Source organism: Carassius auratus, chromosome 3 (genome assembly GCF_003368295.1).
Source record: "Carassius auratus strain Wakin chromosome 3, ASM336829v1, whole genome shotgun sequence".
Taxonomy (NCBI): domain Eukaryota; kingdom Metazoa; phylum Chordata; class Actinopteri; order Cypriniformes; family Cyprinidae; genus Carassius; species Carassius auratus.
Window position 1 is genome coordinate 13,874,773 of NC_039245.1, and position 72,089 is coordinate 13,946,861.

Below are 72,089 nucleotides of genomic sequence, written 5' to 3' on the forward strand. Positions count from 1 at the left end.
CAATCACTCACACACACACACTCACTCGCTCACTCACTCACTTACTAATTTGCTCACTCAACCACTCACTCATACACTCACTCGCTCGATCACTCACTCACTCACTCGCTCACTCTCATACACTCACTCACTGACTTACTTTCTCAATCACTCACACACACACACACACACACTCACTCACTCACTGACTCACACACACTCACTGAACTCACTCACTCGCTCACTCACTGACTCACTCACACACTCTCTCACTCACTCATACACTCACTCGCTCGATCACTCTCTCACTCACTCACTCGTTCACTCACACACACACTCACTCGCTCACTGACTCACTCACTCGCTTGCTCACTCTCATACACTCCCTCGCTCGCTCACTCACTCACTGACTCAATTACACACTCTCTCACTCACTCATACACTCACTCGCTCGATCACTCTCTCACTCACTCACTCATTCACTCACACACACACTCACTCGCTCGCTCACTGACTCACTCACTCGCTTGCTCACTCTCATACACTCGCTCGCTCGCTCACTCACTCACTTACTAATTTGCTCACTCAACCACTCACTCATACACTCACTCGCTCGATCACTCACTCACTCACTCGCTCACTCTCATACACTCACTCACTGACTTACTTTCTCAATCACTCACACACACTCACTCACTCACTGACTCACACACACTCACTGAACTCACTCACTCGCTCACTCACTGACTCACTGACTCACTCACACACTCTCTCACTCACTCATACACTCACTCGCTCGATCACTCTCTCACTCACTCACTCATTCACTCACACACACACTAACTCGCTCGCTCACTGACTCATTCACTCGCTTGCTCACTCTCATACACTCCCTCGCTCGCTCGCTCACTCACTGACTCAATCACACACTCTCTCACTCACTCATACACTCACTCGCTCGATCACTCTCTCACTCACTCATTCACTCACACACACACTCACTCGCTCGCTCACTGACTCACTCACTCGCTTGCTCATTCTCATACACTCGCTCGCTCGCTCGCTCACTCACTTACTAATTTGCTCACTCAACCACTCACTCATACACTCACTCGCTCGATCACTCACTCACTCATTCGCTCACTCTCATACACTCACTCACTGACTTACTTTCTCAATCACTCACACACACACACACACACACTCACTCACTCACTGACTCACACACACTCACTGAACTCACTCACTCGCTCACTCACTGACTCACTCACACACTCTCTCACTCACTCATACACTCACTCGCTCGATCACTCTCTCACTCACTCACTCGTTCACTCACACACACAATCACTCGCTCACTGACTCACTCACTCGCTTGCTCACTCTCATACACTCCCTCGCTCGCTCGCTCACTCACTGACTCAATTACACACTCTCTCACTCACTCATACACTCACTCGCTCGATCACTCTCTCACTCACTCACTCATTCACTCACACACACACTCACTCGCTCGCTCACTGACTCACTCACTCGCTTGCTCACTCTCATACACTCGCTCGCTCGCTCACTCACTCACTTACTAATTTGCTCACTCAACCACTCACTCATACACTCACTCGCTCGATCACTCACTCACTCACTCGCTCACTCTCATACACTCACTCACTGACTTACTTTCTCAATCACTCACACACACACACTCACTCACTCACTGACTCACACACACTCACTGAACTCACTCACTCGCTCACTCACTGACTCACTGACTCACTCACACACTCTCTCACTCACTCATACACTCACTCGCTCGATCACTCTCTCACTCACTCACTCATTCACTCACACACACACTCACTCGCTCGCTCACTGACTCATTCACTCGCTTGCTCACTCTCATACACTCCCTCGCTCGCTCGCTCACTCACTGACTCAATCACACACTCTCTCACTCACTCATACACTCACTCGCTTGATCACTCTCTCACTCACTCATTCACTCACACACACACTCACTCGCTCGCTCACTGACTCACTCACTCGCTTGCTCACTCTCATACACTCGCTCACTCAACCACTCACTCATACACTCACTCGCTCGATCACTCTCATACACTCACTCACTGACTTACTTTCTCAATCACTCACTCACACACACACTCTCTCACTCACTGACTTGCTCGCTCACTCTCATACACTCACTCACTCGCTTGCTCACTCAATGACTTACTTGCTCTCTCACTCACACACTCCCTCACTTGCTCACTCACTGACTGACTTACTCGCTCGCTCGCTCACTCATACACTCACTCGCTCGATCTCTCACTCACTGACTCACTCATTTGCTCACTCACAAAATAACCACATTCAAAATGTAATAATCACTTGAATGTAGCCTGCGTGCACTGTTGTAAACGGATGCAGTTCTGGGAGAATGATGTATGAGGTCAGCTTTGCTCATGCGCCGCTCAGAAGTGACACACGCAGAAACGCAGCAGAGATAAAAACAAAACACAGCTCACTACTTAGAAGTACAAAATGAAGATTTGTAAAGAAGAATGTCAGAGGATTTTGATATAATGGTTTACCTTTGCTAAAGTAAGGAAACTTTGCTTCCTTTGATCATGTTAACAAAGTTTGGTTTTCACGAGACTCACCGGCGCATGATTCAAGTGATTTATTATGGTTTGAATATGAATATTTCTCTTACAAAACCGCATTGATACTCTACAGAAGGCTTTTGTGCACCCCTGGAGCCATGTGAGACACTTTTTTTTTTTATGGATGGGCAATTTTTATTTAACTTCTTTTGGACTGAAGCAATGCAACATCCAAAGACCATTTTTAATAAAACTGATGTAACTTACACTCTCTTCTGAAACAGAAAAGTCATATAGACCTAGGATGAGGGTGAGTAATTTATGGCCTAATTTTCATTTTTGGGTGAACTAACCCTTTAAGTTATTATACTGACATTTCGTTATTTAAAGCAAAGCTAGCTGCATCTCAGATGAGCCTATTAGCTGTTGAAGCTTGAGGCAGTGCTGCGCTGACAAATCTTTGTATGACATCAAAAAAATTGTATAATCATAATTTGTGACGGTGCAAATTGAACAACCTCAACATGGACCATTCACTTTTTTGCTCACCCATTCAGTCACTAACTCATCTATTCATACGTTCACTCATTCTTTCATGTATTCAGTCACCCACTCGTTCATTCATAATTTGCTCACTCACTCATTTACTCTCATTCGTTCTAACTCACTCGTTCACTCACTCACTCATTCATTCATTCTCTATCTCTTCTTCACTCACTCATTTTATGTCACTCTTTATTTAATTATTACTTATAATGTACCGTTTTTAAAGTAGTGGACAGTAGGGTTGTCGCAGTATATATTTTTTGCTACACAGTTATCATTGCAACAAAAATTCCTGTATTTTCCTCAGTATGACTGTGATTGTGTGTCCAGGGTGTCTGGAGTCTCTGGATGATTTCTATCTGCTGGGCAGCGGTTTAATGATGACCCAGACCACTAACAATGTCTTCAACACCTCGCTGTACTCCTACGTCACTCCTGCCAGCCTGTTCTCCTGGCAGAGGGTTCGACTGGCACACGCGCTGGCAAAGACTGGAGAGCAGTGGGGCAAAACCTTCTCCAGATACAACTCTGGTCAGAAACACATTGACTCGTTTGACGTCTGTAATGAAGCTGCTGATCTGCTGATGTGTCGATGTCTGTGGTGAGGGTGTCTCTGATCCTGTGCTGAATCTGTCCGTCAGGAACCTATAATAACCAGTACATGGTTGTGGACATGAGTAAAGTGAATCTGGGCAGCAGTCTGGAGGACGGAGCGCTGACTGTGGTGGAGCAGATCCCAGGACTGGTGGAGTATTCAGACCAGACGCAGACACTGCGCAGAGGTCCGACTGCAGCACTCTTCACTCTCAGCTCTTTCTGACTCCTGTGTGAACCTGGATGTGTCGTGCATCTGCTGCTGTAGTGAATGTGTTCATTCTGCAGGTTACTGGCCGTCGTACAACGTGCCGTTCCACCGTAAGGTCTACGATCTGAGCGGATACCAGCAGATGTGGAAGGAGCACGGCGAGGATTTCTCCTACGACCTTTGCCCTCGTGCCAAGATCTTCCGGCGTGACCAGTCGTCCGTCATCGACCTGAGCTCCCTCAAACACATGCTGAGATACAACGGTGAATAACACGCACTTATTAACTCCTGCTGCTGTCGCTGATGGAGGATAATATCACTTTTGATCGTTTTTATACATTATTTATGTATTATTATTATTTTTATATATTATTTTATATATTATAAATTAGTTTTTATGTTTGTATTTTCATTTTTCCAATCTTTATTCATCTTTTTTTCATATTTTTATTTCAGTTTCAGTTAGTTTAACTTGAAGTACTTAAATAAATGAAAATGATGCAAGCTTAAGGTCAAGTTTTTGGGATATTTTTTTTTTTTATGTCTTTACAGTTTTTGTTAATTTTTGCTTATACAGATTAATTTAAGTTTTTGTTACTTTAAGAAACGAGATAATTTGCTGAAGTAAAAATAAATTATTTTAATATTTTTATTTCAGTTAACGTTTATTTTATTTCAAGTAACTAGAACCATTTCTCGTGGTTTTAGGTTTGATTAATGATAATAAACCTGGTCGTATATACAAATATAAAAATAATGAGATTACAATTAACCTGATTAGTTTTATTTATATTTATATTGTTTAAATTTTAGTTAATTACATCTCTGTCTGTCCTCAGGTTATAAGAGCGACCCGTACTCGAAGGGCGACCCGTGTAACTCCATCTGCTGTCGAAACGACCTGCAGGGGCATGGAGCCAGTCCTGACGGATGTTACGACACCAAGGTCAGCTGACCGCCGCTCATTAACCAATCAGAGTGCGTCTCGTGCCCTGCTGACGCTGTGCTGTCCTCGCTCAGGTCACAGATCTGCTCATGGCTCAGAAGTTAGTGGCTGAAGCGCTGAGCGGCCCGACCACAGACGGAGGGCTTCCTCTCTTCTCCTGGGAGTCGTTCAACAGCACGTCCCATCAGGGCCTTCCTCCCAAATACAACTTCAGCTTCATCCTGATGCAGCCGCAGCTCTGAGGACCATAGCATTTCACTTCTGGCCTGCTTCTGACCTCTATAGGTCCAGTACTTATAATCACAGTCTGTCCATGTAGCTTTTACTTTGAGCCGTAATATCCAAATCAATCTTTTCAATGATAGATTGAGTAAATCGTAATGCTTTAGTGCTCGTTTCCTCCATACAAGAAAAACCAACCACCATGCCTTGGTAAATCATGAATAAATGACATAAAAAATTATGAAATTATGATATATGCAAGTCAAAATTATAAGGTCAAATGTCAAAATCATGACGTACTAGGTCAAAATTAACATACAAAGATATGTTAACGATATATGTATGAGGTAAAAGTTGAATTTATAACACATTCATTTGAAATTGACACATAATTACTTGGTAAAATGTGAAATTATGAGACACTTAGTTGAAATTGACAATCTAAGTCATAACAACGAGGTAAAATGTCAAAATAATGAATAAAAATTAACATAAGTCATTATTTTAAAGTAAAATGTTGAGATTATGATGTACAAAGTTGAAAAGTTGACATACAAGGTTGAAATTGACATACTAAGTTACAATTATGATGTAAAATGTTACAATTATGAAACACTAAGTTGAAATTGAGATCAGAATGTAGATACTAAAACATCACGATTACTGCAGACTCAGTCAAATATGAGGTAAAAAGTCTACATTATGATATACTAGGTCAAAATTGACATACTGAGTCAAACTGAGGCCAAATGATGAGGTAAAAAGTTGAAATTATGAAATATGTAGAAATTTACATAAATACGTACGACTCAAATCTCAAATATGACTTTGATTTTTAACTTAACGCGTCATTTTCTTTTCTCATCATTTCATCTCATAAATATGACTTGGAATGTCACAATTTTGAATTGTCATAATTAAGATTTACTGAAGCATGACTTTTATTTTTGTCTGAAATAACCACAACACAGATGAACATCTCAAAAGTGAGGAGGTCAGTATCATTGTAATTTTTAGATGCAGTCCAAGATCCTAATGAACAACACACAGGTGAGGTTTTTAATGTGAGTGTAAACTGGAGTGTCTCGTTGAATCTCTTGAATGTTTCAGATCTCTTCTCTCAGGGAAGCTGACTCCATCTCTTTTATCTTTTATCTTCGGCTCTGATTTCTGTGAGCATCTCTGTCACAATCAGTGTGTTTGTAATCAATGCCGCGTGTGATTTTATCTTTGATTTGACCAATGAATGAATAAACATAAGGTAAGCCTCATTTCTCAGTCTGTGTCAGAGTGTTTTTGTTGGATACATATTCATTAATTCAGTCAGTTATTCTGCACTTGTGCAATAATTAATTATTATTATTACAGTCATTATTGACCAAAGGAAGATATTCTAGGTACTTGGTTTTTCAGTCATTCATAAATAGCAATTTCTACCTGATGAAATATTTTAAAACTCAACATAAATTGAAAAATGTATGTTCATCTGAGATTTTACTGTCCCACTTTATATTAAGTGGCCTTTAGTACTATGTACTGGAGTAAAAAATGTTCAGTGTACTGATTGTGTTTATATTGTATTGCAAAGCACTTCTGCTGCTATTGAGATGGCAAACAGGTAAAGTTAGGGACAGGTTTGGTGGTATAGGTTTAAGTTATTGATTTAATTACAGAAATGAATTACAGATGTCATTACATTTTATGCATTTATCAGACGCTTTTTTATCCAAAGCATTACATGCAGGTATTTTTTTTAAATAAAAGTACAATGTATAAACATGAATGCACACAATAAGTGCACTGTAACAAATGATTAATTTAAATGCAAGTACATAGTAGTTAAGTACACTTAAAATAAAGTGGGAATGACTTGGTTTTCCGGACTTCCATGAGTTTTTAAAGAGGATATTTATATTTTTTTTACGATTGTATTTTTTTTTTCCAGGTCTTAAAATCACACTTCTAAAATCCCCTCAGAGTCGTCTTAATTTTCAGCAGGTTTAGTTTAATTAAAAACCCTGTCTTATCAGCAGCTATGCTAATGATGTCTCTATTTGTTTCTCTGTTTTGCCACAGGATTTACAGAACTACCAAATTTAGCTACAAGTGTAATTGCATCATATAATTGCTGTTCATAGTGTTCATCGTCTGTTTGATTTAAGTCTTTAATTGATTTTTCCTTACATTTCTGTCATATGCACATAAACTGACAGTCACCACTGATAAGCAACTACTAAATATTGTAGAAACTTAATTTTCTGTAAAGCTGCTTTGCAATGATTTGTATCTTAAAGAGCAATATTGAATTGAATTGAATCATCTGCTCCTGGTCTCCTATGAAGGACTGAAACCATCAGCAAGTAAAATGTATTTTGCCTTGTGTATGCAAGTGCACTGCAGTTTCATTTTTGCAGTTAAACATACTCTACATTAAATCATACACTTTCAGTTTTGGTTTTTAAACATTGAGAGGAAAAGGAAAGAATGTGCATTTTTGTGGTGAGTAAACTGAAAAAGTCTGATTATGGCATTAGTTTGTGGCTTATTTAAAGACAGTTTTATACACTGACTGAAGGATGCTAGATTATAATCATATATAATATAATAATCTTCATGTTGTTCCAAATGCATAGAACACAGAAATTTAAACCCTAGCATATTTTGTTATGAATATAAAATATATGATGACACAACTTACATTTTTGAGTGAACTATCCCTTTACAAACTACAGCACACAACATATGAAACATATCAGGATTTGCATACTTAAGTCATGCAATTATATGAGATATGAAATATTACATCAAGTGTTATTTATAGCCAAGAAACATGCACAAACACAATCTACCATCAATGCATCAGACAGACAGAAGTGTGTTGGGTTTGAAACACAAATGTAGTGTTGAAGATAAAACAAGTATGAACTTTTTTTCACAACTGGCCCTTTTTTAGATTTCTTTTTTCTTTTTGCATGTAATTTTGACTTTATGTCTCACAATCATGATATTTCATGTCTATTTTTTCCTCATAATTACAACTAATGTCATACAATAATTATGATTTCCCATTGCAGGATGGGAATGATGCATGACACACACACACAGGCTGAAATGTTTTGGCTTTAAAATCAATAGATGCAGTGTTTTAGATGAAGACAGTCAATATTGTGTCTGTTTGTTGGTGGATGATATTAAATGTGATTCTCTTTTACCATGGTTTCGGGAAACAGTCTTGACTAGGTCGTTCGTTTTCATAAAGATGCATTGTACTATGGTGGTTAATCTGCGAGCTACGTCGTTGTACGGGAAACGCACCCCAGATCTGGACTCCGAATCGCGAATCGTTTGATCGGGGCTTCGGAGCGAGTCCGCAAAACATTTGATTCAGATCGGGACTCCGAAGCGCGTTTCCCGAATCGTTTGATCGGGGCTTCGGAGCGAGTCCGCAAAACATTTGATTCAGATCGGGACTCCGAAGCGCGTTTCCCGAATCATTTGATCGGGGCTTCGGAGAGAGTCCGCAAAACATTTGATTCAGATCGAGACTCCGAAGCGCGTTTCCCGAATCATTTGATCGGGGCTTCGGAGCGAGTCCGCAAAACATTTGATTCAGATCGGGACTCCGAAGCGCGTTTCGGGAATCATTTGATCGGGGCTTCGGAGCGAGTCCGCAAAACATTTGATTCAGATCGAGACTCCGAAGCGCGTTTTGTGAATCATTTGATCGGGGCTTCGGAGCGAGTCCGCAAAACATTTGATTCAGATCGGGACTCCGAAGCGCGTTTCGGGAATCATTTGATCGGGGCTTCGGAGCGAGTCCGCAAAACATTTGATTCAGATCGGGACTCCGAAGCGCGTTTCGGGAATCATTTGATCGGGGCTTCGGAGCGAGTCCGCAAAACATTTGATTCAGATCGAGACTCCGAAGCGCGTTTTGTGAATCATTTGATCGGAGCAAGTCCGCAAAACATTTGATTCAGATCGAGACTCCGAAGCGCGTTTCGTGAATCATTTGATCGGGGCTTCGGAGCGAGTCCGCAAAACATTTGATTCAGATCTGGACTCCGAATCGCGTTTCGTGAATCATTTGAGATCAGGGGTGCGTTTCCCAAAAGCATCGTTAGCCAACTATGATCGCGTCGTTACCAACGTAGTTCAACGATTCAGTGTTTCCCGAAACCATAGTTCAAACGAATATTCGCAAACTCGTGTCGTTGGAACGACAGCTCTCCACCTGTGGTTAGAGGCATAGTTCGTCGTTAGTTTGCTGTGTCGACGTCATTGATTGCGCCCCACATGGACTGTGTTCTATTCAGAGTTATCGACCCTGTGCCCTATTCCTTTAAAAGATTTCACCATCCACTGAGTGATTTAAAAGACTTAAAGTTATGCTTTAAGTTTATTAAATAATTCGCCTTTTTTATTATTATTATTACAAATTCAGTTTGAAACCAAATAGCAGTGTGGCCCTCGCGATTATTCTCCCTTCGAAGTGCCCCCTTAAGCATTAATCTTGCCGATTAGAACACAGCCATTGTTTCGTTTGTGCGAAGAAACGGTGAGTTTGTCAAGAGATTTATCTTTGTTTAATTTTAATTTAAAAACATTCCAAAATACATATGTCTCATATAACAATATTGGTAAAAAAAAAAAAAGTGTTAGAGGTTTTCACTTATATAAAATGTTAACACTCAAATTAATGTTTTTATAGTAAATTAATTTTTAATTTTAAATGAATGTACCTAAATAAAAGAACAAAATATGTATAAATAAGTGAGTGATTTTGTTGTTTTTACAGAATTAGAATATAGAATACTCTCTACAAATGTGTTTGTGTGTGAATACATAGAGAAAGAGAGAGTATACACTGTTTGCAAAAGTTTTTTTAAATGTTTTTAAGTGGTCATTTAATGCATATCGGCAAAGAAACCAAATATTTAACAGAAATTATGTCAGATTAAAGAAATGGTTTAAACTCCTGCACAGGTGAAAGGACGTATGGGTGAAGAGGAAATGTCTCCAGCAGCCAGATATCACCAAAGCCGTGCACCCTCTTCAGCCACCTGCAAACTGCAGAAGTGGCCCACACAAAAGTGTCATGTGTGCTTCCATCACCCACCCATCAGGCCATCACCCACCACCTCCATAAATTTCCAACAGCATAATAATGCAGTGTAGCTAACAACTGAAGTTTAAGCGTTGTTTCTTCTTATTGCCCTCTGAAGATGTGAAGCCTGATGTTGAAGGGCCAGACTGGAGAGGACCTGATGTTGGGGGCCTGGACTTTGAAGGCAAAAGCCTGGTTGATGCACATGTATCCATATCTCCAAGGATCCTTCCATTGCAACAGGCCCCAGGATGGCCAAAACTGTCTCTTCCTCTGTAGGGACAGGAGGAACTGAACTGATACCCCATCAGTATTGTTTGCTTCACTCTGACGTGCCACAGCCCTCTGTTTTGTCACACTTGCGAAGTCCCTCCACTTATTCCTGACTTTGTCTGGGCTTTGTCCATATCCATAGCTAGCATCGTTTATTTTTTGAGTGATTTCTGCCCAGATTTTTATTTTTGTCAGCATTTGTAATGCTATTTTTCAGCTTTGAAAATAGCTGGAATTTACTATTTTCCACCACCTTCTCAAAAATAACTGCAATTTCAAGCATTGAAAATTGGGGTTTTCTTGTCATTTTCATTAACACGTCAGAATGGCAAGAAGACATAAATAGAAAAGATTGAGCAAAATAAGCAATCCACAAAAGTACATCACAGTTTTTCTAAACCCATTTTTACAATTGTGGTTATCAATATTACATAAGAAATAGTATTTATCTGAAATTGTGAAATTATTGACATTGGGATCAGAAAATAGCGCATTTTTAACTCCGTGTGTGTATAATGTATTGCAGAACAAACGAATGATTCGTTATTACTCGACTCCTACGTAACGTCATTTCAAAAGCGTAATTTGAGTCGAAGAAAAGAGAAAATAAAACCAAATTACTGTAGGTGGCAGTATGTGCTCATGTCTCCAATCAGCCATTAGATCGAAGAAGAAGAAGAACGACAGCTCAAACCAACGTAGTTTGAACCATAGATCTGCCACACAGGTACCATGGTTTCGGGAAATAGTCGTGTCTAGGTCGTTCGTTTTCATAAAGATGCATTGTACTATGGTGGTTAATCTGCGAGCTACGTCGTTGTACGGGAAACGCACCCCAGATCTGGACTCCGAATCGCATTTCGCGAATCATTTGATCGGGGCTTCTGAGTTTGCAAATCATTTGATTCAGATCGGGACTCCGAAGCGCGTTTCCCGAATCATTTGATCGGGGCTTCGGAGTTTGCAAAACATTTGATTCAGATCGGGACTCCGAAGCGCGTTTCCTGAATCATTTGATCGGGGCTTCGGAGTTTGCAAATCATTTGATTCAGATCGGGACTCCGAAGCGCGTTTCGGGAATCATTTGATCGGGCCTTCGGAGTTTGCAAATCATTTGATTCAGATCGGGACTCCGAAGCGCGTTTCCCGAATCATTTGATCGGGGCTTCGGAGTTTACAAAACATTTGATTCAGATCGGGACTCCGAAGCGCGTTCCCCGAATCATTTGATCGGGGCTTCTGAGTTTGCAAAACATTTGATTCAGATCGGGACTCCGAAGCGCGTTTCGGGAATCATTTGATCGGGGCTTCTGAGTTTGCAAAACATTTGATTCAGATCGGGACTCCGAAGCGCGTTTCGGGAATCATTTGATCGGGCCTTCGGAGTTTGCAAATCATTTGATTCAGATCGGGACTCCGAAGCGCGTTCCCCGAATCATTTGATCGGGGCTTCGGAGTTTGCAAAACATTTGATTCAGATCGGGACTCCGAAGCGCGTTTCGGGAATCATTTGATCGGGGCTTCGGAGTTTGCAAATCATTTGATTCAGATCGGGACTCCGAAGCGCGTTTCCCGAATCATTTGATCGGGGCTTCGGAGTTTGCAAAACATTTGATTCAGATCGGGACTCCGAAGCGCGTTCCCCGAATCATTTGATCGGGGCTTCGGAGTTTGCAAAACATTTGATTCAGATCGGGACTCCGAAGCGCGTTCCCCGAATCATTTGAGATCAGGTCTTTCGAGCGGATTTGCAAAACATTTGATTCGATCATGTACTTGTCTAGATCAACTTTTAATAAAGAGAAAAGCGGTTTAGAGACAGATTTTTAATTAATTAGTTAATAGCCTGTTAGTAATCCCACAGTCCATAGCATCAGTTACTGTATAATTTAATAAGGGAAAATTAAAACAAAATAGGATTAGTTTAATTTTTTTTTTTTTTTTTTTTGTAGCAATGGTCATCTTAACCGCTGTGCAGTGTTCAGGGTATTTCAGGACCCCAAATTAAATTCTAATTCTAATATACTGCATCATACAAGTGTTTATTTGAGTTGAATATTTTCGATATTCATGTAAGGAAACGAAGCCTTAATTTGAGGATACAAATGAGGATAAAAAACAACACAACAAAAAGAGGAACAAAAAGTTTATAAGCGAGAATAAACAAGATGCATGCAAAATGAAGGCAGATATTGTCTGATATGTTAAGAAATAATATACAATAAAAATGCTAAATAATTTTGCCAAAATATTTGACTCAGAAAGTCCAGATGATTCAAGCTTTTCGTGACTGTGAGTGTAACAGCAGCAGCAGAGATTATTAACCGTAAATGAAAACATTTCACAAAAAAATACATTAAAATGTAGCAAAACATTACATTCAGATGATCTGTCGAACTCTCTGTGATTATCAGTGTCAGACTGTGTGTGTTGTTTTGTCTGGGGCTCGTGGGACAGGCGGACTACTCTGGCTGTGACATCATCATCCTGTGGAGGCACTTTGAGAGCATTCAGATCATCCCAGGAGCCAATCACGGTAACATCCAGGTGGACACACACACACACACACACACACGGTTCTGGCGTCCAAACAACATCAAGGTCTTTATAAACTGTTACAGCACTTACTCAGAGTGACACGTAGCATAGCTTTTAGCCTCATGGTTGCAGTTTGAGGTTTAGGAATTTATTTCATTTTTAAGCCTTTGTTTATGTAAGTTTTAATAGTTTTAGCATTTCAACTTTTTTGTAAAGAGTTACTACTTTAATTTTAGTACCGTTTTCATTTAATTTATAGTGCTTTTTGCTTTACAAATCATTGCAAAACAACTTTACAGAAAATTAAGTTTCTACAATATTTAGTAGTAGCTTACATGATTTATCTATATTATTTTAATTTGATGAAAGTCATGGTGTTCTTCTTCACCGCAGAGAATGATGCTCTTCCTCGTTTCCCAGCCCAAATATCTGAACACCCTTAAATCGAGAAGCATTAACTGAAATATAAATGAGTTCATGTTTAAAACAAGAACAAATATCTGTCAGCGGCATAGAAAAACAATAGTTTTCACCTTTGGCAGAATTTTTTTCCCCCGTTTTAATAATTAACCAATAAAAATCTAAAAATAAATATATTGAGTAGATAATAAAAATTAATATCTGAGGTCATTACGCATCTCCTGCACATGTCTTGGTTTCACAATGTTCATATATTAGCACTGGAATACAGAGTGAAATAATTTTTTCTTCCCCAGATTATTGCTGATGTGAGGAAGCAGTGAGGAATCCGCTGTATAGTGATCATGCTCTCTGCCCTTTAACCTCTCAAATCTCAATATATATACGCCAATGAATCTAATTTTATATCGAGTATGAAGAGATCTGTAATATACTTGACTGTATGAATGATTACGTCATCTTTTATTATAAACATGAGTGCAGTATTAGCATCTGTATCAACATTATTAGAAATGTCTGAATGAATCAGAATCAAACGATTAAGTGATTAATGCAGAGATTTTCTTCCTTAGTATTTCTGTCTTGTTTTCTGGTATATATTAATGCTGTCAAATGATTAATGGCTTTGGAATATGAGCTGGTCATTCTGTCGATTCATTCAGGGCTGCTCTGGGTTTAGTACAAACACAACATTAGTCTGTGGAGGTATAGTCTTGTCTCTGAGAAGAGCTTTCCTCGGCTTTCCTTAAGGCTGTCCTTGTCCTGTTTGCAAATGACTAAAGGGAAGAAAAAAAAAATACATAGGATAAGTTCACAGTTTTATGAAAAGCAATGAAATCCTTATAATCAAGTGATGATGAACTTAATCGGTAACACTTTTGAATAACGGCCCATTAGTTAATATTAGTTAACTACTTTAGTTAACATGATCTAAGCAAGAACAATCCTTCTACAGCATTTATTAATCTTAGTTGATGTTCAATTCAACATTTACTAATGCATTATTAAAATCAAAAGTCGTGCTAACAATGAAAAACTGTATTTTCATGAACTAACATGATCAAAGATGAATACAGTAATAAATGTATTGTTCATTGTTTGTTCATGTTCGTTAATGAATTAACTAACATTAACTAAAGGACCAGGACTTACCACTTCATCTTTGTAAATAAGTAACGGTAGTGAAATTAAAGAGAGAAGCTTTATCTCCATCATTCATCTAGACAGGGGCTCACTCTGTATATTGTGCTCATACACCATTTAGTTTATTATATAAACGGCAATATAAGTTAAAACGTAATAAGAATTCATTTAAACTTTGAATTCTTATGAAGTCAGCTTTCACTGCTAACTACGTTAGCCATATCGCTAGCTATTTATTAATAGTCTTACGCTGGCTGTCAACATAATGTTAAAAATGACCAAAAAACATCGAGAAAGAGCAGCTGAGTCTTACCTGTGAAAGATAACACCCCGAGATCTGTTTTTATTATCGTGTGACGGTTTGTAGGTGTCCAATCTGTCGGTGAGTCAGGTATGTTTTCTTCTTCTTCTTCTTTATTGTTTATTGGCGGTTGGCAAACCAGCTTTTGGTGCATTTCCGCCACCTACTGGGATGGAGTGTGAATACCATGGAATGGAAAACTATTATCTAGTAATACACACACACACACACACAAAGTTATTTGTGTAACCTTATATTCTGTTTATCAACCGTGTATCTCTCAAATATTTAAATAAAATAGTGTACACTTTTGGTTGTATCTGTGCACTCTGAAATAAATATTTTATTGCTAGCTGAACTTTCAGTTCCTTTAGTTTAGATCTTCCACAAGTTGAGCTCGTTCCTCATTATATGCTAGACATTGAACAAGCACATGCTCCACTGTTTCTGCCACCCCACAATGGATGCATTCTGTCTCACTTTTACCTAACATGTGTAAATAATAATTTAATCTGGTGTGCCCAATGCATATCCTCGAGATAATTGTATCATCTCTTCTCGATTCTTATTTTCTCCTTTCACTCCCCACTGTATCCTGAATATTGTACAGATGTCTTCCTTTTAACTCCTTATTCCAGTTGTCTTGCCAGATATTTACAACAGCTTTTCTTACAATGCACTTAGCTTCAGCTTTGCTTAATGGAATCTCTATGTCGACTTCATCCTTTTTTAATCCCGTCTTTGCCAGTTTGTCCATCTCATTTCCCTCAACTCCAACATGAGCTGGTACCCATAAAGATGATATATTCCCTTTTCATTCTTTATGATGTTTAATTGTAGATCCACTAAAGGCATTTTGTACATCCAAGGGGGTACACTTGGTGTAATTACCGTATGATTCATGACTATACCATCTATTCCAATGTCTTTGGCAACTTTATCGGCATTCCATCCAAAACTATTAAAACTTGCATATTCATGCTCCCAACTTTCTTTTACCACATCTTTTACTGGATGAGCATCTGCATGTCCCTCCCTGTCCGGAGCACCAATACCCCATTTTCAGCTTAATTCTTCTAATTTCTAAAGGCATTTCTGCCATTTCAACCTGCAAAGCAGAGATTGGAGATGTTTTAAATGCCCCACATGCTAATCTCAGTGCTTGGGATTGTACTCCATTTACTTTCTTTAGTATGGAAGGTGCTGCTGAACTGTATACTATGCCACTATAATCAATAATTGGCCTTATCATTGCACAGTAAATTCTCTTTAAAGAATACAGAGTTGCCCCCCAATATACTCCTGCAAGACACCTGAGAACATTAACTCCCTTTTTTACATTTTTCAACCACTTTCTTGATGTGTGACGCAAAAGTAAGTCTAGAATCCATCCAGATCCCAAGGAACCTAACTTCTGAGACCTGTTCTAATACCTTATCATGTAACTTAAGTTTAGTACTTGGTAATTACTTTTTCTTAGAAAAACATATTGCTTTTGTTTTTTTCAACAGACATTCTAAAGCTCCAGTTATTAGCCCATTTTTCCACTTCTATGATGGCTTTCTGCATACAGCTTTCCACATATGTCACATTTCTACCCCGTTTCCACAGTGCACTGTCATCTGCATACAGGGATTTTCCAATACCTTGTTCAACTTTGGAAAATATGTTTTCTTCTTTCCTGATGTGTGATTTATGAGAGTTGCCCTCTCCAATATGGCGGCGACGTTGACGTGCGGTCGAGCGTTCAATGAGGCGTCTAGGTATTTATATGTCTATGCCAACAGCCATAGAACAGGAAGAGGAAGCCCTGTCACCTTGGCCACACGTCAACGGACAGGCACAGGAAGTGCCAATCAGTGAGAGACCCTGTGGGCGGAGTCTGTGTAATGGATGGGCACTGCACGGCCTGCCACTTCCTGCCACCAAATCGGGAGACTCCGCCCTCGTCACTGCCAAAACCGGACAACCTGTTTAACTCTGACGAGTAACACAAACTAATACAGAGAGTAGATAATCCAACAATCCTTTAAACTACAGACCTCAACCAATCAAAACCCTGATTCATCACCTCACTGAAACCATCAGCTGTCTCTTTTTTCAAAGATATTTTCCAGTGTATGTTTTGGGAGACGATCAGCACACCGATGACTGTCATATTTGTTGACTGTCATAGTGGCTTTATGATTTGCTGCTTATGTTCTTGCTTTACATACACTTACATCTGTTAATTACATAAAAATTGATGTATGATTTTTCCTCTGTTTGTTTATTCTTACGTAAATAAGTTTTGTTTATAAACCACCCAAATAAAATCCAGTTTGGATTTCATCCAAAATATCTTATATTGTGTTCCAAAAACAAACAAAGCTTTTACCGGTTTTTAACGACATGGGGAAAAGTGATCAATGAAAAAATTAATTTCGGTGGAGTATCCCTTTATGTTCATATCCCATAAAGGTGATGCCTGTTTGAAGAATGCCATTTGGTGGCATAGAAACCATTTTACATAAATTGTTTAATATTTTTCAGTGTTTTCTTCAATGTTTGAGGCCTATTGAAACAGCTCTACCTAAATACTTTTCATGCTTTTATTTTGGACTAATTTCAGTTCCATTTACATTTAGGTTATGTAGTTTTCATTTTTATTTATTTATTTATTTTAGTTTTTTATTGTTTTATTGTTCAAATTTAAACAGGTTATAATAATATTGGAGTAGGTTGGACACTAGGTGGTGCTTTGGGGTAATTTTCACCATGCATTTGTCTACAAGGCAGAAGCTGTTTCTAAACTTTAAAATGTACATTTGTTTTTTATTTATTTTAGATACACATTTAAAGGAAATTATACATTTACATGCTTAAGGATTATTTCAACCGAACTGAAGTGTGCCTGTGTGAAAACAAGTCAGCACCATAAAAAATAATATGTAATGTGTACTTAGTATTAAATTAAAGGGCCCTGTGAAATCCGTTTTAAGTTTTATTTGCTCCTATTTGTCTGGATTCAGGTTTTTTTTTTCTGGATGATTATAAAAATAAAAAATATATAAATAAGGCCTAATTAAAATCATGAAAATTTTAACTTAAGCATATTTAATGTTTAACAAAAACCATTCAACGCGAATGCACAGACGTTTGTTGTGGTAATTAACACCACACCCAGCACTTGTTCGTCCACACTGAACGCGCATCTCGCATTTAAAAGCATTTTAGGGGGCTCTTGGCTTTTTGGGGCCCGAGGCTGGCACCTACCTTTGCCTAATGGTCCACCATTTTTTTATTATTTAGCTAGAGGCTGGGAGAAAGGGTCTTGACTAGCCTAATCTACAACATTTAAATGATCTATTCCTTTTTTATTTATTAGCCTGCATGTCATTGCTCTGTTGTTGATTGTGATTGCTTCCCTTGTTCTCATTTTAAGTCGCATTGGATAAAAGCGTTTGCTAAATGTAACGTAAATCACAGTCACTTGAAAACACGTATTTCTTTGGCCTGTGTTCTTGTTTATTTTCTTGATTCTCTGTAATGATTTCTCTGTTGTTGTTATTGTTATGATGAGATGTAATGAAGTAGGTGAGAGGTCGAACTGTCTCCTCGACGCGTTTGACTGACGGAGCTTGTGACGCTTCTGAGCTCCTCATCACACAGCGAGGTGACGCCCCCTTAGCGCACGTGACCAGACTTCGCGCTTGTGATTGGCTGGGGCGGACCCTGCCCAGGACAGAGAGTGCTGCAGAAAGAACCACATGTGCAGATTCATCCACCCTCAGCAGTGATGTAGCCTGCCGTATACACTGTAACCTTGGGAAGTAAGACTCATCAGTATACACTTTTTATCTTTCGGTTTCATGAAAGACCGTGTCTCGTTATATTCTTATGCATTGACTCATCTTGAGTCATTTCTGATTTATATATATTTATTGTCCTTTTTGGTTTTATTATAAAATTTTAAATGTCTACTGGATTAGAAGAAATGGATATGAAGTCTATTTTAGCCGGAGGTCGAAATGTTTTGTGCTTGTTTGACGTGGACGGAACGCTGACAAACCCGAGAGAGGTAAGATGCGAGACTGTTCATTTATATAAAATCTTTTTTTTTTTAAATCAACACAATATTTATTAGATAATATTAAGTGTAACAGATGATGCATAACATTTAAAGGGCTATAAAACTGCTATAAATCCTCTCTTCTATTAAGAGAACATTATGTTTCTATGTACTTCGCTGATCTGTTTAGGTGAAGCATGTCTCTTGAGTGTGTTTGTGTGTTTGTACAGTACTCGTTCTGCACGTAGCTGTACTGTAGACAATGTTTCCCACGCGACGCTCTTGGAATGTTCGTTCATGGTTCGTTCTAAACACAACATGCGACATTCGGTGTTCCCTCGGTTCGCTCTGTTACATGAGCAGTTACCGAAATCTGCCGCGTGACGTGACATGCCGTTCTGCTCATGAACTGTTTATTTACGTCAGATGAGCTGTATCAGTGTGCTCAGATGTTGCATCATCAGTCTTTCCTCCGCTGTAGAAGCAGTGACTCGTGGGAACGTTATAGTACTAAAAGTGAAAAGTAAAAAAACCTTTACAGCTTATACAGAACGTTGTTAACACACACACACACACACACACACAAATACTGTTTACAACGTTAATAGCCCGTTCACACCAAGACGAGATAAGATAGTGTTGTTTAAATCTCTTCAACCTCTTAGATGATAACACTAGCCAATCAGAAAATCTCCTTGCTTTAAAGAGCGAGCTGAGATTATTTCCACACGTGTGCGCTAAAAAAGGAGCATATGTGTGGATGCTAATATTCATTTATCATGATCCTTCTTGTGAAAGATCTTTCTACTGTCAGGGTAGCCTTAATTGTGTTTTGACAGTGTCACCAATTAAAATGGTCATGAACTGAGAAATCGAATTCCCCTGGATCTTTTGACATACAGGTCAATGTATAAAAACATCATGTAAGTTTCAAAACTCAAAACGTTCTTGTTAGTCCATAAACAGCTTTTATTGAAACCAAACTTAGAAAACGACTTGTTTTGGAATGCGCCACATTATGACGTAATAGTGTGGCTAAGCCCCGCCTCCGTAGGAGAAGATCAAGTCAGCTTCTGCATCACTGCCTCTTTAGCTCCGCCCACTGATACACGCTTGTAGTAGGAGGAGAGGAAATACACAGGACTACTCCATCAACACAATAATACAGATGATATTACAAGATTACAAGACACTGTAGTGTAAATTATGAAAAATAGTCTTTAAATTGCCTTCATAACACATATCTAGATCTAAACATCATGTTTCATCATGTCGCAAATTAAGTTTAAAACCACACTAACACAAGTGAATTTCAGAGAACATTATAACATAATAATAATAATAATAATAAAAATGCAGCTCATGACCCTTTAATTGTTCATCCGCCACACCTGCATGATGCTGTTAAACTCCCTCATTAAACATTTGGGAGTTTTCTTACCCTCCTAGCACACTGTTATGACTCACAGAAGATATGACTTCATGTACATTGATAGCCTGAGTCTATGACAGTCTGCAGCTCTGACACACAGTGTGTTTGTTTAACCAACCAGTCAGTAAACAACACCGCCATTAATTTGACTAACATGCACTTAAACGTCTGCCGAAAACATAAAGGTGAAGTATAACATAAGGGCTGCAGACATGATGACTAGTAAATTTAGACTATTTAGTCTGCCCAAAAGTGTGTCCCCTGATCAGAAATACTCTGAAACCTCAGCTGCATCCACTGTTTAATGGAGACGTAAATCAGTTTTCAGGGGCACTGAGGTGATGTAGCTCTGTGTGTGTGTGTGTGTGTGTGTGTGTCTGCAGAAGATCGACCCTGAGCTGGACCAGTTCTTCCAGACCTTGAGAAAGAAGGTGAAGATCGGCGTGGTGGGTGGATCAGATTATTCCAAAATCGCTGAACAGCTCGGAGAAGGAGATGAAGGTTAGAGAATCACACATTTCTTCAACATCTGCCCTAAAGACGGTCATCAGTCTTTGGGATCATTATCCAAACTCATGTTTAATGGGTTTTGGATATTGCATCAGATGTAGAATGTGGAGGAACTGGTTCGACTGCATCACCGAGTCAACTCGGACATCAACACAACAGCTGATATCCCATAATTACGAAGTCTGAGCACTGAAACATACGCAATTAAAATAACTCAATGAACTCTTTCTCCCGCTTCTGCTCTTCTCTGGCTAATATAATTCTGACTGCCAGGATATTAGATTATTCTATTACCAGACAAACAGATATTTTCTGCCAGGATCTGGCATCTGGGGCTGGATCTGATATTTCTGGCATGGAGGCATGATCTAACAGTATGGAGATGGAAACACAGAGGTCATTGGGTTTGATTCCCAGTGAATGCACGATAAAATCTATTCCTTAAATACAACGTAAGTGGCTTTGGATAAAAGCATCTGCCAAATGCATAAATGCAAAATGTCAATGTAATTTCATTCCTGTCAAGAAGAAAAGTCCTCTTTCAGATGTGTGGTTTAATCTCACCTGCAGGTGTTATTTTAGTCTTGACTTTCTGTTTGACTTCTCTGGATCTTATCAGTTATCTAGATCAGTTCGTTGTGTCATCAGTGATTGATGATTGTCGTTGTCATTATGATTGTGCAGCTCTGATTAGATTAACCAAGAGATCAGGATTTAATCTGAAACGGTTCACGATTACATTCCCACTCAATTCAATTCAATTCAAGTTTATTTGTATAGCGCTTTTTACAAAACAAATCGTTACAAAGCAACTTTACAGAAAATGATGTTTCTACAATATTTAGTAGTAGCACATTTGACAGGATTTTAGAAAAAATAATAATAATAATAATAATACAAGACGATGAACTATCAATATTATTAATTAAGTTATTATATGATTCAGTCACACATTTAGCAATAATTGTTAGTTCTGTTTGTTGATTCAAGGTAGCATCATCTGGGGTCCTCTGAGGGTCAGCATCATCTCTTCTCAGGTGTTCTGGATCCAGACTGGAGCTTGTGTAAATCCTAGTTACCACGGGATGTGAATCCTGTGGCGAAACATAGAAACAAAATACAGACATCATTAGCATAGCTGCTGATCCAACAAAGTAAAGATAAGGGCAGAACCTGATCAGATGTGTCTTTGACCTCATCAAGTCATCCGGTCAGTGATCAAACAGGACTCCTGTGTACCTCACATTAAAGCTCTCTAAGTGTAAATGAGCTTGTTTGTGTGTGTTGTGTAACAAGGTAAAGGTTATCAGGATGAGGATAAGATATGCTGAACAGAGTGCTTTGATTGCGTCTCATTCTGTTGTTGTGTTATGCTCTCTCTCGCTGCAGTCATACACAAGTTTGACTACATCTTCGCCGAAAATGGAACCGTGCAATACAAAGAGGGCAAACTCATCTCCAAACAGGTGATTGATAATGGGAAAATATTCAAATGTCTTAGAATTCCAAATTGGAATTCTTTGTAGAACTTTAAGAGACACTCTTCAGAACTCTCTGTGTTGATTCCAAATTGGTGTGTTATTGAATCTTCTCAATCTGTTTCTCAGGCCATTCAGAATCATCTGGGTGAGGAGTTACTGCAGGACCTCATCAACTTCTGTCTCAGCTACATGGGGCTCATCAAGCTGCCCAAGAAACGGTAACAGAGATGTGTGATCACCTGTGATGTCATGTCAGTACGGCACACCAAACGTAATCATTTAAACCAAATCTCTTTCTCTCAGAGGGACGTTCATTGAGTTTCGTAATGGCATGATCAACATCTCGCCCATCGGACGCAGCTGCACGCTAGAAGAGCGACTCGAGTTCTCTGAGATCGACAAGGTATTCTCAGTTCACAAGAACCAAGTTATTTTTCCAGAATTGGCCAAACGTTGAGTGTACCGGTGTCCATACAAAATGAATGTTTTGATTTAAAACCCTAATAAACTTTAACGCACATTTAAAATAATCCAAACTGTGCCATCCTGCAGAGAGAGAAGATACGAGAGAAGTTTGTGGCGGCTCTGCAAGAAGAGTTTGCAGGAAAAGGTCTGCGGTTCACCAGAGGTGAGCAGGAAATGACATCACCAGCTCTCTGGTGATGGGAAGCAAATGAACCGCGCTGAAACAGAGCTGTTTGTATCTGCACGTCACATTACACACACACACACACGTTATCTGTGTTAAGTGTGATAAACAAATGCTATCAGATGCGCTCGTGTGTGTGTGTGTTTACAGACCAATGACCCGTGAGAGAAAATGAGTGTTTACTTTGCCACATATGGACACACACACACACAAACACACACACACACGGATGGGCATTGGCTTTGAAGTCTGGAGGCAGTTTCCAGTAGTTTTGCCTCTAAAGTCCAGCTCAGTTTCACACACACTGGCTTTGTCTCTTTCTTTTTTCGGGGGGGTGTGAGATGATCGAGCAGTCTGATTGGCTGTTCCTTTAGCTACCATTGAGGCAGTGCTAGAATGCTAGTGGAGGGACACTAATGAACTCTGTGTGAGTTGGGTGTGTGTGTGAAGATCATTCAGTTTTAACGTCTGTTTTCAATCACTCTGAGGACAAACAGTCCAGCAGTTCACTTCTCTGAAGACAGACCGTCTCAAAGACTAAAAGGGTCATTACTGTGAGAAGCGGGGCTCGTAAACATGTTAAACTCTCTGTAATAGGTTGCAGATTCACTGCTTTAATGCCACTGGGAGGGTTTATTTTGGAGGAACACACATTAAGTGACAGATTGACCCTATGAAACCTACTGTATCATTTGTGATATTACGCTGAACTGTAAGATCATAAACATTGCTGAAAATCCTGTTGCACTCAATCTCCTGCATGTCTTCTGTCGTCTGATTGATAAGTCCAACCCCCAGCAAGTTAAAACTCTTTTAGTATAACTGCACAAACATGCACCTTTACTTTATAACCCAGTTATCATTATTTAGAGAAAGTTATTAAAGCTCAAATATAATCTCTGAGGCTTTTAGAGGAACGTGTATTCGTTCGTCACTCAGTCATCAGTTTTGCAAGACATTGATGTGAGATTGCATATTTTTCCACATATTTTCAGTGGCATAAACACAGATGCAAACTTACTTTTTTATAGATTCTCTAATTTAAAGGGTTAATGCTTTGTAAACAATGAACCGGAGTCAGAGATACAGCCTGTTTAACCAGTTAAAACCCATGTGTACCTGCCACTCATGTAAACCCGTTCAGATCAGATCAGCTGGCTCGTGTTAGGAAGGCAGGGTTCGGTATGAGGGCATCTGATTTAGTGGATAAACCTGGTAGAAGTTTGCAAACACCTAAAAACTTTACTTAACATTATCTGGAAGAACGCTTCAGGGTTTGTAGTTAAACTGATGCTAAAGGTTACACCGATCTTAAATGAATCTTTTCCTATTGTGTGTTTTGTGATTGTCTGCAGGGGGTTTGATCAGTTTCGACATCTTCCCGGAGGGCTGGGACAAACGCCTCTGTCTGGACGTCCTGGAGCAGGAAGGATGGGACACCATCTTCTTTTTCGGCAACGAAACTTCATTGGTGCGTAATTGAATGGCTGTGTATCTGTATTAATGTGTGTTTATGTGTATTTATTTGTTATATTTGTTCACGGATCAGGGTGGAAATGACTACGAGATCTTCGAGGACCCTCGTACCATCGGTTTCACCGTCCGCTCCCCTGAAGACACGGCGAGGCTCTGCAGGGAGATGTTCTTCAGCGCTCCACCCAATGAGTCGTGACACTGGACAGCTGACTCCTGCGCCCACTGCTGGTCACGGTGGGCAAACACATGCAGATCCACCCAAGCCACACCTCTGCTGATCTGCAGACCGAAGGGACTGCACCGAAACAGCACTGACAGGGCCCCATCGGATTTAATGTTCAAATATTACTTTTACATAGAAAGATTTCCCCTCGTTTCATAGTAAAAAAATTTGTTTTACTGTGGCCACGTTCACACTGCAACATTTCCGGAGTGACAGCTGTGTTTAAAATACAGCGAATCCTCTGAATGATGAAAGAATACAGGACTGCTTGACATCTCAAAACTGTTTAATGGTGCTTTACATATTTAAAGGAATCAAGCGATTTAAAGGCATTTAAGGGATTAATGAACGTTTGGATTTACAATATATTGTAAAATAATGCATTTAAAATGCATTTTAATTTAAAATGTTCTGACATCCTCTCAACAGAACTGCTTGTTTAGTCATATGGGCTATTACAAAACACATTATGATTTCTTCAAAACGGTGAAATCTGACAAAACGTTGAGTAGTTTGAATACGTGCTTATTACTGTCGGTCATTTACCATTTCTGTCCAACAGTTGACTGATATTAATGTTTAGCCATAGCCTACATCTTACGCCATTTTTCAGCCGTTAAAACGATAAAGTCCGCCTCCTTTGATTTGATTGTCCATCTCAATCATTTGAGTGTTAATAAGCAGATCAACACAAAAACACTTGTCATCCTAATAATAAACAGAGCAATAGAGAGCAGCTGAGCAGCAGAATATCAGAGATAAATTTGTCATTATCTGATCATAATGAATCAGATGTGTCTGGTTAATTGCAGTCCTGTTGTGTGAGATACTGAAGACATGCACCAGTTTCTGTGGTTTTCTAGCACCTCAGATAATCCAGCGTTGTCCGAAACAGTAATGCGTTTAGATTTTATATAAATGCTGCTGTCTGAGTGAATTATTCAGGCGTCACTCAGGACGTCGAGTTGTCTCCAGATATTTATCATGCTAGACATTGATTCATCAGCGAGCCTCTTTGATGCAGTAGTTCACACATGAAGACTGACGAACACTGATCACCCGCTAGTTTTCTGTGAGTGACCTAATAACTGGCTGTAATCCTGTAGTGTGAACGTGGCTTTAATCAACCCCATCAGACATCAGGAGTGACATCAGGAGTGACATCAGAAGTGACATCAGGAGTTACTTCAGGAGTGACATCAGAAGTGACATCAGGAGTGACTTCAGAAGTGACATCAGGAGTGACTTCAGAAGTGACATCAGAAGTGACATCAGGAGTGACTTCAGAAGTGACTTCAGGAGTGACTTCAGAAGTGACATCAGAAGTGACTTCAGAAGTGACATCAGAAGTGACTTCAGAAGTGACATCAGAAGTGACTTCAGAAGTGACATCAGAAGTGACTTCAGGAGTGACTTCAGAAGTGACATCAGGAGTGACTTCAGGAGTGACTTCAGAAGTGACATCAGGAGTGACTTCAGGAGTGACATCAGGAGTGACATCAGGAGTGACATCAGAAGTGCAGTGTGAACATAACCTCCTTCATTGATCAATCACAGCGTGTTGAAACGAGTGATCGGTTCTCTCTGTTCCACGCTAAGCTTCAGTTTTGTTATGGTCTCGTGATCTTATTTGAAATGTTTGTGAGTAAGTGAATGTGCTTCTGATCTCGGATTGACTCTGAGATATTTACAAGATGATGAAAATGAATCTGCATATTTTTGAATGAATGACCACCCGAATTGATCAAATCTGATCTAACGCCAACTAATAGTTGACTGTGTTTGTGGAATCGCTCTTTTAATGTGGTTAAGATTACGAATCAGTTTAGATGTGATATTATCATTCCTGAGAGAATCCAGCATCGCTGAAACACCAGGTTGATTTCCGGGGCATTTATTATGACCTTCCTTGCGTTGAGCGTTTGTTAATCGGACATCAGTGTTTCTAATTCAGGATCCGTCGTGTGTTTGAGCGTGTGCTGTGAATGTAAATATATCGTTGCTTCATGTCTGATTGCATAAATGCACTTTAACTTGAATTGATTCATATCATAAAATTACACTAATGATGTAAACGGTGCTGGATTTAAGAAATGAGGTGACCTTAATTCTTTTAAACAAAATCATTTAGTGAGGATCTTTATGTTTTAATTTGTTACATTTTAAAGTTTTAACACTCCTGAAGAAAGGAAAACTGTAATAGGATTTTCGTGGTTCAAAAATATAGCCTATACATGTGAAATGCAAATGCAAATATGCCTGGTGATTAATTATGAACGGGTCTGTTTGTTTAAAATAAAACTTTTTCATATTGCACTGTTTATCGATGTTTAACTCAACTGTTTAAAATGAGCCTATTTTTTTTTAAAGTGGAGTGTTTCTTTAATGGACAAAACCCTGATCATGTTTACGTCTGATTAATATTACATCCTGAAATAAAATAAAAAATATTTGGCATAATGAAAATACAATTTTTAGGATCATTCAATCAAAAATCTGTAAAATGCATGAATAAAACACATCTAAATGCTAAAAGTCAGTACAAAAATAACAATTTATGATGCTTTTACATGCAAAATGTAAAAAGTATTATCATTATTATTTTCAGTTTTACGAATTTGGGGGTAATTTGTTCTGAAAATATTCTTTATGCAGGGGAAGTCGTGGCCTAATGGTTAGAGGGTTGGACTCCCAATCGAAGGGTTGTGAGTTCTAGTCTCGGGCCGGATGGAATTGTGGGTGGGGGTAGTGCATGAACAGCTCTCTCTCCACCTTCAATACCACGACTTAGGTGCCCTTGAGCAAGGCATCGAACCCCCAACTGCTCCCCGGGCGCCGCAGCATAAATGGCTGCCCACTGCTCCGGGTGTGTGCTCACAGTGTGTGTGTGTGTGTTCACTGCTCTGTGTGTGTGCATTTCGGATGGGTTAAATGCAGAGCACAAATTCTGAGTATGGGTCACCATACTTGGCTGAATGTCACTTCACATAATTGTTTTTTTCCTCTTGATTTTGGGGTGAATATGACTCTGAATGTGAATATGATACGTTCTGGACAGGTTTTTTTTGTGAGATTCACCCTATCACCATCTATTTAACAACAAAAATTAATGCATAAATAAAGAACAATAAATATAAGAGCCAAAGCAGTTCGATTCTTTCCAGTCCAGTTTGAGGATGTTCAACCGTCTCTTACACCTACAGATGACTTATTTACCCAGAAACGAACGCTACGTAAACTTCTGTGAATGCGAAGTTTGTTCTGAGACTCTTTGGGCCACAGGGTCGTGTGGGATATGAAATATTTGCATGTGTGCACTTGAGTAGAGTCTGTTTCAGATCCAAACGTTCCTGTAATGCAGCAGTCTCTGCACCCTTCATCTTTCAAAAGCCTTCCCATAGTGCATTGCTTCCTAGGAGCTGATGGTTGGATGGTCTGTGAACTCTGTTGAACCCAAGGTAGGCCTACCACATGCACTTATCACTGCTATGCTGCAATAATCATCTTCATCTTTCTCACTGTGTGTGTATGTGTGGGGGAGAGAGAGAGTTTATATTCAAGACGGCACGAAAGCATGCTTTGTCTACAACGAGAGCTTAAAGAGATCAGACTGGTTATAGTCTCTGTAGGGTTCGCGCGCAAGTGTGTGACGTGAAATCTGGTCTCGTGACGTCAGAGCCGCCGGACGGAGGGCAGGTAGTGCCCGGAAGTCTCGTCATATGACTACACAGCGTCTGTGGAGGCGTTATCATCATAATATGCGATTATTTTGAGAACCAGCACAATAATGCGCTTGAAATAACTGTTGTTTAGGGCGCGTTAAAGTTTGAAACACGGCCGGACATAAACTACAGGTGGGCGACAGGGTGGGATCATGTCTAAAATAAACAAGCACTCACTTTAATCATTCTGTGTCTGTTATTAGATTACATGCACGGTTATCTATAGTACACACATCACGGGAGTATTAAATACAGCAAAATAAATAAAGACTAACGCCCAAATAAATGGACCAATAGCAGAAATGTACTGTCTAGAGCTGGCAGACGCTTCCGTCCCGTGGATCACCGTTATATTAGATGAGGAGCTCGTGTGTGGGAGGAGATCCCCGTTCACACGCTCTTACCGGGAGAACCGACGCGTCTTTGCGCGCATCTTCACGACGATGACGCACTAAAGTCGTTCAGTCTCGTGCCATATGAGATTCTGTAAAGAGCTGTCAGCTGACAACACATTAGGTAGTGTCTAGTACTTTACAGGAAATATAATAAACATGCTGACACTGGCACAACGGCTATTATATGTGGAAACGGCTGAGATAAAAAGACATATAAAAAATTAATACAAATGTTTCTGAAATGATGCATGCATTATGTCAATGTAAACCTCTATATCCCCAGAACACTACAGCAAAATATTGAAATAACTGGCTGAAAACCTTTTTTTGTTGGTGAAAATACTAATGGTCTACCAATGCACAGCATAAGTCATTGTAAATATATATAAATTATTATTATATTACTGCAAAATACAGTAACTGGAGAAAATAAAAAGAAAACAAATTTAGCAGTCTTAAAATTAGAAGACTCCATCAATATGAAATTTAAATACAACATGCATTTAACAAAATGTATATAAATAAGACTTTAGTCAGTACAATTTAAACATTTTTATTTTATTTTATTTATTTCATTATTGTGCCTTAACAGACAGCCTGAAGGAAATAAAAAAATATCCAAAAACCATATATAAATGATCACACAAAAATATTTCATTCAGAGTGAGAAAAAAAATATCATTTGCTAAACACATTTTTTTTTTCTATAAAGTAAATTCTGTAGGACACAGCAAGTCTTTTATTGTACCCAAAATATCACAATCCTCCAAAAAAATGCGTCCTCCATCGGTCGGCATCAGCTGCTCACAGAACTTAAGTTCACGCAGTCTTATGAGAAGTTTCAGCTGGTGTTTATGACACAAAGATATTGTTAACCGTTCCACCAGGAGAGAAGACCCAGCCCTGGTTCACTTACAGATCCCTGCAGGAGAAAACAAGAGATGTTTGTGGATGGAACAGGTTCTACACTCATAACAGCGATCGTATTAAAGGTCTAATATCCTCACGATGAGTGTGTAGGGAGCCTCTTTCTGCTGCGCGCTGTCCTCCGCTCCTGCAGGTGGCGCTGTGTCTGCGCTCGCAGCATCCTTCTCTGTGCTGGGACCGGTGGGTGAGGTGTCGATGAAGACCTCGTCCACCACCCGGAAGCGGATCTCCTCGCCCTGGTCCATGAAGAGGTCGTGAGCGCCCTCGTCCGTCTCGTACTCCCACACCCACACCTGCTCCGCCTCGTCGCTAGCACAGCCGTCAAGGAACAGAGCATGCTGGGAGATGATGCTACACATACACTAATAAGAGTTTAATGTGAATGTGTTGGCAGACGTGATCGTTCAGGATACAATTTAGCCGGCTGCTGTAGTGACTCCGGTGGGATGATGATGTCATCGAACAATCCGAGGCTCACTGTGGAGGCGACACACACACACACACACACACACACACACACACACACACACACACACACACATTATTCACCAATTCAATCGTTTTCCAATGATCTTTTCATTTTTGATTTCCAAACGGCTTTCATATTCTGAATCTGACATTATTCTGATGTTTTCGATCTACTGGAGTATAAAGACACGACTGGGAATATACTAGGATTAAACGTTTATTTTGGTGTCACTGAGATACTATTATAGTTTTTATGAATATTTTGAATTATTTTTGTTATTTTATTTTTAAGTTATGTTTTCAGTAATTCTGTTGTGGTTTTGTCATTTGTTATATGAAAACAAAAATATACAACTTAAAATATTTTTCTTCCATTCTAGAACATCAAGTTAAACATTGCGACTTTGTCCTCGGAACATTTTCGACTTTATTGTCATTCAACTTTATAAAATGTTTTCTTCTCAACTAGCTGAAATTTTTTTTTTAAGTGTAGAATTAAGATTTATTTTTGGTAACATCTAATATGTTGCTTTTTTTCCCCGTTTTTTACTACTTGAAATGAAAATGACAATGTTGGCAACTAGCTGAATTTTTAAATACATTTTACTTTTGTTAAAATTTCTTTTATTTCAATTTATGACAATTTTTTTTATGGTTATGGGTTTAGTTAACAATAAAAGCCCCCCCACTGAAGAACACATGAAGATAACTTCAGTTTTTTGTTTGTTGGTGTCCTCTCTCACCATGAACACCTTCAGCACTGCAGCCCTTAATCTTCCCAACCAGGATCTCATCCAGGAACGGGTGGAAGACCACGTATCGAAAGTGAACTGCAGGAGAGAGAGAGGGAGAGAGAGGGAGAGGGAGAGAGAGAATGAGGTTTTGATGGAGTGAATGCGGTGAGACACAGAGAGACGTACGAGCTCAGCACCTTTAGTATGAGACGCTCCATCTCCAGGAAAGATGAAGGAGTCCTCCAGTTTAGTGATGTCATACAGACAGACACACAACCCCACCTTATACACCACCTGCAGACGGAGAGATGGAGGGATGGAGAGGTTAGATGGGTTATAAGACCTGAATGTCTTTGAGAACGACTCTAAGCATCTTCTGCTCATCAAGGCTGCATTTATATGATTTGTTATTAGAGTTATAAATGTGGGCAACAGTCGTGCTGCCATTTATTTATTTATTTTGGAAAATGTGAATACTTTTTCAGGATTCTTTGATGAATAAACAGTTTAAAATACAGCTTTTATTTAAAACAGAAATCTTTTCTAACAAAATAAATTTTTGCTATCACTTCTTATCAATTTAACACATCCTTACTGAATAAAAGTTTTAATTTCTTTAAAAAAAAAAAAGGAAAAATAAAAATGTATTGACCCCAAACTTTTGAACAGTAGCGTATATTGTTAAAAAATATTTATATTTTATACACATTCTCTTTTTAACCTTTTACTCATCAAAGAATCTTGAAAAACAGTATCACATTTTCCAATAAAAAAAAAAAAATCAGTGAGCAGCACAACAGTTTCAACACTGATAGTATATCGCCACTAGAATGATTTCTGAAGATCACGTGACACTGAAGACTGGAGGAATGATGCTGAAAAATCACAGAAATTAATTAGATTTTAATGTATGTTAAAATAAAATTAAAAAAGGGTTATTTTACATCGTAATAATATTTCACACAATATTTTTTTGATCAGATAAATCCAGCCCTTAATATATATAATTAAATGTATTGATGTCTGGCAGTATGGGTCTCTGCTCACCTTGTTGGCGAGTTTCTTGTTGAGTTCTTCGGCGATCGCTTCGTTCAGCTGCCGATGAAAGCTCCAGGGCGGGATCCGGACCGTGTCCACCATCTCCACCAGCACGAACATCCTGAACCAGAACCAGAACCAGACCCGAACCGAGCCGATCTCTCAACACGCGGAACCCGGACTAAAGGACGCGCTGCGAGCTGCTGCACAACCGAGATCTTATAAAGACCGCGCGCATCACATCTATCAGCTTCTGATCTATGAATCTGTCACTCTTTCAGGCTCTGGGATGAGATGTTGCTGCGGGTTTTCTGTCATATTACCCTTCCTTACACCTGAAGCCTCAGCAGCCCGTTTGTGTGCAGACAAATGTTATCCAGCTGCTCCGGTTCATACATTTACATTATTAATAACCCATAATCTCTTCATGATTCGAGCTCATCGACTGACAACAGCTACACACATGGGCCGAATCACGACAGCCGCTGGCGCTTTACGGCACTGACATCACGTGATGAGGACACGTTTAAATTTTGTTTTAAGAATTAAAAGCCAAATTGCTTGCAGGACTATTTGTGGTGTAATACTTACATAAAAATACATAATACGCTTCATTTCGTAAAATAATTTCTACTTTTTTTATAATTTTTTATTGTCTTTTATGTTTGTAAATGTTGCCGTTTATTGCAAAAATAAAATGAAATACATAAAATAAACACTTGCAAAATAAATCATATAAACTAATATTAATGAACTAATATTAATTAATCTTACATTAAAATATAAAATATATATTTTCCTTTTATGTGTGTGTATGTATATATATATATATATATATATATATATATATATATATATATATATATATATATATATATATATATACTCACAAAGATGTAAAAAAAAATTAAATCAAATATGTTATACTAATGTCAGATTGATAATTCATCATTCATGCATAATGGTTTTGTGTCCATCAAGTTCCAAATAATGTCAGAACCTAATAAGGATTGTGACACTTGCAAAAAAGTTTTATTAATATTTACTTGATATTAAAATGTATTACATAATTTATATGTTCAAATTCAGTGTTTAGTGCTCAGTTCAAAGAATAATGACTCAAATATAATGTGTGCTTCTACATTTAAATTTAAAACTGTTTCTGAAAAACATTTTTATGACACCTGAGACACACTTCAAACAAAAAATATATGAATCCTCTCCTATGCCCTTAATTCTTGTTTCTTATGTTTTATTGAGGTGGTTTTACTTCTAAGACTGATTTTAAATATCAAAAATATAAATGAAAAATTGTTCATAAAATTTAGGCTGATAAAGAGATTTCATCATAATATTTAGGATTTTTAAGATATTGTGACTGATATTTTATAAGTGTCATAGCTTAATGCCTTGCCTCATCTCATCTATGCTTGTTTACATTCCTGCTGTCCACTGACGTTCCTCAAACCAAACCTAAGAGAGATTCAATGTTCAGGAGCAGGTTGGTCTGTCAGAAATAAATCAGAGACTGTGTAAATGTTGAGACACTTAGTTGAGTGCAGCTCCTGCATATAAAAGCCATTAAAATGTCAATTGTACAACAGATATGTTTTAGCAAGCATGTGAAAATTTGGACTAAAATAAGATGTTTAGATGGGACACACTGTCTTATAACCCAGTAAAAATGCAGAGACGTAATATCAGATGTGTCATGCTGATGGTAAACCACATGTCTGACATTTTAACAAATAATACATTTCTAAAACATAATCCTAAATTATATACATATACACACACACACACACACACATTACTAATTTTCTTTGGATTTATAATTATTATTGTTTGGGTTGTCTTTAGGTTGAAGTCAAGTTACATTTAATTTGTTTTTAATTTCATAAAACTTTAATAAGAATAAAAAAAAAAATGAATGAATGAAAAAATATATATCATAAGCTCTCATTGCTTCGATATGTTGTCTGGAAACTCCAATTCCCATCATGCCCGTTGTCACGCGCTGAATCTACGTCACCACGCCCCCAGCTCGCGCCAGCCAATGGCTGCACTGTTGCTATGACATCTTTTATTTTTAGCCTTCTGCAGCACAGCCTCGCCTGATTAATTAGAGGAAAGAGAAATAAACGTGTCTTATAAATATCAAATAAAATGTCAAATTAGCATGATCTTAACACTATGGATAATAAAACAGCTAAACAACTAAAATATTTAAAGTAAACACTGATTTATTCGCCTGCAAAATCAAGTATATATATATATATATATATATATATATATATATATATATATATATATATATATATATATATATATATATATGAGCTTAGAGCGTCTTAACACACTAGTGACCGCTCACTCATCTGGGTGGGTTGAATTATTGCGCAAGATCTAATCAGTAAGTAGTTCCAGCTGAAAACACGTCATAGCGCAGGGCGGAGCGATATAAATGCGCGAGGCTGTCAAACCGAAGTTTCCACGGACGCGCACGCGAGCAGGGGAGCGTCACGCCGTGACATGAGATAAATTAAACCTAAAATTAAGCAAAACACAAGTGCGTTTCAATCAAAACGCGACACAAGGCAGCGATTCTTTGTGAAGGATTTCTTCAAAGCCTCAAGCACGAATAATTTCTGATATCTGTGTAATTAATGGAGAAAATATGCGCAGGATATAAACAAGAGCTTTTTATCAGTAAGTACTTGATTCATTTCTATTTAAATTACCGACTGTTTTCATCAGTGACAGTAGAAATGATTGGTGCTGGACTTGATGTTGAACGTAGCTACATATTCAGTCTTTGTTTTTATTAATATTATTTATTAATTTTTGGAATGATTTGTTAATTTTAGATTGTCAAGAAGTAACCCATCTAAAGACACTGTAATTGATGATATGTGCGGTATTTGCGTGTAACCCTGTGTGAGATCTTGCTGAATGTGTGTTTGCACAGATGTCCTTGTCTTTAATGGTGTGCTGAGGAGACTATAACAGGCCAAAGGTTTGCTAAAGCTGATTATTCCTCTGCTGTCAGCGGCCAACAGCTGCTGGATCTTTATAAGCTCATTTCATATCAGTCATGTCAGACATCACTTCAGGGAACACGCTGTTCTAATACAGTTTTGTGTGTTAACTGGAAAACCGTAAGTTAAGTTATATTAAAATAAAAGTAAGTTTCTTTAAGGGAACCCCCATCATCTGCTTCAGTTGTTTGTGTTGTCATCAGCACTATTATAATCATGATTGAGTGTGTTGTGTTAGATAACAGTGTTTGGTTCAATGGTGTAGTCTAGGTTGAACATTATAAAGTCGAGAGGGAACTATTTGTTTGGTGTTTTGATGAAGCTGGTGTCATTTTTGGAGGTGATGTGAACCCCCTGGGTGTGTTATCTGATGGGGGTGTAAACAAACATCTAGGCTTGTGGATAATGGTTTAGGAAAAATATTCTGTCAGTCGATGTTTATGTTCTGGCATTCGGTCAAACTCTGACATTGAGTGACATTGAAAACACTACATTATTTTTTTTTATTTATTTATTATTATAATTTTTTTTAGGTGGACACTTCTCGTTTAGTTTATCAATTAATAATTTCATCGCGTATTAAATGACAGCATGAAACCTCGTACTGAGATTATATTTATTTCTAAAAATGTCATTCATTTTAAATGAGATAACCGCACAAGGAAAACGTAGAATCACTTAACATATGCCCATATATCTAAACCGCGTTTTTATTTTAATAGTTTTTTTATTATTATTAAGAAATAACAGTGCTGGTATTTAAGTGCACTACTTAACGCGTCTCTTTTCTGAAGAATGATCCGTTTCATGACATTTACCAGCAGTTACTGTCCTCAAATGTGCTACAGCTCATCGTGCATCCGCCTCTGTTAGAAATCCAACAAGGGCGGTGCATTTATAAAACGGGCTTTAACGGAGCTTATCTGTGTTTTGAAGATGCGGAGGCGTCACATCAACATTTACACGCGCGGTGATGACGTCAAAGGCGGCGGCGTGGTGCATGCCGGGAGTTGTAGTTTTTAACTCATGCCTTCAACAGCACCATTTTATCAGCAGTTTAAAGGGTTTCCCCTCAGATGGATTAATCTTTAGCTACTTTAGGTAGAATGTATTACAGTAAGTGTATGTCAGTGTAGGCGCAGGTAAACTATAAACCACAAACCAGTGGTTTGTTTGTAAAGTGTATACTCTGGCACAGTCAAAAGTGATGAGATTCCACTATTGGGACAAAAATGATATTCCCTGAGCTTGAAGTAATATCTCTTTGTAGAACATTCCCTCTTAGTGTTTCTTTGAGCTAATGTGAGTGGATGGGTGCATTTGGTGGCAAATTTTCCTCTCTTTGCACATGTTATCCTAAGTGCTTTAGCCAGAGGGACAACTGAGGGATTTCATTAAGATAATCACTGATTGGTACCTTGGCCTCAGCATCTACAGTCTTACTGCGTATTAATATCATGTTTAACTGGTGTGTCTTTGTCTTTCTAGAGGCTTTGACGAAACCGGATCTCAGAAAGCTGCTGTCCAGTCTTCATACATCAGTGCTTCAGGGTGAAGATTTTTAAAGATCAACTGATCTCTGACAATCACTTTTAAGCAAATTCTGAACAACAATCCAAAATAAGAGGCCCTTGCTTTTAAATTGACGTTTAAGGCCAAGACTAAAGGCTTTCACCTGGATATATGCAAGAGATGATAGGACAGCCATAAATTTCTATAACTGAAGGAACTTTCAAGACATAATCAAATTCATCATGCATCTGGAAGTTAAAGTTGCGTTGAACTTCATCGTGTCCTACTTGTACAACAAGCTCCCGCGCCGTAGGGCGGATCTGTTTGGTGAGGAGTTGGAGCGTATCCTGGTGTCCCGCTTTGAAGGGCATTGGTACCCTGAAGCTCCTTTACGTGGTTCTGCCTTCCGCTGCCTGCATCTGGGAGCTCCCAGGGACCCTGTGGTGGAGCTGGCAGCCAGGAGGAGCGGTCTGGACACAGAGGAGGTCCATGCCAATGTTCCCCCCGAGCTCAGTATTTGGATCGATCCTTACGAGGTGTCCTACCAGATTGGGGAGAAAGGTGCTGTGAAAGTCCTCTATACGGAGGATCTCCCGGGTTTAGGGGGTGATGCCGAAAGGTCCGACGTTGCTCTCAAAGGAGATGTGGAGTTCGAGGATGTCCGGAGTCTGGGTTTTAACCCAGAGGCTCAGGTGTTTGTTCCCATCGGTGGCCAGGTGTCGCCAGTTATGCTACAGTCACACTCCAGTTCGCCAGTTCCACTTTCTACCTCATCTTGCCCGGGACTGTTCGGTTACGCCGCTCCCAGCACTCCCACCAATCCCAGCACTCATTCCTCCAACACATCTACCCCCTCACCACCAGGCAGCAGCCTTTTGTACTCTACACCCAACTCGCGGCCCATACCTCAGCCGATCACCTTCACCACCGCCAGCTTCGCCGCTACCAAATTTGGCTCCACTAAGATGAAGTGCGGGAACCCTGGAGTTGCCTCCGGTTCTGGTGTCGTCACAGCTCCGCAACAGAGGATGATCACGTGCTCCCCAAGCACCATCTCCCCACCGGGGCTGGTCAAGCACAAACCCCTTTCCCTCTCCATGCACTCTCTAGCTGGACCCATCCCAAGCCAATTGTCTCCTAATGCCAAAGAGTTTGTGTTTCCCGCTTCCCAGAGGCCCCTCTACTTTGATGTTGAAGGTCCATCAATGGCGCCATTCCAGGCTCCACACCCACAAGCCTCCTTCGATCCATTCTCCAGTCCACAACCAGGACAGGCTGTGGGAATCATTGGAGGCAACAGTGGGATTTCCTTCATAGATAAACCTCCATTTGTGGAAGGACTCGGATACAACCTGCAGTACTCCGGCCAGGCCTTCCAACCTGTGGTACTGGCCAATTAAAGTCTCAGAGTTGAAGAGATCCCAGTGCGGAAACGCTTTCCTTGAGGACATTTTTTTTTTCTTCCCTCCATAAATCATTAACTACCACCATGATAATTCAAGAGTATTATGACTACTAATTGAGTGTTCCTTGTGATTATTTTCCCTTCATTTGTTTCTGGTTTCATGATGTTGTTTATTTATGAATATTTCTTGGAGTAACCAACCTCCTGTTGCACAGGTGTTTTTGCGTTTGTTCTTTTCACTAATGAGTCACTTTATTTCCCTAATATTTGTCTCTCTAATCTGCTTTGATTAATGCTACTTTTTAAAATCGACTCTGGGGGAAAAAGCTAATATTCTTACAGAAGATTCTAGATGTCTAAAAGGGATTTTTGGATGGTGTTTATGTTCCGAAATACGACACTCTGGAGATTACAGCCACGTTAACAGTTCGGTCACACCTCAGTGGTCATAATTGATTATTTATGGTAATTTTATGTTCTCTGAACCGACATGGGTCTTGTGCTCTTGAGCTGATGATTAAGAGGCAGCTCACGTCTACTACATTGCTTTATCTTTAGGATTCTCCTTTTCAGTTTGAACACATTAAGTCATATCCTGATGAAACCAGCAAGTGTTTAAACCCATTCCTAGTGAGTCATATTGAGAATTGATGCATATTTTCATACTCTCAGATCTCGTTAGTTCAGACACCCAACAGGCAGAATGATTGATTGCAGGATTGTTGAAGTCTGATTGGTTTCACACTTGGGTTCCCAGTAGGAAGTGCGTGAAGGCAACCATTGGAGGTTTTGATTAACCACTGATTGTCTTTGAATGGGACAGGACACGAGATTAAAGGTCATTGGTGTGGAGACACTCCGAATAGCTTGCCAGCACAGAGATGGATGTTGAATTTAACGCTATTTTTATGTTCCTAAGGTCGTAAATGGTGGTGATGCTACAGTGAAAATTGCACTTTGTATTCTCCACTCTAGGACTATGAATGTTACCTCATATATTCTGACTGCAGTGGCTGTGTTTTGTGAAGCGTTTTATTGAGCTAGTATGGAGGCTGGCGTTCTAGAATCTTCCTGAAGGTAGAAGCCAATGCTGGCTTCCTTTATGACATCACTTCCCCTCAGCGTTCCCTTCCGTCCAGTCCAGCAGCATTGCACTTTACGCACCGGATCTTTGGAAACTCCTGTAATGCCTCACAGTAAACGCTATATGCTAGATGCTAAAGGTCCTTTACTCGCCCTTTAATGGCCAATTATGTTTGAACTATAGCTTGGAAATGTAGTTTAAAGATTGTATTAAAAAATTGGTGAGATGTTTGGGTGAGACTGTTGTTGTGATGTCCCTCCTTGATATTTGAAATGTGAACATCAGCTTCATGATTATTCTCTCATTTCCATTGGTTTCATTTGGGGGGTGGGCAGGGTTTAGATTTCTGTCTAAATGCTATGACTGGGTGTATTTTTACATTTGTTTGTAATTTATTTACAATTTTTCTATTTTGTTTTGTGAGTTTTTTTCAAAAGAGTTATCTACGGCATTTATAAAGCAAATTAAGAGATATATACGACTATGACGTGAATATGTATATATTTCTTATGTTCAAAATCTTTTGTTTAGTTTCTTACGTGCTGAAGTTATTTTTTCAGAAATAACTATATGAATATAAATGCAATATATGCAAGATGAAATGACTAATAAAATGTTTAACAAAGTGCTGAATGTACAGAAGTCATTCATTTGAAGACAAGTTGGTTTTGGTTTGAGGTTTCTGCGGTTTATTGGACCATTTTGACGTACGTTTGGTTTCTTTATACAATTTATCAAATGAAAACATTAAGTGTTGCAAAGAAGGATTTAATATAAACCTAGCATCCTTAATGTTTAAAATCGAAATGTTTAGCTCCTTAGTCCGTTTCTCTAACATTAACAATATCATTGAACCTTAAATGCAGAAAAATGCAGCAATCCTTTAATCCTTTTGTTATTGCCCATCCTGTCTATTGGGAAACATAGATGGAAGTTATCCGTAATTTAAGACATTGCTGATAGTATTGCAATGTAATACAAAAGGACACCGTTCCCAATTAAATAAATCCAAGTCTTCCAGGTTTGTAAAGCAACTCAAACTCTTTGTTTGTGACTGGAAACTCTCTGAATTTTCAGCAGAACCGTTTTTTTGTTTCTGAAAAATAAACTAAAATAAACGATCTTCCGCTGAATCTCTCTTTATCTCTAAAATATTTAGAAAATGAATGACATTATAAACTGAATGATTTCATAGCCAACAATATATTAATAAAATCACTATATATTCAAAAACTTTGGAAAAACTTATTAAAGTCTTATTTTCATGTTTAAAAGAGAAAAAACAAGGTTTTTATTTTGTCTCAAGCATATAAAGGTGATTTCGTTCTCCTTCATATTCAGATCAGTGTGTGTCTGAAGCAGATGTTATGTAATAACACTGGAGTGTAAGGATGATTGTTACGTAACATCGTACTGAGAATAATAACAATGAACCCACACAATGGAGCACACACACAGACACACACACACACACACCCTGCGGTCTTTGTACAGACAGAACTGCACTAAAAGCATTAGCAGGATGTATTTGTACAGTATTATTTATGCTCACAGATGCTCATAAGGTCACTGATCATCTCCGCAGTGACAGCCGTAGTACCACACGTGCGTGATGTCATCAGCCAATCACAGCACAGATCCATCACGACCTCAGCAAGGTCAAATCACTGAGATCTGGCTTTATTAACATGCATGATATGGGATACAGTCTTAACACACTGGTTACACCAGAGGAAAGTGACTTTATAAAAACAACAGCACTCTTTTTTTTTTTTAATGTCTTTATATTGAAAGTTACATGTTTTATTAAAGACAAAACCAAGTCAGAATGCTACATTTGAGTTTCATAGAGAACATGAACGGATAGAGAGTTTTTATCTCCATATATGGAAGAGAAGGACACGCCCACTGCACAGCATCACCATGACAACAGCATGCACAAACAACTGTTCAATATAGAATCGATTTGCTTCAAACCCATTGTAAAAAAAACATCTTGATGACTTACGACATTAGTTTATATAATGCAATGTGTATGTGAAACTATTATATATTACAACGGTAAAATGTTTAGATATTAGATGGTTATTTACTTGTCATATATAGTGATTGTAAAAAAAAAAAAGAAAAAGATCTGTTAAAAATACAAATATAAATAAAATTGTGGTGTTCATGAATTTGTTTGAGCATTGAAAACAAACCATGATATGTGTAATCTTAATCTATCAAAATCCATAAACACTGGAAGCACATTATTTCGTCTTTGTTTTTAAATACACTAAAACCGGCGATAAACGTGAGACTCTAGTGATGCTAGTACTGCTAACGCTAATGTCATCGACTGGAATAAATCACACTCACGCCACAATGGTTTTACCAATGCAACAATTGATCTAAAAATGCATTATTATTATTATTCTAATAATTCATTGCAGTATGCAATAATGAATCTGTCATTGATAAGAATGTAAAAAACTAAAGTTACACTTGCATTTCAACTGATGCTGAGCTGCCCGACTAAAATGGTATTTTAAAAATAAATAAATAAATAAAAGACACTCGTCAGAAACATCTTATCTGAGGTAAAGATGAGTTGCACATTATTGCCGTGGATCAAACCCCGAACACAAACCAGATCCAGTGGATCAGTCACTCGTAGTTAAACCCAAGCGCAGACGCTCACGTTACAATAATCGCCCGCTTAACTCTGGTGAAGAAGAGTTTGAATCGCTCTAGAGTTAATCTGCATGACAGAAGTGTCGACTCTACACAATCAGGTAATTCCTGAAGAACGACGACACTAGCAGACGAAATACAAGCGTATATATATTTACAGACTTCACCTTCGCAGATCGTGACCATCCGTCGCACGCTCGTTTACGAGGAATAAAGAAAAGAATTGCTTCATATCGAGGGTCATGCGCTTGTTTTCTGCGAAAAACCTCTTGTACACAAACATAGACACATTATCTCGTCTTCATACCGAATGAGAGGGCAGAATGAGGAGGTCAAAGGTTATGTTGTGTTATCATATGACTTCTTCTTCTTCTTCAAACGTTCTTTACAAACACACGCTCGTGTCGTTCTCGTCCGCCTCCCGCGCGGCGCCGTATTACCCACAATCCCCGGCTGTGTGACTGCGGTGTGAATTGTAAGGGAGACTGATGTGTGTCGGGGTGAAGCGTGTCCCTCACAGCGAGCCGTACTTGGCCTCGTACAGCAGCATGATCTTCTTGCAGCGGCCGCAGTCTTTGCGCAGCTCGGCCACTTCCTGTCGGAGCGCCGCGTTCTCCCGCTCCAGGAAGGAGGCGCGGACGGCGATCTGGTTCTCCTTCAGACGCCGGGCGTCACGCGAGCGCTTCGCCGCCATGTTGTTCTTCTTCCTCCGCGACCAGTACTTTTCATCCTGCAGAGAAACACAAACATGTCATTAATGAAGCGGCTAAAACAAGCTTTAGCTTTACATGTCGTAGCATTAACAGAACATCACAGTAAATGTATTACGAGAAAGCATAAGCCCTTTTATTCTAAGTTTAAATTCAGGTGCAATACAGTGTGTCCGTCCACATTTTCAGCAGCCTTGGTTCCCCAAGAATATTCTTTTTTCTTATAATGATTTTTAGAAGTCTTTGTTAAAGGATTATAAACTATAATCCAAACCAACAGGCTACAAGGAGCAATCACAACATTAGAAATTATATGCTTCAAATCATTGATAAAAGGAATTATTTAAAGTGCTATAAAGTATTTCAAGCAATGTCATAAAATATTATATATATATATATATATATATATATATATATATATATATATATATATATATATAATAAAAATAGCTTATTGCTGAAGTTGTTTGTTTTGAGTATAGAATCAATGTAGTTGATGTTTATTGCAGAACAAGATATATATATAAATATTTGTGTTATTATAGCATCATTGATATAATTTGCATAAATATTTAAAACTTTTTTTATTTATTTATTTTTGACTTTTTAGAAATTGTGTTGTGTTTTTGTAATTATTATTAAAATAAAATCTATTTTTATTTTTAGTACTTCATATATATATATATATATATATATATATATATATATATATATATATATAATAAAAATAGCTTATTGCTGAAGTTGTTTGTTTTGAGTATAGAATCAATGTAGTTGATGTTTATTGCAGAACAAGATATATATATAAATATTTGTGTTATTATAGCATCATTGATATAATTTGCATAAATATTTAAAACTTTTTTTATTTATTTATTTTTGACTTTTTAGAAATTGTGTTGTGTTTTTGTAATTATTATTAAAATAAAATCTATTTTTATTTTTAGTACTTCAGGAAAATTGGAAATGTTTTCTTGACAACAAGCTGAAATAAAATATGTTTTTAAAATATTATAATTTAATTTAACCTTTATTCTACTTTAAGTAACAAAAATTTGTTTTTTTTTCAATTATTGATAATCATTACCCTAATTTTCCCAATTCATGTTCCAAGTCTTATTGTGATTGATTCATTGGTGACCATAAATAAAATAAAAACAATAACGATATGATCCGTATTGGTACCCAATAGCAGCTTTAGATTATCCAGTCGTTTGTGATGGAGAAGCAGCTCATTCTGAATGACTGGATGTTTTCGGTTAGTTCTCCGAGGGTTCGGTCTCACCTTGGCCTCTGCAGGAACCAACACTTTCTTGGCTTTCTTGATCATGGGCTGTGGCTTGAGCTCGTCCACAGAGAAGCGATGTTTGCGTGGATTGAAGAGTTCTCCTCCGGGAACGCTGGACAGCACCAGATCCGTAGGGTCCGGCTGGAATGCCACGCTCACCTCGATCTCCTCTGGGTCGATCGGAGGGGGCGTCACACGGTCCGGGGCCGCTTGGACTTCTGGGAAGGTGAAAACAGAGCAATGTATGGCTGCTCTAATATAATCATCAGATTAAAATATTTTTTCCTCTCGCAATTATTTTTCTGAGACTTTTTTTCTCTCAGAACTGCAAGTTTATATATTGGAATTCTGAGTTTGCATCTCACAATTCTGGCTTTTTTTTCTCGGAATCCTCAAGAAAAATGGAATTCAGATTTTTTTCCTCAGAATTCCAAGTTTGATTATTAAAATTCTCTTTTTTTTCCCACGGAATAAACACAAATAAGGTTATTGCAAATGTTTATTTAAATTCCGACCAAATTTGAGATATAAAACTCATGTTTGCTAGCAAACAAGTCTGAATCATGAGATCACAAATGCCTTTTTATTCCGTGGTAGATATAATCTTCCTTAGGAAATGTGTTTTCTAGCTTGAAACTAGTTATTCAAGCTACAGTCTCTAGTTGCTCAAAAACAATGCTCGTATGTCTCACCTGCGTTCGTCTCGATGTTCACAGTGAGCGAGTGGTCCTCAGACTCTTCGTCGTCCTTGTGTTCCTCCTCAGGCATCTGCGGGACGGTCGCCGGCTCCTCGGAGGGTGTGTCTCGGGCTGATGGACCCCTGCTCAGCTCCTCCTCCAGTGTGACAGGGATCTCGTTCTCCAGCAGGAACTCGTCCAGGTCCATGTACTCCAGGTGGAAGGTCTCGCCATCATACGGGATGGTTTTGTCCCAAATGGTGGGGGTGAGAGAAGCCGAGACACCCCCCGAACCACCGCCGCCACCGGACGTCCCACCACAGGTCGAGCCCTGTTTCTCCTTCTCAATATCTGTCAAATATCACACAAGTTGTAGGTACTGTAGTCTTTACTGTAGTAGAAATGTCAATGCCAGCTATAGTAAGCTTACACATTTTCTGCCAGTTAGATGTGAGTTTGTGAGTCTAGCTGTGTTAGTTATTGGTTTAAAAGTCAGAAAGGATGAGAAAAGAGTTTCACAGATTGGCAAACCAAGAGATGCCCTACTGTGGGTATAAAACAACTCCTGAATGAGCTTAACTAAACAGAAGAGGAGAAAACACTATATTATTGTACTGTATTATAACCACTGTTCTTCTGCATTATTAATATGATCATGATTTAGCAGACACTTTAGAAATCCCAAATGGTCCATATGTAATGAGTCAGGTAAATTGTTCCCAAATATTTTGACCAATACATTTCCAGGAACTCCACATGATGGTGTTTATACATAATACTTGTACCGTGGTATTTTTATGGTACACAAAGGCTTTTCAAAGAATAACATGGTACTTCCACACTGTACATGCCAAAGTAACCATATTATTAACATGGTACATAATTTCACTATTGTTTTTTTTTTAGCCATTCTACATGTGTTAACACTGAACACAACTTATTCAATTCGATGGTTTGTTTTTGTTTTAAGCAATGCACAGATAAAGGTAGACACGTGTATCGTGGTATTTTTTAAGTAACCACCATGCAAAACCGTGAATGTCTCAAAATGCATGCATCTTCGATTTGTTTTGTCTGCGGGAACTTTCTGTTCTTTGAGCGCTCGGTGAACGCGCAGCTGGAGGAGAAGCGAGCGCGCGACCGAACGCGTTGAACGTGTCGAGTTGTGTTCTGGCAGGTTCATGGTTCTTACCGTCGTCTTGATCCTCCAGTATGTTTGGAGGTGGAATATTCATGATCTTCTTCAAAACAAAACCGTTCGACTTCTGCGGGCCGCTGGCCACCGTCACCGACGCCTGTCCGGGCATGATTAGTGCGATATTATGCGGGATGATACACAAACGTCGCTTATATCCGTCAATCCTTCTGTTTCTGTTTGAGAAAACACAAAGCGCTGTAGACTGTACAGTACCCACTCCAGCGTACTGCGATAGGCGCTCGCATATTCATGAGGAACGCGCTGATTGGTGATCTCGCCAACGGCTCATGAATGTTTAAACAGACCAGGGCGGATTCTCGCTCTCTGATTGGTCAACCGTTAATTCAGCGATTCAACAATGAGCGGGACGAAGCGGACGAGCCTCTTTGTTCAGAAAACATCAAAACAACCGAGGAATGTCATTAATGACCCTGAACACTGAAAACAGACGAAATCGACGAAACATTTGGATTTATTACCCTTACATGCATTGTAAAAGGCAAATTGATTACTTTATTATATCTTCACAAGTTAAGGCTAAGATGCGCGATTGTTAAGTTAACTTCTCAGTACATTAAATCATAACTGCTAAAAGCAATAATAGTGTTAGTGCACTACTACGGTTGTATTTTTCCACCCTAGCGGCGAGCTCGTGCTTTCACACGTGCCGCCGTGCGCGTACGCTGGGTGGGCGGGGCTCTGCCACGTGCGGAGTACAGCTGCTTGAGCGCGTGCGCGGGAGCGCGCAATGTCTGAGCAAGAATTGCTTGTTTTTGTCATCAGTACTGTGTGGACTGTCGCATTAAGTGTCAGGGATGATCCCTTATGAACCAATTGCTTTAAATAACGAAGACTGATGGAGAAAAAACGGCAATTATCCACACATCAACTTTACACAGGCTAGCAGTTCTCCCAAAAATGACATTGAGGTATTTTATTCCTCATGTCATTCCATGGCTTTTTATTTTGTGGGTCACAAAAAGTGGATTTGTGAAGAACTGAATACCTTTGACATATTCACATATTTTTGTATCGTTATATATTCCAAGTCATCTGAATCTTTTTATGATTACCATTTTGTCATTTTGTAGCTTGACAGATTCCCCGTCCTATATCTAAGACAGATCCAGATGACAGATGAGAAGAAAAATGACACAGGTTTGGAAAGACATGAATAAATGAATGAGAAGAACACCGTTTAGTCGTCGTCACCCTTTCTAATTGTACATGGTCTCAGTGGATCAGGAGGAAGATGTGACTTTATATTACCGTTGTCTTTACTGTGTAACCTGAAAACCTGTTGGATGTCATTCAGCATGAAGCCCAACTGCTGGTCCAGTTTATGTTAGTTTTTGGCAATAAAAACCCATTAATAATCTGCATTTAATTCCTAGCTCACCTCATCCTCTCTCAAAACCCTGAAAATATCAGTTATAAATTAACTGTTGTTTAATAATTGACATTAGCACATGAAATTATGTAATACATCAACACAGACAATCAGGTTTGTGGTAATTCATCATACAACCATTTTTTAAAGGGTAATTTTTGTTTTAAATAAAACAAGAATAAACAATTAATAAGATTGCGTAGCAGTCAAAGAAAGTATTTCTGTAAAAGGCTGTACAACAGTGTGAATCACAACTTTACAATAACATTGCAATTAATTTCTTATAACTAATTAACCAAAGTTACTGTTAATTAAAAAAAGACTATTGCTAATTGTTTGTTCATAATACATTCGTGATAATTTAATTCATTTTGAATGCTAAAAATATGTTAGATATGTAGAGATTAAGAGTAACCGAGAATAACAAATGCTATAAAAGTATTATTGTTTGTTCATGAGATCTAATGTTAACCCAATGAAACCCATTCTAAACTCAAATGTATTCTGCATTTAGAGAGTAATTTTAACAGAGACACATTTAGATCAGACATGAAGGAACATGCACATTTTCTTTTTACCTGTTTACATTTTAGACTTCATGCAGATGATTTTATTCACAGCTGCTTTAGTATGAGAATAAACAAATCAACAAAATACTGTCTGATAAATACACTCCATGTCAAAAAAAAAAAAAAAAACACACACACACTAAAGATCCCCCATTGACATTAATAATGAAGAAAAATATTTATTATAAACCACCCCATTCATAGTTCATTTAAGTTGAGTTATTAATTATTAAACAATGCAGATCTGAAATAGTATTCTGACGATGTCCTGCTTTGAAAGCTGATTTAGCAGATTAAAAACTTCAACATTTAGATTTTAGTGCTAGAATAAGAAAATTATGAAGCCATATTTCTAAATGACATCTAACTAAAATAAACCCGTGATTATGACTCCACTTTGTACGTGTCTAAAGGTTAATAATATAAGATCCTCGGAGTGGACCTGCAGTCTGAGGTTTCTTCTTCTGTAGTATCTGGAGCTGCAGCTCTACAGTCTCACCGCCAGAGGACAGTGTGCAGATTTACACACAAGAGACTTTTACTTTAATGTTAATGATGGAGCCAAATCTACTCTCTTTAATTTCACTACCGTTACTTATTTACAAAGATGAAGTGGTAACACTTTAGAACACTAGTCCTTTAGTTAATGTTAGTTAATTCATTAACGAACATGAACAAACAATGAACAATACATTTATTACTGTATTTATTCATCTTTGTTCATGTTAGTTAATGAAAATACAGTTTTTCATTGTCAGTTCATGCTAATTCAGAGTGCATTAACTAATGTTAACAAGCACAACTTTTGATTTAAATAATCCATTAGTAAATGTTGAAATGAACATCAACTAAGATGATGTAAAATAAAAACTACATGATGTAAATAGCCTAGAAATGAAAAACACAGGAACTCATAGTGAGTCCAGCTGCAATATCATGATAAACTCGTTGTGATGTTGTTATAATTATTATTAATTTTGATTAATATAAAGTTTTTTGAGGGGACCATCTCATATTCTGGTCTGTGATAAACATAACTATACTTTGAGATTTTGTTGTGCAAGGTAAACCACAATCAAACATATATATATACAGCACAGACCAAAAGTTTGGACACATCTTCTCGTTCAAAAAATAGTTTTCTTTATTTTCATGACTATGAAAACTGTAGAGTCACACTGAAGGCATCAAGGGCTATTTGACCAAGAAGGAGAGTGATGGGGTGCTACGCTTTGAACTCCCGAACTGATTCATATGATTCGCGAACCCGCTATGAACTCTCGAACTGACTCAAATGATTCGCGAACCCCAAACTGACTCAAATGATTCGCTAACCCGCTCCGAAATCCCGAACTGACTCAAATGATTCGCGGCGCGTGATACCCCAACTGACTCAAATGATTCGCGATCCCGCTCCGAGCTCCCGAACAGACTAAAATGATTCACGCTCCGAACTACCGAACAATGATTCGCGATCCCCAAACTGACTCAAATAATTCGCGAACCCGCTCCAAACTGCTGAACGGACTCAAATTATTCACGCTCCGAGCTCCCGAACAGACTCAAGTGATTCACGCTCCGAACTCCCGAACAATGATTCGCGATCCCCAGACTGACTCAAATAATTCGTGAACCCGAACGGACTCAAATGATTCAATTCAATTCAATTCAAGTTTATTTGTATAGCGCTTTTTACAATACAAATCGTTACAAACCGTTTCTACAATATTTAGTAATAGCTTATAAGTGGTGACTGTCAGTTTGTGCACGTATGATAGGATTTTTAGAAAAATATATACGAGTCGTAGTCAGCCAGATGATGAACATTATTAATATTATTAATAATTAATATATGATTCAGTCACACTTGTAGCAATATTTGTTAGTTCTATTTGTTGATTCAGGGTCAGCATCATCTCTTCTCAGGTGCTCTGATCCAGACTGGAGCTTGTGTAAATCCTAGTTACCATGGGATGTAAATCCCGTGGCAAAACATAGAAATAAATAGAGACATCATTAGCATAGCTGCTGTTCCAACAAAGTAAAATTAATTATTTCATCCCAAGCTTAAAGAATAAGAATGCACATTTGATCAGATACAACTATACTCACAATTTAAGATACATTATTCAAATGCTTGGCGAAAGAGATGTGTTTTTAATCTAGATTTAAACAGAGAGAGTGTGTCTGAACCCCGAACATTATCAGGAAGGCTATTCCAGAGTTTGGGAGCCAAATGTGAAAAAGCTCTACCTCCTTTAGTGGACTTTGCTATCCTAGGAACGACCAAAAGTCCAGCGTTTTGTGACCTTAGGGAGCGTGATGGGTTGTAACGTGGTAGAAGGCTAGTTAGGTACGCTGGAGCTAAACCATTTAGGGCCTTATAGGTAAGTAATGATAATTTGTAACTGATACGGAACTTAATAGGTAGCCAGTGCAGAGACTGTAAAATTGGGGTAATATGATCATATTTTCTTGACCTCGTAAGGACTCTAGCTGCTGCATTTTGGACTTCCTGTAGCTTGTTTATTGAAGAAGCAGGACAACCACCTAGAAGTGCATTACAATAGTCCAGTCTAGAGGTCATGAATGCATGAACTAGCTTTTCTGCATCAGAAACAGACAACATGTTTTGTAGCTTTGCAATGTTTTTAAGATGGAAGAATGCAGTTTTTGTAACATGGGAAATATGATTTTCAAAAGACAAATTGCTGTCTAATATAACACCCAGATTCCAGAGGAATTCTGTATGGCCCTGGTGGTCTATACACAGTAGCCAGAGCAAGAGATACATTAGATGCGCGCTCCGAAACTTCCGAACTGACTCAAATGATTCATGCTCACACTCCGAACTGACTAAAATGATTCACAAACCCACTTTGAACTCCCGAACCGACTCAAATGATTCACGCTCCGAACTCCCAAACTGACTCAAATGATTCGCGAACCCGCTCCGAACTTTCGAACTGATTCAAGTGATTCGAGAACCTACTCCGAACTCCCGAACTGATTCAAATGATTCGCATTCTCCAAACTGACTCAATTGATTTGCGATCCCGCTCCGAACTCCCGAACTGATTCAAATGATTCGCGAACCCGCTCCGAACTCCCAAACTGATTCAAATGATTCGCATTCCCCAAACTGCAAGTAGGTATCGCTGCAGCCCGGAGACCTCCAAGTGGGAGGAGCTTTTGCCGCAAGTGGGCTGGACTTCACGGAGACCTCCAAGTGGGAGGAACTTTTGCCGCTAGTGGGCGGGACTTTACAAAATGGGCGGAGTTTAAGCGGACATTTCAAATTGCGTCATTGCCGGGGTGCGCGCGAATGAGGATGGCATAAAGTAGCGATACTAATGAAAAACTGATTTATTGTTTTTCATTGTAGTTTAAATTTGATTAACAAGAGGTTGTTATTTAATTTTGTGACAACTGCAAACATTCAAGTATATTAAATGATATTCATTTCATAATTACATCAATTTCAAGAAAATGAATGAGTAATTTAGAGCAATAAAATGTTTACTGTATGTTAATGTTTTTCTTTAATGCAAGTTTGAAATCTGAGGGAGAATTATATTGTTTAGATTGTTACAACCCCCTTGGCTCTAGGTGAAACAACATTACAAAAGGCCACACATGGAAGTAAATTTGACAAATAAACATTTAATTGAAAAAAAGAAAAAAATAATCTAAATAGTAATACAAGAATTAATAATAATTAAAAAAAAAAACATTCCAAGACTTAAGAGGAAAATATTAATGGTACTAAAGTCCAATTTAAGACACTCTTTTCTCCATCTCCTTTTTATCACCAACTCGATCACAGGTAACGCTCCACACCACTCAAAATTCAAGTTTTATTTGTTATATGACATGCAAAAAGCAGTGAAATGTAGGTCTGGCATACTCTTTTTAGACTGTGCAAAAAATAAGAGGAAATTAAAATACAAATAATGAAACAACAGGAAAAAAATAAAAAGTTTTTTTTTGGGGAGATAATTAAATACAAATAATGAAATATACACAATATTAAACTATTAAACTACTACACAGATGATTTGTAGAGATGCTACACAGAAACTGCTACACAGAAGATGTGCAGAGATGTAAACAATGTGCAGTGAGGATGAGTTGCATAGTTAGGTTGTCAAAAAAGCGCAGTGTGCAGAGAGTTATTGGGTAGCCCTAAACAACCAGTCTATAAAGTTCAGTGTGTTTAATGTCCATGATTAGTAGTCTGATAGCATGAGGGAAGAAACTCCTCCTGAGTCTCTCCGTTGGTGCCATCAGACTGCAGAAGCGTCTGTCTGACTGTAGCAGATGAAACAGTGGATTTCCAGGGTGGGTGGGGTCTTTAAGGATCTTAACAGCCCTAGATTTACATCTCCTGGTGTGGATGTCTTGCAGAGAAGGGAGAGATGTTCTGGACATGTGCTCAGCTACTCTTTGCAGGGCATTTGAAGGTATTTGAAGCTGCTCACTGTCTCCACTGGGGTCCCGTTAATGATGATTGGGGTAGATCCACTGCTGCCTCAAATAGAAAAGAGTTATTGTAAAATATTATTACAATTTACAATATGACTGTTTCTACTGCATTTCTGAACAAATAAATGAAGGCCTGGTGAGCATCAGACTTCAAAACCATTACAAAATCTGTCCAACCCCAAACAGTCCTGTAGAAAAGATATTTAAGGAACCTGAGGTTTTAACCATCTTGATTTTTATCAGCATTGGAACACTTTAGCTACATTCTCTCCAATGCTATGGATTATATTTTTACTGGAATGAAGTGTCATTAGTCACTAAACATTCAGTCCAATGACATCGTAAAACAATTCACTGTTGACAAGTTAACATTAACTAAAGTACAATGCACATTTATGTGAGACGTCCACAGAATGTAATGTCATTTACATTCCAACATTTGTCATTTAGGACAGTCTCTGACCATACCCCTGGAGCAATTTTAGGGACAAGCGCTGTTGCAAATGTCCACCTTTAAAGTATGAACATAATTTATCCACACAAAGACCCACCCACACACACACACACACATTAGTCAAAATTATTCAGACACAATAAATTACACATCTTGATGCATAGAAAGAACAAAAAAAGGTGGAAAGAACAAAAAATCAGGAAAGTGATCCTTTGTGTTTACAGAGAGAGGCAGTAACCAGGTCATTGAAATTTAACTTCTGGCCACCCAGACTTGAACTTTCTGTACCACAAAGTTTACACATAATGTTTTTGTTTGGTGTTTCCTACAATGACAAAATTAATTCTACACCCTATAGGCTACTGTTGATATGTAATGCATGGTAATGGACACTGCAGTTATCTTCATATATCCACTGTTATGATTATTAAATTGAAAAATGAATTTGGTAATTAAACCAAATGTTTCAATTGCATTACATTATTTGAATGAACGTTACACGTAAAAATAGATAACATTTTAAAAATATAATAGCAGGTTTTGAAACAATGACCAGCTTTGTTTAAGTCCAAGCATAATCAGTTAGGAGTTTTACCTAAGACTCAGTCTTATGTAACACTGTACTAAATCTATTAATAGTTATTGATCGCTTAAGTATCAATGCAGTTATAATTCATAGGCCTACATATTTTACGTAACGTTAGTCACAATACCTGCTTATGGTCTTCAGTGTCCATAATCTGCAGCGTAAATCCTAAATATGTATTGCAGAAATAATTTAACTACGTCAAGACTAAAACATCTACCGCCAAGATACTGCACTTTTTCACAACTTGTAATACGTTGTACAAGTCTAAACTTACCCCTTAAAATTCCTCTTTCTTGACGCTGAAAAGCCTTGGGAAGTTGACGTCGTCTTTTTTTTCTTTTTTTTTTTTCTTCTTTTTTTTTGGTGGGCGGGGATTTGCAGCGTGCATTAACCCCATGACATTAAATAAACCAATCAAAAGACTCTGGAGGTTTGTACATCCCACTTGGAGCTGAAGTCCCACCCATTTGAAGCTGACACGCCCATTTGGAGCAGGCTCCGACCTCCGTTTATACCCATCTCCCAAACTGACTCAAATGATTCGCGATCCCGATCCGAACTCCCGAAACTGACTCAAATGATTCGGCGATCCTTCTCCGAACACACGAGAACTCTTTGACCACAGCTGATGTGCTTCAAAAGCTCTTGCAGCAGCTCTGGTTTTTTCTGAGGTGGTTGGATCACATCAGATTGTGGTTAATTTTGTAGATCATGATTTTTATCTACTATTCCTCTCCCTGCAGTTTGGTAATATAAAGAATCCTCCTTTGAACGCACCTGTTCTGTGGGTTTTATTGTTCTGGGTCTGAATTTGGGCTCCTGGGCCCAGTTTTTCAAAAGGTTTAATCAGGATAAAATTGATCCGGATTTAGTAATCCTTTTTTTGCGATCCGTGATCACGTAATCCAGCTTACTTTTGGAGCCAGTTTTTTAAAGCAACATCGGATTGGATCAATCTGATCCGGATAGGAACTTTTCAGGATCACCAGATCTGGATAACCAGTGCTCAAACAGGATAGGAAATCACAATGTAAAACTATAGATATGTAAAGAGCAACAAATAGAATAGCCAGTGAGGGGTCGATATACATTTATTTTTATTTGAAATGAAAACCCAAACATTAAAAAAAAAAAAAAAAAAAAAAAAAAAAAACAAGAAAAACCCCACCCCATCCTCTTCCAGCAGTCCGCTCATCTGAGACCTACAACACAAACACTGTACACTGAGGATATTTATAACAAGTATCAAGTATAGATGTATTGAATAAAAAAAAAGACTTAATGTAAAACAATATTTTTGATTGTGATGAATATATATATAGAATAAAATTGTTTTTGGTCAATTTTGACAGCTGTTTGGGGGATTATTTTATGAGGGCAAACTCTTTCTACTTTGCTGTAGCCCTATACTGAAAGGCTGAATGTGTTAAAGCCTACCTAATCACTGTAGCCTGACGTATGAACAAATACAATTAAAACCTTATGAATAAATAGGATATCTTGTAAGATAATGCATGATCCAAATATAGTATTATTTGCTACATTTTTAAAGTTTTCGTTACATTTTGGCCATGAAATCCACGCTGAATCCACCCTTCTGATGGGATCAGTTTAATCCAGATTTTTTAGATCAAAATGATCCAAATCCTACAAAGAAGTTCTAAAAAAAACCAAACTGAAGGTTTGATCCGGATCAAAACCAAGATTGGATTACGTGATCTAATCCGATTATGTAATCCGTTTTTTCTTTTGAAAAACACATTTTCAAGATTTGATCCAATCCATTATCCAAAATCCTACTGGATTACTTTTGAAAAACCGGGCCCTGGGGTCTCAAAAAAGAAACATTTTCAATCTCCAAGTTGAACGTTATGACAACACCAGCGTTGTGCTAGTTACTAAGAAATATGCATTACTGTTAAAAAGTAACTTTTTAGTTACTTTTTTAAAGAACTTTCTTTAATGTTCCCATTAATGAGCTTTTGTGCCTTATGGTCTATACAAACACAAAGTAAAACAGAAAGCAATTAAAACACTATTTTGATTAAGATCAAGCTTCTGCATCATAAAAGCTGTTAAAAATGTTCCTTTCACAGTTTAAGTATGAAAACTATCAACAACGGACAACATAACACAAAACATTTTGAAATAAATAAATGAAAGCAATCTGAATTATTCCGAATTTTGAATCACTGTTTTTTTTAGGATTTTCTATTATATATATATATATATATATATATATATATATATATATATACAGTACAGACCAAAAGTTTGGAAAGATTACTATTTGTAATGTTTTTGAAAGAAGTTTCTTCTGCTCAAGCCTGCCTTTATTTGATCAAAAATACAGAAAAAACAGTAATATTGTAAAATATTATTACAACTTAAAATAATAGTTTTCTATTTGAATATACTTAAAAAAAATATATATATATATATATATATATTCCTGTGATGCAAAGCTGAATTTTCAGCATCATTACTCCAGCCTTCAGTGTCACATGTATATGTATATATGACATGATATTCAGCCAAGTATGGTGACCCATACTCAGAATTTGTGCTCTGCATTTAACCCATCCGAAGTGCACACACACAGAGCAGTGAACACACACACACACACACTGTGAACACACACCCGGAGCAGTGGGTTTTATGCTGCGGCACCCAGGGAGCAGTTGGGGGTTCGATCCCTTGCTCAAGGGCACCTAAGTCGTGCCTAACCATTAGGCTACGACTTCCCACAAATATATATGTATACACAATTTTTTTGTGTTGTGTCATTAATTGTGTCTTAATTTGATTAAAAATTATTACACAAATAGTATTTTAGTATTTTTATTTTAGTCTTTAATTTACTATTAATTTATTCTTCATTTTTGTCTGTTCTGTATTATTCCACCCTTGATATTACATATTTTTCTTGCTATTATTAACCTATTGTTGTTCAGTTATTTATTACGGTATTATTCATATTATACATTTAATTTTATGCTATTATAAATCTATTATATCACAAACCGGTATGTTATTGTACTGTTGTACTCGCTTTTCATATTATTCACTTTACTTTAAGTTGTACTACATATACTTTTTAATATAACATATCACTTTTACTATATTTCTAATGTGCACTGTATCAGTGCATATTTTCATTTTCACTGGATCCATAGCCTCATCAGTTACATGTTATTATTAGTTCATCTGTAGGCTATAGTGCTATCAAAATGAAAAGCACACTACAAGTGTGTCACTTTTGATTTGTATTTATTTGTTTTATTACATTTTCTCAATGATAGTAATTATTAGTGTTTAAATATGTATTATTTAGATTTTATCCCAGTATTTCAAAGGGAAAGAGCTGTGTTCTGACCTGAGACACAAGAAAGAGAGAAAAAAAGAAAGAAAAATGTTGGGATTGAACACAGAGAAAGCAATAAAACAACTACATATCATGTAATGTACATTCAAATGACATTACATGAATATGTCACAGTTATACTAAATTAACAGATTTGTAAACTGAAAAAATCAACGAAATCAACAAGTGAGACAAATGTGAGCTTTCAATTAATAATTTTCCAAACCTTACTAAACAACTGGAGGAAAAGTTTTTTTTAACTGCACGTAGATCATAAACCTCTGAAATCGGTTGATAAATGTGAACATTATCGTGTTTTTATTCAGTAAAAACCGCAGCTCCCCCGTTTCATTTGTTTTTAAGGCAGTCTTGCCCTCACTAACATGGCGGACGCGTTGACGGCTCAAAGCGGCCAATGAGGCGTCTAGGTTTTTATATGTCTATGCCCTTCCTACTATTGTAGGCAGGCGTTTGACCCGAAAGCGTGTTTGCCAACCGCCAATTTAAAAGAAGAAGAAGAAGAAGAAGAAGAAGACCCGGAAGGGCAAACGGTTTTTGACCGTAATAGCGCGAAAGTTGTGAACGTTTGTTAAAGTTTCCTTTTAAAGTATGTATCTGGAAACTGAAGTGGACATTATGCACGCTGGTGGTTTGTGGAACCAATTAATTGTTTATGGTGATGCAAGCAGAAGAATGGTCTTCTTATTTCTAATGAAGGAAGTAAACAACGTACATCAAAGAAAGAAAGCGCCTCAACCTAAATTCTCAGGCATCAAACAACACAATAGCTTAAAGTATTAGATTTGGCTCATGCAATGCAAGTCAAAAACCTGACTCGTGGAACTTTGTTTGCAACCTCAACACGTTTGGATACATCGAAGATGAAGTGGACACGGTGTTAACAGGAGTCGTTGGATTTTGTAAAAGAGTGCATCTGCGGTTTGCTATCACGTCGTGACGCTGGATTTATACGTTTCTAAAGCTGGCTGAAGAAAACATTAACATCATCTAATGACATCCAACACACTGAGGTATGTCTAGCGCTATACTGTTTATGGCCATTCAGTTGTGTGCACATAATTAAACGGTCTGTTTGCCGACGCTGGTGGTTAATAAACTTTGACATTGAATGTTTGTTGCAACAAACTATTACAAATAGACTAATACTTATGGAGACATGCAGCGCAACATCGGATGAAACTGTGGGGTCTGGTGTGTCAACTGTTAGTAAATCAAATAGTGTCGTTAGCAATGTGGAAGTACAAACTGAAAAACGTGTTAAGCTTTCATTTAAAGCATTAGCTGGTAAATTGGATAAGTTGCAAGCTTGCAGAAAAGCCAAATTGAATAAGGCAAATAATATAAGAAAATCCTTTCAAGGTTATATTCAAAAGGATAGGGGTGCTCCGATCACGATCGGCCGATTGTTATGCGCATCTGGTCAGTAAAACCGGTTCTCTAATCAGCGGTTAATTCCATCGGGTGCGTGATTTCACATAGAGCAGCTGTTACTACACAGAGCCGTTGTTAACTGAGAAGATGCACCAAAAAACACAAAAAAAATGAAGTGGATTTGCGCATCTTCTCAGTTAACAACGGCTTTGTGTAGTAACAGCTGCTCTATGTGAAATCACGCACCCGATGGAATTAACCGCTGATTAGAAAACCGGTTTTACTGACGAGATGCGCATAAAGATCGGCCGATCGTGATCGGAGCACCCCTAAAAAATTATGTTTAATGATGAGTGCATTGCTGATGCAAAACAGTGGGTTGCGTGTAGTGAAGGTAATGTGTTTAAGGAATGTGATGCTATTGATGATGGTATTAATCCAAAGAGAATATACGCTTGGAGTAGGGAAAACAGTTCAACAAAGTGTCTGTTCATTACCACCTGGCCAAACAGCTGGTGTGTGTCCTAAGACAGGTGAGAGTTGGATTAACACTGCTACGAGCCAACAGTATTTTTTTAATAAACACCGACAGATAACAGTTGCACAGGGAACATCACACCATACAACTTCTCAATCAAAGGACAAGCAGGCTGTACACTTTGATGCCACTGGTCATAATCCACCTGAACGTATACTCATCATCATGCATAAGCAAAATGAGATCACCGCTGACTTACTTAACCTACAGTTATCAATGCCATTGCCACCAAGAGATATTCCCATATTTGAATGGGATTCACGTCTCTCTTTAACACACCTGATTCAGATAATCAGCTCGTTAGAAGTGAGCTCCGTGCATGAAATGTGTTCCAATTGTTCATTGCCCCCTTCTCCCTGGGCAGGGGAAATCTGTTGAAGTTTACCTCACTTCAGAACATTCATTCATTGATCTTTGCTACGCAGCATCTTTACACATGGACAACTGTGACATCATATATCTCTGTAAATAAATACAATTTAAATTCACGTTTCACACACTTTAATGCACTATGAATGGAACATATGTTTGCTTCGAACTGGAATCATGGCGGAATATCCTGTGATGTCCAGTTCGCAGGGTACTAACGTCTGAATAGAACAAACATCTGAAGTGCTAAGAGAAATGTACGAAATGTGCAGAGCAGTGGGGCATGAGGACTGGAATTGAGAACCGCTGGACTAACTCAATGCCTAGAAATTTCAAGTACAAATTTCATGCCCAAATTCATTAAAATGTCTGGCTATGGGTGACTTAATATCATGACTGTGTATTTTTTACTTTTGTGCAGCATGAAATGGGCGGGCGTATCCAGAGGTATCCAATATAGTAAACCTATCTAAAAGACCACTTAATATTGAAGAGACTGACATTCTGTCAAAGGGACTTTCTTTTGTTCTTTCCAAATATACTGATCCCTTTTTGACAAAAATTTAATTTTATAAATTCTTTGGGTCCATTAAATTGAAGTCCTTTTTTTTTCTTGTGGAACAGGTCCTTTGCTCTCGGTTCAGCCTATAGTTAGAAATTATTCTAAGGAACATTTGGAGAAGAGACGTTTTCGAACAAAAAAGTACATTAATGCCCCCTGTATCTAATCCTTCGGTTCAGACTTTTTGCCGGCCGGTTGATCAGGATGTCTTTAATGTATTTACAAGAGATGGACATTTGTTCTTGACCCTTTCGGTTAGAAAACGTAAAGCTTCGAGGACTCTTAGTGAAGATGTTTTGATTGTGATTAAACCTGCCGACAAAGGTGTTGCAGTTGTTATACAAGATATAGATTCATATCGTAACGAAATTTTGAATCAACTTCGAGATCAGGAATTTTACTCCTCTCTTGGGATGCGATGGGATCAGATCTCCATTTGCCCCTAATTATGCAAACTTGTTCATATGTAAATTTGAAGCAGATTTTGTGTATTCCCCAAGTAACATTTTCCATCACCGTTTGAAATGTTGGTTTCATTATACAGTTGAAGAACTTAATTTCATGAATTTTTAAATTCCAGATTTCCATTATTCTATACGATTTTCCTTGGAATATAATGTCTTTTATATTTTTCTTGACGTTAAGGTTTTTAGATCTACTGGTCAGACTCTACAGACGACTGTATTTTGTAAATCCACAGATAAGAATAATTTTTTTCTAAAAGTTATCATCCTCCATCTATGAAAAAAAGCATCCCGTATTGTCAGTTTTTGCGTATAAGGAGGATTTGTAGGCTTTATTTTGGTAAAACTAAAAGAGAATTTAGAATAAGATTACACGAGCACAAAAGTAACTTACGCAATCATGATATTAAGTCACCCATTTTAATGAATTTGGGCATGAAATTAGTACTTTGAAATTTTTAGGCATTGTGTTAGTCAAACCTCTTCAACGGGGAGGTGAAAGGGAGCGCTATTCTTTCTGACCCCTTGTTTGGTGATATTCAGGAGTCCTCGTTTGGTGTCTCAGAATCTAAGATGTTTATCAGATTTAAGTCATAACCCAAGGATAGAAGGAAGGGAAATAGTTTTTGGTAACTAGTCTGGCTCTGGGTGACATTCAGGCTATGTTCCATCAAGTGAAATTTTCTACGCTTTCTTTGGTGGTCAGATGGAAACTTCTGAGAAACTTGTCGAAAGTAGAAACTCATTTATTTGGTGAAGTTTCCTCTCAGAGTTGTGCAAGTTACGCACTGAGGAAAACTGCAGATGACAATTAATTTGACTTTCCAGTTCATGTGATTCAATCGGTCAGGCAAAAATTCTATGTTGATGACTGTTTGAAGAGCTCAGCTATGGAAAAGGAAGCCATAAAGACGATGAAAGGTTTATTTGGGGAAAATTGGATCGGTAATCGTGCACTGTTGCAAACTATTTCACTGGATCAAATGGCTAAAGACCTGAAGGAGTTAGATTTAGACCGAGATAAACTTCCACTTGAAACAGCATTGGGCATACAATGGTCTATGGAAACAGACTCTTTCAAATTTAAGTTAGAGGCAAAACGGCAATCTCTTTCCGTGCATTTCCACCTCATCTCCTCCCCGAAATCAACATATATATGGAGCTTACACCTTGTTTTACTTTGTGTAACCTCATCTGCATATAATTTACATGCGAATTCCCATGCACATGACACCATGTTCAACACAGAGACAGTAGGGACAGAGAAGTATCCCTGCTGTGTTTTAGAATAAATACATGAAAATATCTATAAAAACAAAATGGTTTCAAATAGTTCTCAGATATTTTAGATGATCTCATTATTTTACACTGGCCAAATATAATTTCGATTATTTCAAATTAAATGTGTACAGTTTTGCTGCTAAGATAAACATATTTTAGCTATTTTAGTGGTAAAAGTTGCAGGAAGATCGAAAGTTAGGGAAAGATGAGTTTAAGAGAATGGAAATATGGAATCCCAAGTTAACAGCAATACGTTAAATTGCATAGACGTGAACAACCATCAATCACATAATTAGCCCTCGCATTGAGTTCCTCAGTGAGGTTAAAATTATATTAGATACACCAGTAAAGGTCACAGTCTGGAGGTAAAGTTACTTGCGTCTCCTGTGAAAGAGTCCCGGTGAAAGGGCTATCCGAGGTCGTTGACTGGCTGGAAGTTCAGTCGCTGAAGTGACATCTTGGGAAGCCCGTGGTGGGGCAGTTGGCTGAAGCTGGAGTTGTGTGGCTGGTTGAAGTTGAACGTGCAGACGAGGTCGACGTTACAAAACTTAACTCAGAACACGAAACTCTCAAACGGAAAAGAAAAGAAATAAAGTTTGACGAGACAAGGTTGTGTTCCTTCTCATCGTGGCTAAGTAGCAGCAGGCGAAGCACGCTGGAACCGTGCTCAAAGAACAGTGATGACTAAACAGCATGGCTAGAAGCTAAAAGCTAAAGCTAGGTAGCAAAGCTACAAGCTAAAAGCTAAGAGCAGACATGACTGATAGCACAAGCAAGGCTAGAACTAAAAGCAAAGATTTTAGGGTGTCCCAAGGTATTTAAACTGGCCTGTTGGCCACACCTCAAATGTTGTCTTGACCAATCAGATATTGTCTTGGCTCGGGGGTATCATAAATCATTTGTTTATCTTACCAAGCATGTGGTCCGAATTTTCCTGCCTTGCAGGGTTTAATTTTGGACATGATTCCTATTACACGAATATGATACATGGGACAAATAAATTATTGTCTGGACAATATCAAGCAAGTAGATTCAATCACACACATACCAGACATGACTATGTATCCTTCAGCTATCCCATAGTTCTTAAAAAAACATACACAATAAGTGATTATAACATGATAGTCAAATGTGGGTTACACATAAATGAATATGGAGTGAAGCGATGGACTGATTCATTTAGAAGTCTTTTTGAGTTCATTCTGGTCCATGTACATGTACAAAAAGCAGTTTCTTTGCCATTCTCACGACAAAAAGATGTTCTGTGAAGACAGAGGTTTAAAGCCCTTCCCCCTTAGGAATTTCAGTCTGGTTCTGCTAGGTGGGGGGAAGTCAATGCAAGTATTTAACTTGATCTCCTGGGTTTACATGTGATGTCCAGCGTTGCATTTCCATTATGAACAACACATTTGGCACCAAATTTCTCTCCTTTGAATTGAAATTGTAAATAATTGTTCTAGTGGTGTTAATGTTGAAAGCTGTTGTGTGAACAAGTTGGTTAATCATATTGCTTGGTTCTTGTGGCACTAGAACTGATTTATGACTTCCTGAGGAATTCGGCTCTCGTGTTTTTAAACATCGCTTTGATAGACTCTTTAATTTGTCTGGTTTGACTCGTTTCTGTTACAACAGGAAAATTGTTTATTGTTAATGAAATTATACAATTATGTTGTTTGTAAAATTATGTATCTTCAGTGTTAACCTCTTTTAATGTCAGTGGAATATTTCATGTAAATGTTTATATCGACATGAAAACAGAGTTTAAAGTCGTTGTTTACAATTAAAATTTTTAAATTGTTTACATACATTTTCTCACTCCATTAAAAAGTTTGTACGCATGTTTTAGAATGTCCGTATGGTGCATACATTTACACCAAGTTTATTTTTTTATAAATCTTGAAAAAAATGCTTACACAATTTCTATGCCTATTTTGTGCATACACAACGTTTATAAATGAGAACCCAGCTCCATGGATGATCCTCTGGGGTTCCTGGCGCCAGTCATTTTTGCTAGGATGCAACAAGAACTCTGCAGGAGAGGTTGTGGGTGGGATGATGCCATACCACAGGACATCCTAAGACAGTGGAAGAGATGGTTGGAGGATCTGGGGTCACTAGCTGCTTTCACTTTGGACAGTTGTACTAAGCCTAGTGATTTACAGTAACATACATCAGAATGTTAAATCATGAGAACTGTATTCACATTGCTTTTCTACTAGGTAAACCCAGAGTAACACCACTGAAGGCTGTAACCATATGTAATACCATGACTTAGGTGCCCCTGAGCAAGACATCGAACCCCCAACTGCTCCCCGGGCACCGCAGCATAAATGGCTGCCCACTGCTCCGGGTGTGTGTTCACAGTGTGTGTGTGTTCACTGCTCTGTGTGTGTGCACTTCGGATGGGTTAAATGCAGAGCACAAATTCTGAGTATGGGTCACCATACTTGGCTGAATGTCACGTCACGTCACTAAACAATGAAGATAAACGTTTCCATACATTCGTAGTTAACAGGGATTGCAAACCATTAGAGAAACAGTTGAACCCTCACAATGGAGATATGTCAGTTCTAAGGACAGTCCAGCTGATGATGCTTCAAGAGGAATGAAGGTTGGAAACTTTCTGAAGAGGTGGTTTGAAGGTCCATCCTTATTTTGGTTGCATGAGGAGTATTGGCCAATAAACACACTAAATGTCTCGATAGACTCTGATGACACAGAGGTCAAACGAGAAACCACAGTAAACGTTACTTCTGTGAATGAAGTGTCTAATCCTACTGATCAACTAATAGCTTAATTTTCTGAGTGGAGGAGGCTCAAAGTAACGTTGGCCTTGTTTCTCAAGTTGAAAATGATCTTGTTGGAAAGAATTCACTTGGGAAAGGAGCAGAAGGATACAAATGCTGGTAACCCAAAGAACAATCAGGACAGTGGTGTACAGTCTGAGGGATCAAGAGTCACAGCAATGCCTAAGAGTCTTATTTTGACACTGGATGATCTAATGGAAGCAGAGGAAGCCATCGTTCGTAATTGTCAGCATAAGGAATTTTTTGATCATTCATCTGAGCAAGTGACAGTGAATCGGCAAAGTCCTATTTATCGGTTGGATCCATTTTTGGATGATGGACTATTAAGAGCTGGAGGAAGACTGAGCAAAGCAGCCATGCCTGAAGAGGTCAAGCATCCGCTTATACTTGGCAAATATCAGCATATTTCTATGCTTATTCTGAAGCATGTGCATGAAAGTCTGGGTCATGGTGGACAAAGCCAAATGTTCTCTAAAGTTAGGAAAAAAATTTGGATTACTCACTAGAACTCGGCCGTTAGGAAGATCATTACTGGGTGTGGTTTTTGTAGACGCCATAATAGAAGAGCAGCTGAACAAAAAATGACAGATCTTCCAAAGGTGAAAATTTTTGCCGATCTACCACCATTTACTAACACTGGAGTAGATTACTTTGGACCAGTGGAAATAAATAATAGAAGAGTAATCTGTAAAAGATATGGATAAGTATTCACCCATATGGCAAGTATGGCAATTCATCTTGAGGTAGCAAGTTCACTAGAAACAGGTGCATGTATTAATGCATTATGGCGTTTGATTAGCAGAAGAGGACAAATGATGCATCTAAGATCAGATGAAGGGACTAACTTTATTGGAGCACAAAGATAACTGAAGGAGGCTTGCGCTACATTGGATCTGTCACGATTTGTGTTATGGAAAACACAGAGAGGGAAACAATTGCAGGTAAGTCATTTATTAAGGGTAATCCAAAAGGGTAAACAATCCAGGCAGGGTCAAAAGCAGAAGATCCAGACAACATAAACAAGACACGAACACAAAGCAAGGCAAGGCAAGGCAAGGCAAGAATTGACGGACATGAATAATACTCAGACATTAAACAAGGACTCCGTAACACAGACTCAGACAGACCGGGTATAAATACACAGAAGGATAATGAGGGAACAGGAGACAGGTGGGGAACAATCAATTACACAACTAGGAGGAAGGTGACCAAATAAGGGAGCAGGAAGTGATATGGTGACAGACACCGTGAGAAAGGAGGACATATAGTGGAACCCCAGGGAACACAACCCAGACACTGTGACAGGATCATGATACATTTCAAGGAGTGTTGTCACAGGCTGGAATTGGTTGGAGCTTTAATCCACCAGCAAGTTCACACCATGGTGGTGTATGGGAAAGAATGATACGCTCTGTAAAAAAAAAAAAAAAAAGGTTCTCAACTCTGTGCTACATCAAGAATGGTTAGATGATTGTCTTCACAGATTTTCTGTGAAGTGGAATCCATTTTGAGTGGTAGACCAATTACCAAGCTACCATGCGATCCTAATGATCTGGAGCCTCTCACACCTAATCATCATCTTCTATTGAAAGGAAAACCAGCTTTACCACCTGGTGTGTTTGAACCTCATGATCAGTATGCAAGAAGATGATGGAGACAGGTGCAATATCTTTCCGATTTTTCTGGAAAAGATGGATATGGGAGTACCTGCCTTTGCTTCAAAAGTGGCAAAAGTGGAAGCAGAAGAAAAGGAGTTTGGTTGCTGGAGACATTGTAGTAATTATGGACTCGTCAGCTCCTTGTGGTTCCTGGGCACTTGGCAAGGTCATAGAGGTTTCTCAAGATAATCTTGCTCTGGTGCGCTCTGTGAGGTTGCAGACCAAAACCATCATCATTCAAAGACCAATAGCAAAACTTTTTCTATTACATGAAACTTATATCACATTGTTTTGACTGTGTGTATGGTAATGTTTGGCTCCTTTTTCATTGTATTTGAATTGGTATATTTGTTTAACATTAACAATTAGGGGTTATGTTATTCCCATTTTGACCATTGAGTGGTGCTGGAACCTTCCACAGATTTCTGTGTATTTAGATTGCCTTCCTAGGTGTTTCCCAGGTGTTTGACCCGGAAAGGCAATTCACGAGTTCACGCTTACATATAATTAGATGAGGTATGGTATGTGTATTTGGCGTGCTCTCTGGGGCAGGGCTCCGAGCTCGGGAATGGCCCGAACCTAGAGTACCCCCCCCTTCCCCGTTTACTTATAAAGTGTACTCGAAGTGAGGAGTTGGGGTGGAGGAGTGATGCTGATTAACCGTCAATGGATAGAGGTAAGTCAGCGATAATTATACTTTGGAATTGATCCACCTATGTTTGATTAGGCTAAATATCTGGCGCACTCATTCCGAACCTTGTTAACGAGAACATCATAAGGTTTTTGACCGCAACAGCACAAAAGATGTGAACGTTTGTTAGAGTTTCCTTTTAAAGTATGTATTGGATACTAAATTGGAAATTATGCACACTGATGGTTTGTGGAACCAAGACATTGTTTATGGTGATGCAAGCAGAAGAATGGTCTACTCCTTTCTAATGAAGGATGTAAACCACATGCATCAAAGAAAGCGCGTCAACCTAAATTCTCTCAAACAACTCAGTAACTTAAAGTAACGATAAATAAATAAAATGCCCTGAACCTCAGCTACCCTGCTGACCTCCGCTACACTTTTGAGGTAGTCCAGAAGTTTTTTATGGAACTGGAAGGAGAAAAACTTTTGAATAAAGCACTCCCTTTGTAAAAATGGGCTTTTCAGTGAAAGGATCATTGGATAGAATGCAATGCCACCACAACTTTGTATCACTTTGTATTCACTTGTATTCAAAGTATTCACTTTGAAGAATCAATTAAAACAGTTTAGCGTTTACCTGTTTTTAGTCAATTTTAAAGACAATTGTTGTATTATATATTGGATATTTTGAATCTTATTTGACAAAAGACTAGGGGTGCTCCGATCATGATCGGCCGATCGTTAATGCGCATCTCGTCAGTAAAGCCAGTTATTTAATCAGCGGTTAATTCCATCAGGTGCGTGATTTCACATAGAGCAGCTGTTACTACACAGAGCCGTTGTTAATAGAGAAGATGCGCAAATCCACTTCATTTTAAGCGTTTATTGGCGCATCTTCTAAGTTAACAATGGCTCTGTGTAGTAACAGCTGCTCTATGTGAAATCAGGCACCTGATGGAATTAACCGCTGATTAGAAAACCGGCTTTACTGAGGAGATACGCATTAACGATCGGCCGATCGTGATCGGAGCACCCCTACAAAAGACATTGTGTAATACACTGTTGCTGATACAGCATTTAAAGTGTTGTTTTGATCCTTCTGTGAAATTAAGTCTAACATAAATGTAATATTTTGGTTTGGCAAGCAGTAATTGATTTGAGAAAAAGAGAGTAATTATGTAAGTTGACCACATTCTGATCATGTGGGACCGACATACACATTAAAATTTAGTAAGACCTTTTTTTCAGTCACAGGAGCCAATCACTACTTCAAATTAACGAATATACTTCATATTTTGTGACATTGCTCCACCTTTGCTTTTCAATCCGGAAGAATGAAATTACTTAGAAAAATGCAAAGATAACCAATATCCACTAAAATATTTGAGTCCTATTGCTATTATACCATCAATGTACAATCTATATATTTCTGTTAATATCTCAAAATACATGTTTCATGGTTTCATGACCCTTTAATATTGCTTGTCTCGGAGTATTCATGTCTTCACCTGATGAAATTCCCAGACTACCACAAAATTGTTATAAAAAGAGTGATTGGAGAAACAATTCATTCAGTGGCAGACATTACTTCAGCTGATATTCCTTATAACAGTATTTAAAGACCTAATCACTCTCGTGGTCTGTTCAGCACCACTTTAAGTCAAACATACTTCTGGAGCTGGTTAGCCGTGGAGCACAAGTTACTGTGGCGATGAACAGTGGTAAAAGCAGAGCTACTTTCTTGGTGCCTAAAACCCAGGTTAGCACAAACTAACCTGAAATGTACCTTGCTATCGCCACCTAAACTGGCTTACACACACACACACACACACACACAGAAGTAAACGTAAATATACACATGAATACAATAAGTTTATTTTTTGTTTCTTGTACATAATCACAAACACTTGCATTGATTCTACAGGTCTAAAATGTGCATACATTTAAACAACAGAAAGTCTGATGGGCAGACACAAAAATACACATTTGCAGGAATGTATTGGATCCTACTGAAAGTTTTTAGGAAGTAACTTACAACTAAACTTATTTGTAAAACTTTTTCATCACTCTAAAACTATTTAAAATAAAATAATAACATATTATGTTTTTTTGCTAAGATGCACACAGTATATTTTATATTCATACATTTTAAATCTTCACAACCCTATGATTGCAACTAGTAATAACTATATTAAAAAGCTGCTTAGTGTTAAAAATCTAACATGAAATCTTAATTTTATGAGTTCACATGTCCATGTTACCTCTGAATTGAAGAGAGGGTAAATGTGGCTTGCTGGCTCTGGTGGAGCCTGAAGTACCCCCTGTACTTCCTCGGCTGGTTTAGTAGTAACAAGTGTTGGGGTGGCAGAGGTAAGAAGGGGTTTATACAGCACAAGCTTGTTCTGGCACTGATTGCTTGGATTAAACTAAATTCAAATATTCCTCCTGAACTTTTGCCAAGAACTTAATTTAAACAATTAACTTTGGCACACCATGAAGAAATGTTGTTTTCTCACAATATGATGTTTTTTCCAACAGCTATTGTCTTATACAGTGTTGCTGATGAAGTCGGGTGTGAGACATTTGTCTTGACATTTTTCAACTCCAACCTCAATGCTTCTGTCAATTGCTGCGATGACAGCATTTTGTGTTCTTAAGCCAAATAAATCAAAAGTCATGAACCCAAAATGGTTTATCCGGTTAAAACGGCCAACAAAAAATAAAAGAGCAAATCTATTGCTGAACATTATAAATGTAAATCATTGCTAATTAGTTGCCGGTGTCTTTGAAATGACATCAAATGATATTTCTCACTGAAGTCAGGGTTGATTGAGCTCAATTCCAGTCATGATTTTGAAGTAGGAGGTAGGAAAACTGTGAGTTCAGAGCTGTACATCTTGAACAGAGCATTTAAGTAGAGAACCGTTCACGGATACTGGTATAAGGAATACACTTTTAAAACAGAACTTAAAAACTTTAACTCCTCTCTTTGATGTATTTCGTTAACAGAGGTTTAGATGATTTCAGAGCTATTGAAGTGACAAAAAGATACTTATTTCAAACTGTTCTGTGAATGAAAAAACAAACAAGCTTTATCTTTGCTTGTTCAATTAAATGTAATTATCCAAACTCTCAATAGCGTCCACTTTTGAGTAATTTTTCCATTCATCTGGTATCTTACCCTGTCCCTCAAATGTTTTTTTGTAGTATTTTTCCAGATCTTCCTTGAATGTGCACACAAACCACTTCCAGTAGGGCAGTTCAGAGAGATCAGGGGTGATGCTCCAGTCTGCAAAAACTCCTCCTGCTCTTCTGTAATCTCTCCAGGGGATTTCATCATTTGAGTCATTGGGATAAATATATAAAATGCTGCTTGCTACTGCTGATGTGCAGATATGGGTAGACAAGTTAGATGTATCATTGAAATATATTCCATTCAGACCAATACTACGATGGAAAGGAGCACTGTGATCTCCATGATGGTTGCCTACAGTGTTGGTGCAGGTGGCTCCACAGAACGGACACTGAACCCAACAGCACTGACAGAAGTGATCAGTCAGAAGCTCATGTGGTCTGAATTTATAGTCTAGCTTCACTAGAAAAGTGTCTTTGTTTAAACTATTGCTGATGTCAGACATTATAGCAGTGAGATCGATCTTTATCACATCTTCTAGGAGGTTGAAATCATCAACATCATGATGTTTCTCTCCACTGAGGTCTTTCTCAGAGAAAATCAGGACGTCTGAGAGCTGCTGTGTGAAACTCTTCAACCACAAACCAACATCTCCACTGTTGACTTGAACATGTTCAGTGGATTGATGAGCTGCTTTCATGATCTTCTGCTGCAGGAGTTTAATGTTGTGTTTCATCTTGGGTAAAACACTGAGACTGAACTTATCAGTGATGTACCGATTGACTTCATCTCTAATGAAACTCTTAAAGTGAAACCTGGGATATTTCAGGTAATCCATGTATTTGACAAAATCCTCTTCTTCTGCCAGTGTCTTCAGGATGTGTTTCTCCAGATTTAATCTGTTTCCATTAAGTGATTCACAGTTTTTCATAATTTCGTATGTCAGATCTCTGGCAGTTTTCTTGTAGACACTCTGCTCAATGGGCTCTTTCAGTTTCTGACAGATGATCTCCCCAAAAACAGCAGCTGATGGAGCTTCATTACAGGATTTCTGCAAGATACTATAGTACTCTTCTCTCTTCTTCTCAACAGATATCTCAGGATCATTGGTTTCCCTGAACAGTCTGTGTTGGTCTGTGATCATCTTGTTTGCTTTTTTACAAATGGAAAGAACCAAATCGATACAGAACTCATTCTTGAACTCATATTTCACTTCTCCTTCCTGATGTTCTGTTACTCTTTTCTTGATATAATCTATGAGTTTTTCAGTGCAGCTGATTTTGTAGCCCATCTTTGAAATGTTAAATGACTGAATCATTTGGTCTGTCTGCTGGTCAACATCTGAGACTAATGATTTAATTTGAGCTTCTATCTCTGGAGACAGATTTTGGATATTTCCAAACGTTCCTTTCATTGTACTGAAAGCACCCTTTTTCAAGTCTTTAACCCCCTGTTTTGTGGACTTTTTGAAAATGACATAATCAAAAAAACTCCAAACAGTGAAAATACTGATGTACTCACTGTCCTCTTTAATGTAGTCATGGAGATGCCCCTCAAAGATGACACTGAGGATTTTTATTGCATCTTTCATAATGTCAATGTCTTTGAATGGAGGCGTGACTGAGATGTCTCGTGTCTCATCTACACTCTGCTCCAAACACAAATCAAACTCTTTCTTCAGTGTTTCTTCATCATTTGCTTTGTCTTTGAGTTTTAAGGGAAGTTCTTTGCTCTTTTCATAGAGAGTGTTTTCATGGTGTGTCCTCTGAGCATCAGTCTTTTTCCTCAGGTCTCGCTGCTGAAGGATCTCATTTAATTTCCTTTTTGTTTCTCTCACAATATTTTCCTGAAGCTCTTTGATCTTGATTTCAAATGATTTTTTCCATTGAATCAGTATATCTTTATCTTTGTCTTTCTCAAAGAATTCAGACATTGACTTTTCTACTTCTTCACTTGTCTTCCTCAGTTCTATTTGAAGATCAGTTTCCTCAACTTCATTAACTGCTTCATTTTTTATTTTGTTGTGTAGTTTGTTCTCAGTTTCCATCATGGCACTGTGCAGACTCCAGGACCACTTGCTGTATTCGGTCTCCAGTTTCCTGTAGGCAGAAATCTCCAGGGTATTTCTGAAGCTGAAGACAAATCGTTCATTCAGTAAAGCCTCCCAGAGATCTTTAATACGATCTTTAAAGTGTGTCAGCATAAGTCTATTTGATTTAGCTGCATGAGAAATAATGGTTTCCTTTAGTTCTTGAATGTTCTCACAGTAGTTTGGGTTTGGTGGTGCCATTGGTGGGCTGCCCTCCCAGAGATGAGCAAAATACTTTACATCATTCTGTACATCAAATGAAATGACATCACTGAAACACTCTGCATTACAGTTTTCCTCTTTAGCGGCAAGTTTAGTCATCTCATCCAGTTTCTCCAGTAGTCTTCTCCTTCCCTCCATGTTTTTCTCTCCAGCTGTGACGTCTGAGACGTTCTGATGCACAAACACACATCTGGGATTCAGTCTTACCTTCTTCATCCTCAGGAAGGCCTGACAAACAATCTGAAGAATGTCTTGCATCTCAGATGGGTTCTCTCCAAAGATGTTGATCAAGGTCAGATTTGCAAGACCTACAACAAATGTGGCAAGTTCATTATCATGATCTCTTGTTGATCTTTCAGCAAGTTCTAAAGCACGAAGACCCTCAGTATCAACAACCAGAATATAGTCAGTGTTCATCTGTGTTTTCACCTCGTCTGAGACTCTGATCAGCTGCATGAAAGCTCCTCTGGTGCACCTCCCAGCACTGACGGCAAACTCAAGTCCAAACATGGCGT

At 38.3% G+C, this 72,089-nt stretch overlaps 6 protein-coding genes and 1 long non-coding RNA gene across 12 annotated transcripts in view; 3 read left to right on the forward strand and 4 right to left on the reverse strand.

The window, feature by feature from the left end:
* Positions 1-6,376, forward strand: part of LOC113055019 (phospholipase B-like 1) — a 14,154-nt gene extending 7,778 nt beyond the window's left edge. Inside the window, exons 7-11 of the mRNA XM_026220943.1 lie at positions 3,456-3,656; positions 3,767-3,907; positions 4,008-4,193; positions 4,770-4,876; positions 4,951-6,376. Coding sequence (XP_026076728.1) covers positions 3,456-3,656; positions 3,767-3,907; positions 4,008-4,193; positions 4,770-4,876; positions 4,951-5,118 — 803 coding nt within the window. The 3' untranslated portion in view covers positions 5,119-6,376. The remainder of the gene's footprint in view (positions 1-3,455; positions 3,657-3,766; positions 3,908-4,007; positions 4,194-4,769; positions 4,877-4,950) is intronic.
* A 12,189-nt stretch (positions 6,377-18,565) lies between these two features.
* Positions 18,566-27,025, forward strand: LOC113055424 (phosphomannomutase 1-like). Of its 5 annotated transcripts, none has more exons than XM_026221761.1 (10): positions 18,566-18,692; positions 18,852-18,940; positions 20,747-20,864; positions 22,263-22,339; positions 22,481-22,572; positions 22,658-22,757; positions 22,907-22,982; positions 24,359-24,474; positions 24,553-24,725; positions 24,949-27,025. In XM_026221761.1, the coding sequence occupies exons 2-9, from the start codon at positions 18,857-18,859 to the stop codon at positions 24,673-24,675; spliced, it is 786 nt and encodes a 261-aa protein (XP_026077546.1). In that variant the 5' UTR covers positions 18,566-18,692; positions 18,852-18,856; the 3' UTR covers positions 24,676-24,725; positions 24,949-27,025. The 5 variants fall into 5 exon arrangements, with proteins under 5 accessions (XP_026077546.1, XP_026077538.1, XP_026077529.1 ...); XM_026221753.1 differs by lacking the exon at positions 18,566-18,692 and having other exon boundaries at positions 18,726-18,940; positions 24,553-24,713; positions 25,809-25,852; positions 26,117-27,025; XM_026221744.1 differs by lacking the exon at positions 18,566-18,692 and having other exon boundaries at positions 18,726-18,940; positions 24,553-24,713; positions 25,809-27,025.
* A 2,393-nt stretch (positions 27,026-29,418) lies between these two features.
* On the reverse strand, positions 29,419-32,578 carry LOC113055528 (DNA-directed RNA polymerase III subunit RPC8). Its single transcript, XM_026221908.1, has 6 exons — positions 31,996-32,578; positions 31,146-31,242; positions 30,958-31,044; positions 30,160-30,223; positions 29,827-30,055; positions 29,419-29,741 (listed from the first exon to the last, which is right to left on the reverse strand). The coding sequence occupies exons 1-6, from the start codon at positions 32,104-32,106 to the stop codon at positions 29,691-29,693; spliced, it is 639 nt and encodes a 212-aa protein (XP_026077693.1). The 5' UTR covers positions 32,107-32,578; the 3' UTR covers positions 29,419-29,690.
* A 1,872-nt stretch (positions 32,579-34,450) lies between these two features.
* LOC113055228 (protein Tob2-like) lies at positions 34,451-39,658 on the forward strand. Of its 2 annotated transcripts, XM_026221347.1 has the most exons (3): positions 34,451-34,695; positions 34,955-35,002; positions 36,513-39,658. In XM_026221347.1, the coding sequence occupies exon 3, from the start codon at positions 36,779-36,781 to the stop codon at positions 37,934-37,936; it is 1,158 nt and encodes a 385-aa protein (XP_026077132.1). In that variant the 5' UTR covers positions 34,451-34,695; positions 34,955-35,002; positions 36,513-36,778; the 3' UTR covers positions 37,937-39,658. The 2 variants fall into 2 exon arrangements, with proteins under 2 accessions (XP_026077132.1, XP_026077122.1); XM_026221337.1 differs by lacking the exon at positions 34,955-35,002.
* A 1,143-nt stretch (positions 39,659-40,801) lies between these two features.
* LOC113055341 (thyrotroph embryonic factor-like) lies at positions 40,802-45,826 on the reverse strand. The gene is made up of 4 exons (XM_026221584.1): positions 45,569-45,826; positions 44,392-44,727; positions 43,697-43,917; positions 40,802-42,431 (listed from the first exon to the last, which is right to left on the reverse strand). The coding sequence occupies exons 1-4, from the start codon at positions 45,681-45,683 to the stop codon at positions 42,216-42,218; spliced, it is 888 nt and encodes a 295-aa protein (XP_026077369.1). The 5' UTR covers positions 45,684-45,826; the 3' UTR covers positions 40,802-42,215.
* A 5,988-nt stretch (positions 45,827-51,814) lies between these two features.
* LOC113055980 (uncharacterized) lies at positions 51,815-53,423 on the reverse strand. Its single transcript, XR_003277635.1, has 2 exons — positions 53,336-53,423; positions 51,815-52,060 (listed from the first exon to the last, which is right to left on the reverse strand). It is a non-coding gene; the product is annotated as an uncharacterized LOC113055980 (long non-coding RNA).
* Positions 53,424-69,240: 15,817 nt separating this feature from the next.
* The window catches only part of LOC113054127 (interferon-induced very large GTPase 1-like), a 5,692-nt gene continuing 2,843 nt past the window's right edge, over positions 69,241-72,089 (reverse strand). The window contains exon 3 of the mRNA XM_026219472.1: positions 69,241-72,089. This exon is cut by the window's right edge and continues 1,617 nt beyond it. Within this exon, the coding sequence (XP_026075257.1) occupies positions 69,241-72,089 (2,849 nt within the window).

Coding starts and splice junctions, on each gene's coding strand:
- LOC113055228 (XM_026221347.1), top strand. CDS start 36,779: ATGCATCTGGAAGTTAAAGTTGCGTTGAACTTCATCGTGTCCTACTTG.
- LOC113055528 (XM_026221908.1), bottom strand. CDS start 32,106: ATGTTCGTGCTGGTGGAGATGGTGGACACGGTCCGGATCCCGCCCTGG. Junction 31,045..31,145: donor TGGAGCGTCTCATACTAAAG/GTGCTGAGCTCG, acceptor TCTCTCCTGCAG/TTCACTTTCGATACGTGGTC. Junction 30,056..30,159: donor CTACAGCAGCCGGCTAAATT/GTATCCTGAACG, acceptor CGGCTGTGCTAG/CGACGAGGCGGAGCAGGTGT.
- LOC113055424 (XM_026221743.1), top strand. CDS start 18,836: ATGTCTACTGGATTAGAAGAAATGGATATGAAGTCTATTTTAGCCGGA. Junction 22,340..22,480: donor GCAAACTCATCTCCAAACAG/GTGATTGATAAT, acceptor TCTGTTTCTCAG/GCCATTCAGAATCATCTGGG. Junction 22,573..22,657: donor ATCAAGCTGCCCAAGAAACG/GTAACAGAGATG, acceptor TCTTTCTCTCAG/AGGGACGTTCATTGAGTTTC.
- LOC113055341 (XM_026221584.1), bottom strand. CDS start 45,683: ATGCCCGGACAGGCGTCGGTGACGGTGGCCAGCGGCCCGCAGAAGTCG. Junction 44,728..45,568: donor ACTGGAGGATCAAGACGACG/GTAAGAACCATG, acceptor GATATTTGACAG/ATATTGAGAAGGAGAAACAG. Junction 42,432..43,696: donor TGGTTCCTGCAGAGGCCAAG/GTGAGACCGAAC, acceptor GTTTCTCTGCAG/GATGAAAAGTACTGGTCGCG.